At 36.3% G+C, this 69,671-nt stretch overlaps 8 protein-coding genes across 13 annotated transcripts; 4 read left to right on the forward strand and 4 right to left on the reverse strand.

Moving 5' to 3' along the window:
• Positions 1 to 6,290: 6,290 nt before the first annotated feature.
• LOC125223464 (uncharacterized) lies at positions 6,291 to 8,857 on the reverse strand. Its single transcript, XM_048126628.2, has 7 exons — positions 8,655 to 8,857; positions 8,294 to 8,445; positions 8,067 to 8,176; positions 7,909 to 7,994; positions 7,540 to 7,644; positions 7,274 to 7,448; positions 6,291 to 6,788 (listed from the first exon to the last, which is right to left on the reverse strand). The coding sequence occupies exons 1-6, from the start codon at positions 8,762 to 8,764 to the stop codon at positions 7,319 to 7,321; spliced, it is 693 nt and encodes a 230-aa protein (XP_047982585.2). The 5' UTR covers positions 8,765 to 8,857; the 3' UTR covers positions 6,291 to 6,788; positions 7,274 to 7,318.
• Positions 8,858 to 25,792: 16,935 nt separating this feature from the next.
• LOC125217728 (auxin response factor 5-like) lies at positions 25,793 to 31,293 on the forward strand. 3 transcript variants are annotated; one of them, XM_089060137.1, is made up of 15 exons: positions 25,793 to 26,004; positions 26,557 to 26,739; positions 26,851 to 26,963; positions 27,512 to 27,610; positions 27,710 to 27,766; positions 27,901 to 28,053; positions 28,139 to 28,223; positions 28,296 to 28,386; positions 28,483 to 28,647; positions 28,762 to 28,884; positions 28,969 to 29,044; positions 29,136 to 29,271; positions 29,348 to 30,639; positions 30,729 to 30,916; positions 31,003 to 31,293. In XM_089060137.1, exons 2-15 carry the CDS (start codon positions 26,640 to 26,642, stop codon positions 31,124 to 31,126), a joined length of 2,802 nt encoding a protein of 933 aa, XP_088916263.1. In that variant the 5' UTR covers positions 25,793 to 26,004; positions 26,557 to 26,639; the 3' UTR covers positions 31,127 to 31,293. The 3 variants fall into 3 exon arrangements, with proteins under 3 accessions (XP_088916263.1, XP_088916301.1, XP_047975208.2); XM_089060175.1 differs by lacking the exon at positions 25,793 to 26,004 and adding an exon at positions 26,361 to 26,378; XM_048119251.2 differs by lacking the exon at positions 25,793 to 26,004 and adding an exon at positions 26,362 to 26,476.
• Positions 31,294 to 31,700: 407 nt separating this feature from the next.
• On the forward strand, positions 31,701 to 34,946 carry LOC125223933 (uncharacterized). 2 transcript variants are annotated; one of them, XM_048127245.2, is made up of 7 exons: positions 31,701 to 31,884; positions 32,085 to 32,702; positions 33,201 to 33,388; positions 33,628 to 33,851; positions 33,963 to 34,156; positions 34,545 to 34,670; positions 34,752 to 34,946. In XM_048127245.2, the coding sequence occupies exons 1-7, from the start codon at positions 31,729 to 31,731 to the stop codon at positions 34,848 to 34,850; spliced, it is 1,605 nt and encodes a 534-aa protein (XP_047983202.2). In that variant the 5' UTR covers positions 31,701 to 31,728; the 3' UTR covers positions 34,851 to 34,946. The 2 variants fall into 2 exon arrangements, with proteins under 2 accessions (XP_047983202.2, XP_047983203.1); XM_048127246.2 differs by lacking the exon at positions 34,752 to 34,946 and adding an exon at positions 34,396 to 34,457.
• Positions 34,947 to 34,948: 2 nt separating this feature from the next.
• Positions 34,949 to 37,039, reverse strand: LOC125223934 (39S ribosomal protein). Its single transcript, XM_048127247.2, has 2 exons — positions 36,643 to 37,039; positions 34,949 to 35,208 (listed from the first exon to the last, which is right to left on the reverse strand). Exons 1-2 carry the CDS (start codon positions 36,997 to 36,999, stop codon positions 35,176 to 35,178), a joined length of 390 nt encoding a protein of 129 aa, XP_047983204.1. The 5' UTR covers positions 37,000 to 37,039; the 3' UTR covers positions 34,949 to 35,175.
• Positions 37,040 to 37,758: 719 nt separating this feature from the next.
• On the reverse strand, positions 37,759 to 44,072 carry LOC125223669 (protein IQ-DOMAIN 32-like). Of its 2 annotated transcripts, none has more exons than XM_048126916.2 (6): positions 43,826 to 44,072; positions 41,614 to 41,940; positions 41,308 to 41,529; positions 40,869 to 40,952; positions 39,241 to 40,762; positions 37,759 to 38,162 (listed from the first exon to the last, which is right to left on the reverse strand). In XM_048126916.2, exons 1-6 carry the CDS (start codon positions 43,907 to 43,909, stop codon positions 38,074 to 38,076), a joined length of 2,328 nt encoding a protein of 775 aa, XP_047982873.1. In that variant the 5' UTR covers positions 43,910 to 44,072; the 3' UTR covers positions 37,759 to 38,073. The 2 variants fall into 2 exon arrangements, with proteins under 2 accessions (XP_047982873.1, XP_047982874.1); XM_048126917.2 differs by lacking the exon at positions 37,759 to 38,162 and adding an exon at positions 38,505 to 38,821 and having other exon boundaries at positions 43,826 to 44,069.
• A 2,500-nt stretch (positions 44,073 to 46,572) lies between these two features.
• Positions 46,573 to 49,840, reverse strand: LOC125224005 (bZIP transcription factor 29-like). Its single transcript, XM_048127335.2, has 5 exons — positions 49,586 to 49,840; positions 48,259 to 49,338; positions 48,039 to 48,171; positions 47,867 to 47,951; positions 46,573 to 47,006 (listed from the first exon to the last, which is right to left on the reverse strand). The coding sequence occupies exons 2-5, from the start codon at positions 49,179 to 49,181 to the stop codon at positions 46,789 to 46,791; spliced, it is 1,359 nt and encodes a 452-aa protein (XP_047983292.2). The 5' UTR covers positions 49,182 to 49,338; positions 49,586 to 49,840; the 3' UTR covers positions 46,573 to 46,788.
• An 11,519-nt stretch (positions 49,841 to 61,359) lies between these two features.
• Positions 61,360 to 62,231, forward strand: LOC125223311 (histone H3.3). Its single transcript, XM_048126392.2, has 3 exons — positions 61,360 to 61,513; positions 61,624 to 61,700; positions 61,786 to 62,231. Exons 1-3 carry the CDS (start codon positions 61,442 to 61,444, stop codon positions 62,045 to 62,047), a joined length of 411 nt encoding a protein of 136 aa, XP_047982349.1. The 5' UTR covers positions 61,360 to 61,441; the 3' UTR covers positions 62,048 to 62,231.
• A 4,188-nt stretch (positions 62,232 to 66,419) lies between these two features.
• On the forward strand, positions 66,420 to 68,224 carry LOC125223843 (V-type proton ATPase 16 kDa proteolipid subunit). Of its 2 annotated transcripts, XM_089061293.1 has the most exons (4): positions 66,420 to 66,589; positions 66,688 to 66,973; positions 67,755 to 67,913; positions 68,026 to 68,224. In XM_089061293.1, exons 1-3 carry the CDS (start codon positions 66,511 to 66,513, stop codon positions 67,885 to 67,887), a joined length of 498 nt encoding a protein of 165 aa, XP_088917419.1. In that variant the 5' UTR covers positions 66,420 to 66,510; the 3' UTR covers positions 67,888 to 67,913; positions 68,026 to 68,224. The 2 variants fall into 2 exon arrangements, with proteins under 2 accessions (XP_088917419.1, XP_047983096.1); XM_048127139.2 differs by having other exon boundaries at positions 66,421 to 66,589; positions 67,755 to 68,224.
• Positions 68,225 to 69,671: the final 1,447 nt, after the last annotated feature.

The raw sequence follows: 69,671 nt of genomic DNA on the forward strand, positions 1-69,671 counted from the left end.
ACTTTACTCTCTCTTTATTTTTCCTACTTTACTCATCTCTCCTAATTTTCAACACAATTTTTTAATCTTCGTGCCCAAAAGTTTTGACTCAACTTAGTTGGGACGGAGGAGTACGTTATACTCTGAAAAGTGGTAAAAGATTGAATTTTTCCTCGTTTGGGGCATTTTCGTAAAATGTCGCACTTTTCAGATACTCACTAGTATTTGCCATTTTATTTTATGGAATAAATTGTCGTGCAAAATATTTCAGGTAATCGGAATATCGATGTGTAATTTGGGTAATTGCCGTGTAATTTCGACTTTCACGTCGATATTTCGACCGCCATAAATTTGTTTTGCATGATCATTTATTCCAAAAATGAAACGATGGAACATTTTTCATAAATATCTCAAACGATGAGACATTTTTTGAGCAAACGCCACAAACGATGGGATAAAATCGGCTCTTTATGCTCGATTAAATACATATAAATGTAACTAAATAAAATTAAGTCCGACAGCTCATATCTGAATTGAATTTGTTGAGTTAGTTAAGTCATGCAAAAGAAGTCGAAGACAGTACAGAAGGAGTGCAATAAGTACGTACTATAGTCTATAAACAAATACAATATACATATAAAAAACTAAAACAAAAGTAATTGAATCAAACTTTGTTATGTAAGTATGTAACCTACATAAGATGTGTGTATAAAATTATTAATTGAAAAAGTGAAACGCACGCTCGATCAAACAGAAAGCTTCCAAGGTGTTCCAGCTTTTCCGACCATGGCGGTGGGTGATTAGAATCTGCTAGCAGCTAGCCTACCTTCTTCATTATTTACCAAATTAAGATTCCTAACACTTTTTGTTTTGTATGCTTTTGTATTTTCTACTCATCAATGTCTACACTTCTTGCTCTAACTATGTGTGAACTACATCTTGTGATATTTATTAGAGCATCCGCAGCTGTTTGAATTTCGGCATCCGTCCGTGCCAGCGGCACAGCGCTGCTCTTAGCTAAGAGCACGTCCGTGCTGCTGAGCACCCTTACGTGGCGTGTTTTAATTGGCCAAAGGTATAGCCGTTGGCATATTCAATTTTTTATTTTTTAATTTTTTAAAAATTCGAAATTAATTATAAAAAAAGTTTAAAAATAAAAAAAAAATATTTTCCCACTTCCCAAAAAATTAAATCCGTTTTCTACCCACTTTTAATTTATTTTTTAATTTTTTTCCCCAAAATTCACATTTTCATCTATAATTGCCCCCACTTCAACACAAAAAAAATCACATTCTCATCTATTCTATCATCTACATTCTCTCATCTATTTTCTCATATTCTCTCATCTAAATTCTCACCACACTACACAATGTCCGGCTCCGGCAATCGCGGTTGGAATCACGATTGGTTCGACTCCGACTCATTCCCTAGTCCGGAAACGCAATTTACGGCCCTCCTCAAACTCAAGGTTCGCAAGTTCCGAGTGGCTACCGTCCTTACCCGGTGCACGATCAAAATGCCTCCGGGTTCGGGTGGGCACCCGAACCCGGATCGAGAGGGAGCAGCAGCTCTACTCCTACTCCTACTTCTATTACTACTCCTACTCCTCCTACTCGTGGCACCCGCATCCCGTACACTCCGGGTGAGATGATGGCGATGTTCAAAGCCTACTTGGCAGTCTTCGAAGATCCGGAAGTTGGCACGAACCAAACTGGGAAAACGTATTGGTGTGGCATCACTCGTCTTTTCAATGAAATCCGGTCGGGGGGGAACCATCTATCGCAACGATAGTATGGTGCGCAATTGCATCTTCAGATGCAACGACGCAATCGGTAAGTTCCAGGGGTATTACCTCCAGGAAGAGCGGTCGGTGGGGAGCGGCACGAGCGAGCTCGACATCATCACTGCCGCCTTGGCGACCTACCAACGCATGAAGTTCAAAGCGTTCAAGTACCTCGATTGTTGGCAGGAGGGGAGCCAACATCAGAAGTATGGGTCGGCGTAGTAGCATCCTCCTCCAGTTCCTCCGGGAAACGGTCGTGGTCGGTAGTCCTATCCGACGGCGCCTCCGATGATGTGGCTACCCAGCTTGCCGGAACTAACCTGGGTAGCCCCGACGCTTGCCCGAGCAGTTCCCGCCGGCCGCAAAGAAAGAAGAAGGCGACGGCCACCCGCCGTCGAGCCTCGACTCCATCCGTCCCCGCCCCCGCTCCCGCTCCCTGTGTGCCTCCTCCACCCCCCGAACAACACGTTGTGGACCCTCTTGGGTCAACTCTATTTGAACGATACGTCTAAGATGACTCCGGAGCAACTTGCAACACATGAGCAAACGATCCGGGGTCTCAAGAGGCAATTGGAATAGAGGACTAGTCTTCCACGAGTGTAATTTTTAATTTGTAGGATTTTAATTATGTATTTTTTTATTTTCTAGGATTTTAATTATGTATTTTTATTTTTTAAGATTTTAATTATGTAATTTTTTAATTTTTAATGTATTTTTATTATGTATAAATGTTTTTAGTAATTGAAGTATTTAAATTGAATAATAGAATGGTGGGACCCTTGAGCTTGTCCTTAGCTAAGAGCACGGATGTGGGTGTTGTGCTCTTAGCTAAAGACAAGGAGTAAAAGTGAGTCCAGACCCACTTCCGTGCTCTTAGCTAAGAGCACGGATGGGAATGCTCATAATACTTGTATATATGGTTTTGCTTATTTGTTAGTTAGGACCTTTGGCCTAGAGCAATAACATTGGCATCAAGCAAATACTAGTACTATGATTTTTGACACAATGATCTATGCAAAATTTAATCTTAGTATAAAACGGAGAACCAAACATACAGAGGTCATTGTTAGTTTCTCTCTCCGTCCCCCAATTAATGGAAATTAATTGGGGGACGGAGTGAGTAATCTTTAGGTCATCCCATTAATTGGGGAACGGAGTGAGTAATTTTTAGGTCATTTTAAAAATGACCTCAAATCGAATTTTGTAAAATGATCTAAAATTGATTAATAATGATCTATCATGTTTTTGGTTAATTTAGATTAACAAATTTCATAGTTAAGATTTAGCATGTTTACATTGAGATCAATTTTTGTTTCGATGAATTATGTAATAACTCAAATTTTGAAGTGCCACAATAATCATCCTCTTGGTAACTAAGTGTGGATCACGTTATTTATGTAAATAACATACTCCTACTACTATTAAAATAAAATATATTATCAATTAATACCTTTATCATTCCCACCAAACTATCTCAGAGAATTATATTCGTTCCCGATAAATCCGTACAATTTTTGGGTTACCATCACTTTACATGCAGCTGGGCTCCCAATCAATCCCATACCACCCACTAATCACTAATACCACTTGCATGCACACGTTTTTGCCCTCTACCTTTTCTTCCCATTGTTGGGTCATATACTATTTCTTTTTGGTTGATTAATTGGGTCATTTTATTTTCTTTTACTTATTTTCTCATGCTTTATCCTCTTTCTTATTTTTATCTAATTGTTTGTCTATTTTATTTTGTCATACTTTATTCTCTTTCTTATTTTTATCTTATTGTTTGTCTATTTTATTTTCTCATATACTTTTTTCCACTCCACTTAACTCACTAGCTAAACATTTTTTTTCTTAATTTCTGTATCCAAAACAAATGTTCCAACACTAATAATAGAATGGAATGAGTATTATATTTTTCTTTAATGAAGTAATCACACCAATCAATATCAATGACAAACATTAGACCAATTGTTGAATTCACCATTATCGAAATCTACACGTGAAATACAAGTGGTCTAGTCACTAATGTCTTTGCTAATTTGTAGGTATATCAAAATATTGGATAGTTAACCCAATATTTTAAAGTTATTCTATATCCAATGTTAATAATCGATTCATTATTTATCTTATTTCTGACGAGTAGAAAATTAACTCTTCATGTTTTGAAAGGACATATATATTGCAAGGATCGAATAAGACGAATCATCACTCTAAATAATTAAGCTAATTAACCTCAAGTTTTTTAATTTTTTTGCGTAAATATATGTATATATATATCCAGTGATGATATCCTGTTGGTGATAATGAGGCGGCACAGTGATCTTAAAGTGCCATTATAAAACATTAATTTTCATAAAGTATGAGCAGTGTGAAATGATAATGGCGGTTATGACGTTGACGCCTTAATTATGATTACTGATTAGTGTTGTTTTATTTTTAGATTATGATATGATGATTGCCTCTGGTTGAGACAAATTATTGGGATAATCTTACTTATAGAGATGGAACAATGATTGTGAGATTCATGCAAATACATATAGACATATAGTTACCACAATGATATTATTACTTGCCTTTAGTTATGCTACTATCCTGCCTCAATGATACTGATACCACAATATAGTATTTTTTTGTCTATGTTTACTAGGAAGTACTGAATCTATGTGAGCACAAGAATCACTAAATACAAAATGTATATAGAATTGATTAAAGTAATTATTTCATATAAAGTATAATATACACCATATATGTTGAGTATAAATGAACTCTCAAACAAGTATCCAAAATTCCCACTGCAGAGTTCAATGTAATTTGATGCCAAACTTACCATTTCACCATGCTTCAATGATAAATAATCTCTATGTGCTAAGTGTGCGCAACATTCAAATTTACACAAATTACAACAAAAATATTAAAATGTTTGGTAGTAGTATTTGATTATGGGAGAAAGTTACCGATTAGATTACAAAACCATTACAAAAATGGATATAGTAATACAAGTAGGTTAAAGCTATAATTCGTAATGGTGGTAAACCAAACAAATATTCGACCCAAACTACTGCACACATTTTATGACAATAAAATGAACAATATTATATGTAGAGATATAAGAATGATATGAGAAGAGTTGTTGTTACTTGTTACATATGAGTATAATAAAAAGGGAAGACATGTTAGCGGTCCTTATTAGACGGCAAATAGTTCCACAACCATCTCTGTTTTCTATTCTTATTATATTCAATCCTGCACATGGGAGGAAGATGCAACTCACACCATCATTTACCTACCTCACATATCATACTTCTATACTCCATCTCCCTCTTTATTAATCCTGGATCCAGGAAATAGAACTCGTGATCTCAAACACAATGAAGAAGGTCATCGCTAACATTGAAATGTTGAGGCGTTGCAACAGCTATAGTCAGCAATGAAGCACGAAAGTGAAGCCCAACACCAAAATATTAGAGCAGAGTTATTGCACTATGGAGTCGGCTACATCTAAAAAGACCGAATTTAATGAAATTTTCTGGTTCTCATGGCAGCCGGGGTCCAACACTGCTCTCACATTGAACACTCATGTGAAGAATATATAAATTGTGAAACTAATCTAAAATGACTCGAACTATTTACATGTCTCGTAAACTGTCGTGTAGTATTAATAAAATCATCCTATTAATATAATGATTAATTTGTATCAACTCTTTTTCATGAAGTTCAACTCCGAGTGAACAATAACAGTTGCGTCACTTAATAGTTAATACTCAATGAATGAAATATTTACGAAATAATATTAGAAGTTTGGTTATTATTTGGATATTAATGATATAATCCCATGAAAGTTGACTACTTATGTGATTTTGGTTCATCCCATAAATAGACATTTCTGTTTGGGCAACTTTTTTTATCTAATGAGATGAACCTCATTTTATATTGATAATACTTAAATCACTTTTTTAATAATCTAATTACGAGGGTGGAGTAACAGTTAAAGACTTTAAGGTACTCATGCTAATAATTTGGGGGTAGTTTAGATCGTTTTGCCATACTGATTTTGTCAGCCCCTATCATTTTCATATAGATATTATGGAGTATTAAAATGATGAGGCCGCCTTACCAAAGTAGATCAAGAATCAAGATCCTACTCAGATTTGTGGTTCAGCTGTCATAAATTCTCATATTCGAATTTATGCTCAAATAAGCATGGCACTCCAATCATAACCAAATCATAGCTCCATCGCTGTAATTCAATAAATAACAAGATATCATGCATCTGATTCTCCCATGGCATAATAATTCAAATTTGTTGTATAGTAAAACACTATTGAATTTTGACATCTGTCCCATAAAGGAGCTAGGCTACACTTGCATCACCTAATGCTCAAAGATTTTGTGCAATATGCATACAATGTAGCCTCACATATTCCCAATCAATCACTAACTGCTAAATCCACTAGATGTAGTGGCCCCAAAATAGCTGGATTTGAAAAGGATTCTTCAGCAAAAGCAAAAGAGAAGTAGTCATACCTGATCTACAAAATCATTTCCAAATAGAAATCGAACAAATGGTTATAAACATTAGTACATTACATCTCGAAAAAAATCAAGCCCTCATGTGCCCTACCTAGTACAAAGAAATGCAAAGATTATGCTAACAAGGATATAAGCCAGTAACTATTCAGGGCTTATGCTGTTGGTTACAGAGAAAGTGAATGTTCATTTCGAATTTCGTATATGACAAGCAGTAATGGTATTACATTTTGCACGATTCTCTTAATATATGATGCACCATAAATGCCAAAAATGTAATCTTAGTAGCTTAGCAATGCTACAGCTGACATTGATTGACAAAGGTCTACTTCGCTTATGGAAAGATGAAAGAATCTACATTGGACCCAAGGATAGACAATGATCAAAACCGGTATAGTTGCCAGCACCAAAACCCAGTATGATGATCACTTGTCTTCATTCAGAAAATTATATGGCGGCAAGGACGTCCATTGGGATGCTTTTCTCTCATCAAAACCTGTTTTGTAGCATATGTGTGTATGGTTAAGATAAAAGGAAAAACAAACTTCAAGATGAGGTTTAGCAATCAAGATGTTGAAAACCAGATGGGCCTTAGGTGCCCTGGAAAGAGACTATTTAAGGCTACACAGTAATTTGAAACTGCATATCAGAGGAAAGATGAATCTAACTCCAAAAAGGAGACCCCCTATTGTTGATATAGAAAATAAATAAATTTAAGAATGTTCGGAACATCATCTCTTAGACAAACTAAATTCAGATTATGAGAAGCCATGACCAAGCAACTGAACATTCTGGATAAGTGGCATCACACTCTAACCGATTATGAGTACATTCAGCATTGTTAAGAATCATTTGTAAAATGGTGATAACAAGCTGAATTAAGTTAAGAATGGAAGAACATTGATCCAAGGATCAGATCACAAGGACTAGAACAGAACAACATAATAATGGTCACAAGTTTCCAGACAAAGAACTACTTACGTATCTAAGTATTTGAATCATGCATGTCTGTCTTTCCATCACACTTCAAGTATGTTGTCTTCTTTTTTTCTTTGGTTTCTCAATCTGCTCATCAGATTTCACAGATGTTTCCACATAGGTCGTCAATGTATCATTCTCTAATTTCCTATCATCGGTGTTCCTCTTTGTTGCAGTACTGCAGCATCATTTCAAGGATATTGATGGATGTAAGAAAATACTTTAAGTACTCTAGATAAGCTTTCTATCATTGAGATGTTGAGATGAACCTGTCAGCTCGAGACCATTCTTCTAAGTTTTTATCCAACCATCGAACACCTCCTGTATGGGGAGCAAGCAAAGACCCTGATATGTGAAGTATCTCTTTATCAAAGCTGTATAAAAATGCAGACGAATTAATTTAACAAAGTCGAAAGAACCCCTCAAACAACTTTGCAAGAAAGATCAATGTCTCATGTTCCTGTATTCGATGAAGGCCGAATATGGAAGCCTATGACTGGATAAAGTCAATCAAATATATTACAAGAATTAATTAAGCAAAAGCTCCTCTCGACAACTATAATGGAGTATTACGTATAGAAGCCAAATGTTGGGGGAAGCAATAGAATCCAAATCACAAAGATGGGTTTGCAGTTCACCTCTTCATGGAAAAACGTACAATGGTCCCAACTTTTATCTTATGTTTCCTGTGTGTTCGACTAACATACACTTCTTCTCCGCCTTTCTGCAGTAAAACGATTGTAAGCATCTTCAAACACAACAATATCTATCATCTTTTTCAAGACCACACACTTACAATTTTATACTTGAATTCATCACGAATATCGTCATCTGCTATTACAGCAGAAGAGAAACCAAGAACCACAGCATGATCCGAATTAGGAGTGAGTTTAACCACCTCCCCCTCTGAAATAGAGAAAGAAAAAGATTCAAATCAATTAAATTCATCTATTTTACTTATATAATCTTGTTTTTTGAACATTACTGTAACTCTACTTGATACACCACAGGTAGACATATTACCTAAAACCATGTCGGGCTTCGGATTGAAAAGCAACAGCTTAGCCTTTAATTGCACGCCAAAACATGGAAAAGTTCCGGGCACAAGTTTTGCCAAATTAGAACGAATACTCGGATCATATGCCAATACCACTCCACCAAAAGTCTCATTATACCTATAGAAAAGGAAAAACCTCTAACTTGCAACAAAGCTCTTCCAAACTAACCCAATCAACAGCACAAAAAGGAGAAAAAAAAAAGAAAAAAGGAAGAATTGCAATGCCAGAGCAAATAATCAACCTAACAGCAAACATACTCTCCATAAAACCTGTACGAAAACTTCGAGGGACTACAGAAACACAATTCAGGTCATATTGAAACTTACGTGAATAGCAGAGTGCTAAGCTCACTGAGAATGGCGTCGCTAGCGCAGTTTTCCTTGGAGGGGTGAAGGTAAACTACCAAATTCGCCTCGCACACTTCCAGTCCCGCCATTGAATTGAATATCAACGAGAATCACGAGCTTTGTAGAGGAAATTGGGTTCAATTGGTACTGATTTGGGTTTAGGGTTTTGGCAAGAACCCTAATTTCAGTCCTCTCTTGATTGGATTATGATTTCAAATTTGAGTCGGGTCATATATGGGCCAAGCCCAATAATATACTTTTAATTTCGAATATTGGGCTAAGTTGAAACTTATGGGCTTTTGGGTCTCTATTTACTTTTAATAATTAGTTAAACCTATGTGATTTTGTTTTGGCAAAGTTGCAATTTTGAATGTTCAATATTCTTTTTATTTGTTTATGTTTTTTCATAGATTGTATGTGTTGATTTTTAGTGCTTATTTGTCATTCTCATTTGTAACAGAATTGTTAGATCAAATTCTGTTTGTTGAACCAATTAGCATTTTTCTAAAATTTTAAGCATGTGATATTGTCATTCATTTTATTTACAGTTATATATGCTCTCTCTTTTGTGATAGTGGTTACCTAAAATGTATGTTTAATAAAGTGGCTAAAAAATCTACCACGGTATTACCCCATAAAGTAAATAAATTTGGTATAAAGAATGCATGACACATGATTGATAGCAACCTAAAGTAATTCTGTTAAACCGATATTAAATTTTGGTTTTATTTGAACTATAGTATCTTAAAATGCTTTGGATGTTCTTATTGAATCAAAACAAACAAAATGTTAGTACTACGTGTTTGATCTTGGATGCATTAATTTTGATGCAAACTAAACACACCCAACTTTTTCGGCCAACTAGTCCGGAGCTTTTATCCTAGCGGCAAGGTGCTTAGACATTATTGTATGATGATGAGGTGCTGAGTTTGAGCCTTCTTAACATTATTTATAATTTCCTCTTTTATATAGGAGTTTATTAAAAAAAAAAACAATCGGCCAACTAAACACATATTTTAATACTAGTACTAGTATACACTATACATCAAAAGAAATGTACATTTGTGAATCTAAAAGGTCATAGTAAACTTGTATTTTAATTTGGTATTGTTATTCACTAATGAACCACTTTCTTGACCATTCCTACCTCAACTATCCAACAAACCTAATTAGTTGATCTAGCATTAGATTTAACAGTATGTCCCGTTAAATTAGGAGCATATCAATGATTCCACTATTAAGTACTAACACACCATCAAATCAATTAATAATTAATTAACTATACCTCATAGTGGGAGAGTGGGAAATTTTTCGAAAGAGAAAGCCCTTTTGCATATTTCTATATATTTTATGAAAAAAGCCAAAAATATCGGCCCACAAAATAGAAATAGACAAGATGGCGTCTCATACATATATGAATGTGTCTCCTTACAACCCTACATTGAACTCTGTTGCGGTGTTCCCCTCTTTCGCCACGCCTATTTTTGCCTCTTTCACTTTCAATTATTAACATGCTTGTATAATTGGGTCCCACTTTTTATATGTTTTTATTCCCTTTATTTCTTCCCAACTTATTATGGTTTCTTTTCTTTCTTTTTTTTCCCCAAATTTATCTAGATCATTTGATTGTTCATAAAAATATTGATGCGGAGTTGCGGACATTTACATCCCAATTATTGAAATTAGGGAAGTTAAAAAGATTTTAGTTAAGTATAATTAGTATTTATAAATTTTCTAATATTTGATTGGATAAGTTTTAATCATTTTGGTTGAGTATTTGTGATCGGAAAAAAGTTTTACATTATTTTATAGATCGGTGATAATAAATGGAATTAATTTGTTAAGTAGTGTCTATAAATAAAATAGACACGTTACTAATAGATAAATAAAAATAAAAATAGATAACAGTATACAGTTTGATTTTGTCACTTGCATGTCTGCAATTTTGGTGTGACTAATGTGATCATAAGAAAAGACAAAGGCTCGACATTCTCTGATTAAAATAATCATAAACCTATAGTGAAAAATCATATAATAAATAATTATTTAGTATGCAGTGTTACCTATAAGACTGACTATATTTGCATGTCAAAACAAAAAGGTGATCGTTTAATTTTCATGCCACGGTCAATGGGGGTCAAAACATGCTGCGTCTATTGATTGCTTATAGGAGTAATTGTTAGTGATCTTTTACTCATAGATAAAACCGAATTAATCATTAATCTCACCACTAATTTAATCATTTGATTTTACTTTTTGCAATAATTTGGAATATTATATTCTGTGTAGGACAACAAAAGCACTAGCTCATGATAATGATGAGACTTTGTATTGTTTTCAACTATTAACATCATTAGCTGAATTATTTTTACCATACTCATGAATCATGATAATATTAATTAATCTGGGCCATGTTATTGGTACCCTTTAGATTTGCTGATATAATTAGCTAGTACTCCACTTAATTACTCCTTTTACTTGTATTAAAGGAAGACAATGAATGTAACATCAAATTATGATGGACCTTTATTGATTGGGAATTGTAATTCATCAAATTAATTTTATGGTGACTATAAACTACTCCCTCCGTCCCGCTTTAGCAGTCCTATTGACTTTTTTGTCATCTTTTTGTAAAAATGATAAAAAAATATTTAAAGAGGAGAAATGGTAAATTAAGAGAGAGAATAATATAGAGAAAAGTCTTATCTACATTATTGTCTCTCTTACGTTACAATTTCTCCACTTTAGCTATTTTTTATCATTTTTACAAAAAAATGGCAGAAAAGTCAATGAGACTGCTAAAGCGAGACGGAGGGAGTACTTGCTTTTTACAGGGTATACGAGGAAAATATATTTTGCCATACAATCTATGTTAGTAATTTGTAGGGATAATGGTGACTAATATTGTGAAATATTTTAAAAAGAAGGAACATTTTTTTAGGTCTATGAATTTTGCCAAATTATCATTTTAGGTTCGTGAACTTTGAAAATATCATTTTAGGTATTTTGAACTTTTTTCATACGAAAATGCCCTCAAGGCCTTCAAAGGGCAATTTGGACAAATCTTTCACCACTCATCTTGCGTCAAAGACCTAGAGTCCAACAATTTTTTTTACTACTATTTAATTCAATCACCATCCAAATTGAATTTAAATATAATTAAAATTTTCCGTAAAAGAATTTTTCAATTATTAGATGACCAATTATTTAGGGATAGTGAATTGGGACTTGATACTTTATTTTATTTTTCAATCTAAACTGCATTTTAAGAGCTTACTATAGGTGATTTGTGAATTATATTTAGTTTATTTGTTTTGAAATTAGATAGCTATTAATTTGGATTGTCATTCGGAGTATTATTTATATGAATTTCAGAATGGAGAATAATTACTATCCAAATTGAATCTAAATATAAAAATTTGCCGTTAAAAATTGTTGGACTATAGGTCTCTACGCAAAATGAGTGGCCAAAGAATTGTCCAAATTGCTCTTTGAAGGCCTTAAGGGCATTTTTGTCTAGAAAAAGTTCAAAATACCTCAAATGATATTAACCTATGGTTGATGGACCTAAAATGATATTTTTAAAGTTCACGGATCTAAAATGATACTTTGTCAAAGTTCGTGGACCTAAAAAGATGTTCCCTCTTTTAAAAATTTGTTTTTTTCTACCGGCAATAAATTCTAACTACATTAAAATGAGATGGATAATCATATCTGATGTGATAGTAATAATAAATTAAATGTAGCCGAATTTTTTCGATGGTGGAAAAAATTTAACAACTATTTAAATTCAAAGTTCATCAAAAAAAATAAAATTTAAAAAAATTAGTACATAATACTAAGTGTCAATATCTCCAATTTTTATGTTCATGATTGAGAGTTATATAGACTATGAATTAGACTCAATGTTGAAACACAATTTAATTAATAATCATCCAATAAATCAAGGATCTAGTCATTACGAAAATAAATAAGAAATCCTTATTGACAATCTTTTAAAAAGCTACTATCGTACTACAAAATTGGATTCACTTTATAGTTTGAATATGACTTTTATAACGTAGCAAAAATATCCAATTGGATGAAATGATTGCAATATATATATTCCCTTTGTTCCTAAAAATTTGTCACTTATTTTCTTTTTTCGTCCATTCCTAAAAATTTGTCACTTTTACTATTTTTGATAGTAAGTCCTACATTTCACTAACTCATTCTCACTTATCACTTTTTATTTTAAAACTAATAAGTACTATATAAAAGTAAAACACACGTGTCATTAACTTTTTAAATTCATTTTTTATTACATTTTTCAAAACTGATGTCGAACCAAATGGTGCAAATTTTAAGGGACGGGAAGGAGTGGTATAATTGTTTTGCTATTGTAACACAATATGTAATTGCTGTGATAAAATGGTTTACTTCCTTTATCTCATGATGTTAATGGTCAAAACTATACGGTGTTAGTGGAAAACGGTTGGATGAAATAGGATTGACTCGTATACTAATTCACGTGCTCCCTCCGTTCTATAATAATGGAGTCATTTTACTATTTTTGTACATTCCATAATAACAGAGTCATTTTTCTTAGTAAAAGTCAACACATTTTTCCACACTTATTTTACTCTCTTTTATACTTTTTTCTCTCTTCATCTCACTACCTTTTTCATTTTCCACTTTATTCTCCATTTATCTTAACTCACCTTATATAATTTTTTTCTTAATCTTCGTGTGCCAAAAAGAAACGCCTCCATTACTATGGAACGGAGGGAGTACTAATTAAGCATGTTTCTTAAAACTTCATCAATTTTCTTTTTATGTTTGCTTTATATCTTACTTTTGTACTACCGCAAAGATTCCTTTTTCCTTATACTTTTTTCTCATTAGTATGGCTATTAAACTGATCATCATTCATTCAATATTATTATTCGGAAAGAAAATAAAGAGATACAAAAATTTTAATCCGTATGAAAGTTTATTTTTTTCATTAATGCACCAAATGTGGACATGAAACTGACATTCACATGAGTCAGATTTTACAGACAAATTTAAAAACACACGCATAATATTTAATATTGATTCTCTGACCAAGATGATAATTTATTGAAGGCAGGTTCCTCTCTTTGTTTTTCAACCTTGTTTTATTATGTTTGCAATTTTGCACATAAATATAAAAAGTCCAACCACAGTAGTGACAATTCATATAAGTTTGACGTTTCGACATGCACTACTTTTCATTACTAACGTACTTGTTTATAATTGGTACAAAGGGTTTAGAAAATAGAGATTGCTATGTTATTAATTTTCTACTTTTTATTGTTTTATTGATAGTGAATTTTGTACTAGTAATCATACATAGATAATTTACCATTTGTTTATTAAGATAATAATAAAATTTAATTTTTATATTTTGAAAACAAATCTAATACTAGTAATACGATATTTCATCTTTGCAGCAAATAATACATACTACTATGATTGACATATTATCTCTAGAGATTTCATATGCTAGCTACACATATTAATCTCTTTTATTTCTTCTCAGATTCCAATTTTAGTATACGTCTGTTTCTAGCCGCCATGTTAGAATCCTTTTTCCTTTATTAGGATTTCTTTTGTTATATTTCATATAGGAGTATTTAACTTTTACGTTCTTAATCATTTTTCAGGATTGTTTTTTATAATCGATGTAGTATTTATAAGTATTTTATTTACTAATTAATTGCATACATCATTTTCAATTAAATTTATAATGTAATAGTTATAAAAGAATTATGCAATGTAGGCATTTGAAGTTACGTACGGTCAACGGTGTTGGAAATATGTAAGTATACAGTAGGACAAATTCCAGAGAGGAGTAAGTTCCAACATCCTCGTAAATAGCGATACCGACGCCGGATCCCTATGTATGCACGCGCACAATGGGATGTGGACCCCACGCTAAATTGCGGATTAATTCTTGCAATGCGGCTTCTAACTTGTGACACTAAAGTATTTGCCCTTTATGTGAAACAAGGTTTATACTGCGCTTTGCATCAAGGTTCTACACATGTTTCCCCAATCAACATTTTCTCAAACAGTGGGATGAGTGAGATAGATTAGCAATTTAGCACTCTCTCTATCCTTATATCCATGAAATATTGTTCCAATTTAGCACTCTCTCTATCCTTATATCCATGAAATATTGTTCAAGTTTAACTAAGCACAGCGCAAATTTAAAGAAAAAATGAGTTGAAAAAGTTGAAGAAATAAAAGTCCCACATCTATATATGTTAATTTTATTAATAAAAAGTTAAAAATTTAATAAAAAGTTAGAGTAAAGAGTTAGAGGAAAGTGAGGTCCATTTACCAAAAAAAAAAATAAACAAAGTGGACACCATTTCACGGACGACCAACTGACAAATATGAACAACATTTCATGAACGGAGGGAGTACTTCCCTTGTCTATTATTTAAAAAATCGTTTTATTATTTTGGATTTATCCATAATTTAAAGAACGATTTACAATATTTTGTTGCAAATAAAAGTGATTAATATTTAAAACATTCGATCGGGGCATGTTCAATCTAACCCAGTCCATGCAAGCCGATCTGATCCACACATACGGTAAATCAAACCGAGCCAAATCAGCTTAGAGCATCCACAGTAATAGGCGAGCGACCGGCTAGCCGATACCCGACGCTAGCCGGTCCTCTCGCTGAACTATAGCAATCGGCGAGCGATCAGCCAGCGCAATTTTTTTATTATTATTAAATTTTCGAAACACTATATAAACGCGATTTTCACGTCATTTTCAATCACACCGCTTGTTTTAACGAGTTTTCTCTCTCTCTTAATTTCTGTACAAGAATAACAACGCGAAATGAGTAACGCGGGTGGTAGTAGTGGTAGTAGTGATGAGGAGTACGAACGGGAAATGGACGAAGCATTGGAGGCCTATACGGAGGGTGAGATAGACCGGCTGCTACAAAGGGTTATGCAGCCGGCGGTACCTCGACCTCCACCCGTGGTCCACCGCCGAGCAGTGATTCCTCGGGATCACGCAGCTGCACATCAGCGGCTATATGACGACTACTTCGCAGAGCGACCGCAGTTTAACGCCAACATGTTCAAGCGGCGTTTTAGGATGCGCAGGGAGCTGTTTATGCGTATCGTTGACGCTTTGGAGCGTCGATATATGTGTTTCCGCTTCAGGCACGATGCGGCTGGCAGACCCGGCCACATCCCTATTCAAAAGTGCACTGCGGCAATCAGGCAGTTGGCCTACGGAGGGGCGGCAAACATGTGGGACGAGTACCTCCACATAGGTGAGACGAGTGCCTGAAGTGTCTGAAGACTTTCTGTGAGGGCGTCGTCGAAATATTCGGGGAACAGTATCTTCGAAGCCCTAACCCTCAAGACTGTAAGGATCTGTTGCAGATGCACAGGGAGAAGCATGGGTTCCCGGGAATGTTAGGCAGCATAGATTGTATGCATTGGGAGTGGAAGAACTGTCCCGCTGCCTGGAAGGGGTTCTACACCACCGGCTACAAGGGAATAATCCCACGATGATCCTCGAGGCCGTAGCTGATTACTGGCTGTGGATTTGGCACGCGTATTTTGGGGTAGACGGGTCGAACAACGACCTAAACGTCCTCAACTCGTCGCCCCTTTTCAACGAGCAGTGCCAGGGGGTCGGTCCGGCCATCAGTTTTGTCGTCAACGGCAACCGACATGATATGGGCTACTACTTGGCGGATGGAAAATACCCTAGGTAGCCCGTCTTTGTGAAGACGATCAGATGCACAAATGAGGACAGGAAGGCCTACTTTGCGGAACGACAGGAGTCGGCGCGCAAGGACGTGGTGTCACACCTCAACCCTTATGACGTATGCACTTACTATAAATAAATTCAAATTTTTAAAAAGAAATAATTCACACGTCTACTTCGAAAACACATATATTGTATAATTTCAAAATCCAACATTTATCAAGAACATATTGCAAAATATTCTAAACCGTAGTGGGACTCTCTCACTACTCTATATACTACACGTTTATCTACATGCAAAAATGATGAGGAGGAGAAGGTTGCCAAAACGCGTCAGCCGCCGAACCTGATGATACGTGCAGTTCCTACGACTCACGTCAACCAAAAGCTTTATTGATATCTTATTCCTGAAAAATAATAGTGGTTTATATGAGCCACAACTCAATGTATATAAATCTTACCTTTAATTTCACACACCAATATCAAACACATTCTTTCACCAAAATATATCACCAGAAGTAATAAATATCATGAACAATTTAATATTCATATGCATATGCCTCTATGATCCTTTTAATATTCTGTGACAGATCAAGCTTGGTATCTGCCCGGGATTTCCATTGTATACGACCTGCAGGTCCCTTTTAATTATTTGACCTTTCCACGAAGGCCCCTCTTTGCATTTTGACCTTTCCACGAAGGCCCCTCTTTGCTCTTTGTATTGACCCGTATGTCTATTATCATTGTATATGACCCATAGGTCTTTTGCCATTGTGTATGACCCGTAGGTCCATTGCCATTGTATATCAGCTCCAGAGCAAGACAGTCACATATCCTCTTTAATCCCATGATTCGAATGATTCCAATACCATATATCAAACATATCCATTGCACTAATTTCATATTCATATATTCCATCAATTAACTCCAATACTATAGATAAATATATTCATTGAACAAATCACATTTTCACATCATTGTACACCATCAATATCAAATAACATATAACCATTTCAAGTCACATCATATAATTCAAATATTCACTTCAATTTAACACGTAGCAATCAATCACGTAAAATATGTAAAATTAAAAGTGTGATTTATACACACCTGATTAAGAGAGATAATCAGGTCGTGCCCTTATCCCTGTTTCTTGATCTACGCTCCTTGATCCTATATATATATATATATATATATATATATATATAATAAAATACATAGTATTTTAATATCTCTATCAAGCTTAAATCCTATTCTATTAAGAACTTATTTAATTCTCAGTAAGAGAATATGTACAACATGATGCGCATAGTAATAATTAAGCTTTTAACCTATATCATTTAATATACTTTATATATATAAGCTTAATTATTCATCATAAAACTTTCGGGAAAAAAATCGTTATGTACTTAGATTTGAGAAATAAGCTCAAATTGTAGTTATGCTTCATTATTGGATAACCCATGTGTATAGTATAACATTAAATAAGCGTATGGTATTAAATGATTATAGATAACAATTGCTAACTAGACTTGCTTAATTTAAAAATATACCTTCCATATAACTCATTCACTAAATATCGATACATATATATATACGCACCTAATATGCTAGAAAAGTTTTCAAATAATTCATAATATGCTAGAAAAGTACATAATTTGATTAAGAGGAGTGATCAATGTTTAACTAATGTTAAGTGTATAACTAGAGAACAAATCTCAGCCACATATCTTAATACTTAAAATTAATCTTATGGCTTAACTATTTTTACATATTTTAATTAAAAAGTAATTAACAAGGGCATTTTTGGAAACCATATTCTATGGAAGATTCACGCTAATTCCAGATCTTGCTGCAACAAAATCATCCAGATTTTCGGCGACGCCGTCCTTCGCTCCGCCACCGATCCTTGCAAACGTTCCACCAGGTTGCACACACTTGCTGCGCGCTGCACAGCTTCTCCTCCGCCCCCAACCTCTTGAGAATGTTGCCGGTCACATCTGCAGGCAGCTCGATCCACGGCGGCGAGGATGAATCGGCCGTCGCCGGAATTTCACATTTAGTGCTCATACTTCGACCTGCAAGTAACCGCACAGCTCGATTCTCAAATTATCGATGGAAATGAGGGAAAAACTTGCTCGATTTCACAGTAAAAGTAAAATTAGGGCTCAAAATTAGGATTACACTGCAAATAACCGCGATTTTCAGATTATCGGTGGAAATGAGGGGAAAACTTGCTCGATTTCGCAGTGAAAGTAAAATTAGGGCTCATGTTCAACAATCACATCTCGCAAAATATTCATCTCAAGAGTTAATTTCCTCATCTTAATTGTTGATTTCATGAACTGCTATATCAATTTTCTCGCAAGAGCTGATTTATCCATCGTCAATTGTTAATTTCACGATCTGTTATATCAATTTTCATCGCAGAGCTAATTTCTCCAACGCTAATAGTCGATTTCATGATATGCTAATTCAGCATTCCATCGCAAGAGTTGATTTTTCTATCTCATGAATTTGTTTTTCAATATAAGCATGGATGACAGACACTTCACTCTAACCATAGAATACTTCACTCTAAGCAAGTTTTACTTCACTGAAATGGAAAAACAAAGCACTTTAAGCATGAATGAACACTTCACTCTAACCATGGAACACTTCACTCTAACCATGATATACTTCACTCTAAGCAAGTTTTACTTCACTGAAATGAAAAAACAAAGCACTTTAAGCATGAATGACAAACACTTCACTCTAACACTGGAATACTTCACTCTAACCATGTTTTACTTCACTGAAATGGAAAAAACAAAGCACTACAAGCATAGATCACAGACACTTCACTCTAACACTGGAATACTTCACTCTAACCATGTTTTACTTCACTGAAATGGAAAAACAAAGCACTACAAGCATAGATCACAGACACTTCACTCTAACACTGGAATACTTCACTCTAACCATGTTTTACTTCACTGAAATGGAAAAACAAAACACTGCAAGCATAGATCACAGACACTTCACTCTAACACTGGAATACTTCACTCTAACCATGTTTTACTTCACTGAAATGGAAAAACAAAGCACTACAAGCATAGATCACAGACACTTCACTCTAACACTGGAATACTTCACTCTAACCATGTTTTACTTCACTGAAATGGAAAAACAAAGCACTACAAGCATAGATCACAGACACTTCACTCTAACACTGTTTTACTTCAAACCAATGAAAAAACAGAGCACAATAAGCATAGATCACAAACACTTCACTCTAATAATGTAATAATTCACTAAATGAAAAACAGAGCATGTAGTTGTTACTCACGATCAGAGTCTACGGTTGTTGTTTTTCTTTTTTTCTGTCGATCAAAACCTACACAAAACATAGAAGTAGTTAACTGTAGTAATTAACTGTAAGCTAACATCTGTTCTGTTCAATTTGGATTCCATAATAAACTACTGCATATCTCACTTATTAAACACTCTCGGCGTTAGAATTTGCAGAATTCTCAAAACTAAATCTAAATAAGAATGAGAAATCTAAATCAGTAACTAGTAGAACAACTTACATTTTGAAAAATCTTTCTCATTTGGATTCATTGTTCGACTATGGATGGAGGCGACGGCGATTGCAGCAACGATGGATGGAAGCGATGGCGACGGTGGATGGAAGCGACGGCGACGATGGATGGAGGCGACGGGAAGAGCAGTGATGGTGGGAGATGAATTCTGCAATTTAGTGAAATGTCTATTATACCCCCACCTTGTATAGTGAAGTAAATCTGTGATAGAGTGAATTGATTTCTCCTTCAAATTCGAAAATCTCATGTGTTAAAACTAGCCCTTAATTTTTTTGATCTTATGGCTGTGATTTGTTCTCTAGTTATATACTTAAGGGGCACTTTCCCCATATGACTACTCATTAGATTAATCCTCTAAATTTACCTCTCAAAAATTCAAATGTGCAGGAGCTCTCTCTTTCTCTACTTAGTTTAACCTCTTCGGACTCCTTATCTTTCAATATATATACATTTGCTTTTAAAATAAATTAGCCGACTTACTAGGTAGTAGCTTAGGTTATACTACTTTAATTATCAAGTGATATGGGAGTGACACGTATCTATCACCAATCTTACGTCATAAGCTAAATTAATACAAAGAATTACTTTCTTTTATTTCCCTATCCTTACTATTTCTTACTATTAGATCCCATGCACATACATGAAATTATATTTTACTATATATAACTGAATAGTATACTTATATATATTATATTTCCATGCACATATTGACATTATTACACATGCACACACTATTACACGTACATGCATTTAAATTAAAAACTTAGTATTTAAAGCAATATTACATAATATATGTAACTATTTTTATTTTTATTTATATTTATTTATTTATTATTATTATTATTATTATTATTTTAAATCTTTAAAGAATCACAACATTAACTACTACTATCGATGGTATCCACTTAAAATACTAAGACACATATAACTAACAATAATAAATATGTTAACATGCAAAATGATGCATGTTCCGGGTTAGAGATGTCACACGTGGAGCACGCATTTGGTGTGCTCCAGGCTTGATAGGCGGCAATTAAGGGTCCAACGCGTTTGTGGGATGTCGGCTGCATTGCTTCTATAATGTACGCCTGTATTATCATGCACAACATGATAGTCGAAGATGAAGGTGTACAACTGACTAATTGGGTCAACGACGATGAAGCCGGTCCAAGCCACGACGTGGCCACTCCCAATGTACAAAGGGGGGCACCTCACGATGAAGCCGGCCGCCTCCAGGCACATGCCGACATGCGCCAAGTGGATGCGCATATACAACTCCAAAAGGATTTAATTGAAGAGTTGTGGGCGCGGAGGATCTCATGGCGATAGTTATTTTGGTTTAATGTATTTTTTTTATTATGGTATTTTTTTTAATAAATGTAATTTTTTTATTTTAATGAAATTAATGAATTTTTTCGTATATGTGTCGTATGTTTAATTCCGCATTTTGTGTTTAATTCCGTAAATTTATTAGTTGTTTATTTTAATAGTGCTGATGATGTGGCTACCCTGTGGCTAGCCTATTGCTTGTCCAATTGTTTGTCCTGATGATGTGGCAGGAGGAATTTTAGTGCTGGGTGATATGACATAAAGAGAAACAGGCTAGCCTATGGCTAACCTATTTACGATTGTGGATGCTCTTATCTGGACATTTTATATGTATTGCACAGCTAAATATGTTTCTATAAGAAAAACTACTTGGATTTAGAAGGTCATTTCTATCAAAATTTAAAATTGACTATATTTTAGGCTTTTAACTCTTTGACCAAATATTAGTTTCAACTTTCAACTTTCAACCATTATCGACTATTTAAGATCTATTTAAATTATCCCTTTGTGTTGTCAAATCTCCAATTTAGATTCCTCTTTGATTAATTGATTTTTGGATCATTTCATATGAGCCTCATTTTCTTGTTTGCAGTATAGCATTAAAACTTTCCACATTCAATAGCTAGGTTCCGATTAAGAATCACCATTCTGTTTGTTTGACTTTTTGTCTGAAAAATTTAGAAAAATAAGGCAATCAAATGTTGGTAAAAATGAGGACTAGTGCTAATTACGAACGAATGTTTGGTTAGATTGAACTACATTTTTTTTTTAATTCTTTTATACTCTCATGCATAAAATTAAAATTGAAGTTTGATTTATTCTTTACTCTTTTAACTTCAAACAGAGAAATAACATTAATTATCAAAATTTGAATTTTATGTAATCAAAATTTATAAAGAACTACTACTCCCTATAATAGATTAAAGAGGAAAATTCTAACATGAACCTAATGCTCATAAATATTGTGAACATGTCAATTCTTATATTAATGTAGTAATATATCAATGTGTACTGTGTGTAGGTCTATTTTGTTCATGTGTTCGCAATTTCGTCTGTTTTCCACTAATGAATTAATTTCTTCTCCCTAAACACTCAAGTAATACTCAGATATTTTAAATGTTAACATATCAGAGCATCTTTAGGTATACAAATAACAAATGAATTAAATGAACACACTTACACACACCCGTCCGTACGGTCCTTTAATCTAATTGTTTTTGAGAGAAGGTTACTCTATTATTGAAGAAAGTTGAGGAGTACTTACTACTATTCCTTCAGTTCAAAAAATAATGTAAATATTGGGATGACACGTTTTTTTAGTAAAAGTTATATAACGTATTTATTGAAAGGATCTCACTTAGTTGGTGATTAGATATTATTTGATTTCGTGTAATATGGAATATAAAATAAAATAAAGTATGTTAAAAAAATTAGTACTAGGGGTGTCGAAACAGGCAGCGGATAACGAGTAATTCCAATCACGACCCGATACACGGCGGGTATCGGGTACCCGTTACCCAATGATGGTGGAAAACAGGGCCGGTTTGGGTATTGTAAAAATAGGTTCTATGGGTATCATGTATACCAGATAGACTGTTAATCCAGATATTTTTAGGTTTGAGTTTTTTTGTTTTTTTTTAATTTTAAGTTTTTTTTTTATTTAGTTAAGTGTTAGCAGTTTTGATATAGAGTTTATTCTTTAATAATCCCTCTCTTCTCTTTTCGTAGTACTCCAGTATTTCTTTCCACCTTGACACCTTCTACCCAATGCCGCCAGTACCCTCGGTGAGTGAAAATCTTTCCAATCTATTCTTCTCACCTTGACACCTTCCACCCACTCTACACACACATCTATGATTCATATATATAAGTACTTATTTTATGTTACAATACACGTACGGTCATAGTATATATTAATAGTCTTTATATTACTACATTCGTCCTCCAAATTTTAACACACTTTGATCCGACACGAGTTTTAAGAAATGTAATAAAAAGTGAGTTGAAAAAATTGGTGGGATGTGAGTCCTACTTTTAAAATATTAGTACTAGTTTTATACTCCCTCCGTCCCACTTAAGATGACACGTTTTCCTTTTTAGTTTGTCTCAACTAAGATGACACATTTTTTTTTTGAAACGTTTTCTCTCCAATTAATACACCCAACCACTTTTTTCACCCCTATTAAAATATTCATCTTTCTTTCTCTCTCTATTTTAATACTTCCACTCACCTTTTCTCTCTCCAATTAAACACATTAACCAATAACTCATAAAATCCTGTGTCGACTAAGGAATGTGTCATCTTAGCTGGGACGGAGGGAGTAATAAAATGTGAGTATGAATGAGTTAGTGGAATATGGGTTCCACTACCAAAAATGGTAAAAAGTGAAGTGTGTCAAATGGACCGAAATAGTAAACTGTGTCAAAATTTGGGGGACGGAGGTAGTAATATACATGTATTTATTATATTATAGAGTAAAGACCAAAATTGGTCCAGAACATATGGTCATTTTACCTTTTTGGTCCTAAACATTATCTTTTGATTTTTTTTGGTCCTGAACATATGGAAATTTGATCATTTTGGTCCTCCGTCAACATTTCCGTTAAAAACTAACGGTCAACGGGTTTAATCCCGATTTTGACCAAATTAAACTTTTAATTCTGATTTTTTACTCCCTAATTAATTCTTTAATTATTTTAATAAATATATTCTTTTAAAATTAGAGAATCCCAAGGCGAACCCCCCTCTCTCTCCCCACCCTTATTTCTTCTGATTCCAGAAACGGTAACCCGTCGACTCCTCCGCCCAGCTCCCGTCGCCCTCACACCGGCGACTGTCGGAGGCAGATTACTACTCCCTCCATCACCATCGGTCAGACACTCTCTCTCTTAACCTCTCCTCTTCACCCACAAGAACAAATCCCCAATTCTGTCGACACAACCGAGAAGACTCCAAACCCACCGATGCCGTCGCCGAATCCTCACCCCTCGCCGGAATCGCTCCAAGCCGTAAAAATACGATTGATTCATCAAAAATTCAGAAATTGCATTTTCAACTATTGATTCGTCTCCAATTTTATTTATTAGACTTTACCACCAAAATCCCCAAATTTAACTAAAAGAAGAGAAATCAAGAACAACAGTGAGCACAAAAAATACGATTTTTATTAAATTCACAGAGACGATTAGAGAGAAAAACATATCAACACTAAATTCAGAAAATTCAGAGCTCGCTCGAATCAATTCGCGACGATCTCATCGGGCTCTTCGTAGTTTGGGTCCTTGGCATCGACGGCGCGGCCGAGCTCCACCGTGGAGTAGCTGTCGCCGGCCCACGTGGTGACGTAGCTGTCGCCGGCCCACGTGGTGACGTAGCACCGACGGCATTGAATTGATTTTGTTATTGAATTGATTCATTCTAATTTTAAAAGAATATATTTATTAAAATAATTAAAGAATTAATTAAGGAGTAAAAAATCAGAATTAAAAGTTTAATTTGGTCAAATCGGGATTAAACCCGTTGACCGTTAATTTTTAACGAAAATGTTGACGGAGGACCAAAATGATCAAATTTCCATATGTTCAAGACCAAAAAATCCAAAAGATAATGTTTATACCAAAAAGATAAAATGGTCATATGTTCAGGACCAATTTTGACCTTTACTCTATATTATATTTACAGTAACACAATTGTATAAATCAGATTTTAGAAAAATAAAATAAGGCATGTCGGGTGCGGGAAACCCGACACAGGTATCGGAATTACTCGAAATGCCTTACCTGTCGGATGAAGGTAGTAAAAATACAAATTTTTGGGTTCGGGTACCCGCAAAATCGGGTGCGGATACTCACGGATACCCGTTTCAACATCCCTAGTTAGTATTACTACGAAACTTTATTACGAGTGTCATCTGTCTTTTAGACTTAAAAATACATTTGACAATCATAAACACCACTCCTCTAAAAAAAATTTGTTTCAGTTTATCATGGAATAGATTATGTACCAGTAGTACTACTTATTCTAGTTGAATTATTCATTTAAAACTATAACTAATATTTATAGTTTCTTTTAATACTATGGATACATAGTAGTACTAATTTATATTTTTGATATTACAAGTGATCGAACAATAAGCAAATACTAATATCATTCATATGAATGTTTAGGTGATGGCTTTTAAGTGCGTTTAGCTTGTGTTAAATCGAGATTTCCACACATATAAACACGAATTTAATAATTATTTTAAAATCAAACTTAGTAACAAGCACGTCAAGGCCACATGAAAATGTATGGGGATTAACGAGATGAATTATTTTTCAAATAAGAATTCGAACTTGTTTTTGTGTTAAAATGCTACCTACATTCTTACATTATTTTTTAGTAGAAGTGAGTTGTTTATGGGTGCAAGCAAAGGTTGTCTGATTGTCTCTGCAAATTTCTGTTTCTGATTTCTTCAGCTCATAAAACAGAACCATCTATTTTCAGCAAGTTTATGGGCAGCTTAAGAGTAATCACACTCTTTGCCAGTTTTCAGGCAATCCCCTTCAAACAGCATGTATCGAGAAACTCGAGAACCGTGAAATAAATCGAATAATGTCACTGTTAAAGAGAGAGAAAGAGAGTAAAGATTCAAGATTTTTGGTGTTTTGTTGATTGAGAAAGAGAAAGGTGAAGCCTTTATGTTTTTTACTTCAATTTGTCATCTCTAAACGCCATTTTTTTCTATTGAAAGGTCAATTTCTTTATGAGAAGAATATGATTCAAGAATGAAAAAAGGGAAGAGAAACAGTTGATAGTCCAACCACTCATGCTTTGATCCGCGTGCTTTGATGGGCAAAGAAAAATGCCCCCTCTAAATCATAGTCTGTGTGTTTATTTTTGTAACTTTTGTTGTAAAAAAGAAAATTCCCTTTTTTGCTGTGGATGGGTTGTTGGTGGTAGGGCAAGAGGAAGCCCCACTTAGATTTTTCAGTATTACTCCTTTTGCAGGGTGTGTTTTGTTCCTTGGTTTTGGATTTTTTAGAGCATGCCTTCTTTGATTGGTTCCTCTCATACCTCTAGATTCTCTGAATATTTGTCTTGGCCTTATTCCTCTCTTCCCTTCAGCAAAATTTACTTATCAATTCCATTTCTTTTTAATGTACATGCATTTTCTTGAACTAGTTTTTGTTAGTTATATTGCAACTTTTGGTTGATTGGTGGTTTTTACTCTTTGTGAAGCTTGATTCTTGGCTCCATTGCTTGATGCAAGAGATGGAGCCTGTTTGAGAGGGAGTGTGTTTTTGTTTTGAGAGAGGGAGAAGATGGCTTCTGTTGAAGAGAAGCAGAAGCCAGGAGGTTTGGTGAATGGGGGAAGCAATGTAATTGATAGCATGAAATTGTTGAAAGAAATGCAAGACACTGGTTAGTTCTACTTCACCTTCTCTATTATGTTGTTTTGGTGAAAACTTGATGTGAAATTCAATGACATTGCACAAAGAGCATGTAATTATGAATGATTCTTGATGTTTTTAGGAGTAAAGAAGCCAATAAACTCAGAGCTGTGGCATGCCTGTGCCGGTCCACTGGTCACCTTGCCTCAGGTGGGGAGCCTTGTATACTATTTCCCTCAAGGCCATAGCGAGCAGGTTCGTCTCTTCGTCTTCAAAGCCGCTGCATACATGCATTTTACACCAACTGGAAAATCAGCCATATTTGGAAGGAATGTACTGGGGAATTGATTTGTTTGAAGTGAAACCTTTTTTAGCTAATTGTACAGTTAGTGCAATCATCATACTGTGTTATTTGTGTGCTTATTTAGGGCTCTTTTCTGTCTAAGCTTTGAGCGGAAGGAGTAATTCCTACTAAAATCGATAACAGTGGACGAGTTAGATAGCTATTTATCAACTACATTCTGTCCGTTCGAAATGTTTCAAGCTCAAACAGATTTCACAGAATTTGGCCTTTGAAATATAGTCACCCGATGATGAAACCAAGCATGAATGCTATTTCTGTTATAGAAAGTAGAATACCGTGCTCTCTTTAGATAGTTATCCGTTTCGGAGATTTGTTAATAAGGTAGGAATTGATAGGAAATGGATCAATGACATTATATAGAATGCTATTCACTTTGTCATGTTACTCAATTTGGTTCTGATTGAGCTGAGCCTAGTATATCTCCATTTCTCTGCCTCAGGTTGCCGTTTCCACGAATAGGTCACCAACGACACAAATACCCAACTATCCGAATCTCCCTACACAGTTGTTGTGCCAAGTTCACAATGTTACACTGCATGTAAGTATATCTAAAGAGAAACTATTTAACGACTTTGGTTAACAAGAATTTACAACTATGCAATTCATTACATCATTTTAACTGTCTTCGTGTCAACAGGCTGACAAAGAAACCGATGAGATCTACGCCCAGATGAGCCTGCAATGCGTAAATTCTGTAAGTCTGGCAACTTAATATTTGTTCGTCGGCTTCTATTACCATTCAACAAGATCTGAAAATAGTTTGGTGGCGACTAGAATTCCCATATAGTGCGCTTTTCGTCACTGATGATGCATGCTTTCTTCTGGTAGGAAAAGGATGTTATACCTATACCCGATTTTGGACTGAAGCCTAGTAAACATCCAACTGAGTTCTTTTGTAAAACATTGACGGCCAGCGATACAAGCACACATGGCGGCTTTTCAGTTCCTCGGAGGGCTGCTGAAAAGCTCTTCCCGCAACTAGTATGGTTTTGGTCTAATTCGTTTTCTACTTGACTCTCTATACCTCAATGGTGTTTCAATTTATTCTTTGCTTACCGATTTTCAGGATTACTCGATGCAACCTCCAACTCAAGAACTAGTAGTCCGGGATTTGCATGATAACACGTGGACTTTTCGTCACATATACCGGGGTAAGCATGCTGTGGTATATACTTCTGAAACACTCTATAAAAAGTATAACCGTGTTTGTTCTTGTTATGTAGGGCAGCCAAAACGGCACCTTTTGACAACTGGCTGGAGTATGTTTGTTGGAGCAAAGAGGCTTCGAGCAAGTGATGCGGTTCTGTTTATCAGGTACGATAAAACAAATTCAAATTTACTTTTCTTTCATAAGAATGCTTGTGGAAACAGAGAATTCTAAATATTTTTCCTGCAATACTTAAATTGTAGAGATGAGAAATCACAGCTGTTACTGGGTGTGAGGCGCGCCAACCGTCAGCAAACGACTCTGCCATCTTCCGTTCTGTCTGCTGACAGCATGCACATAGGAATCCTTGCTGCTGCTGCTCATGCTGCTGCTAATAGAAGCCCGTTTACAATCTTCTACAATCCGAGGTATGTGGAATAATAGGTCCTTTTCACAAGTGTGATGCCATTGTATTTTCAGAAATCGAAGATGGGAAAATGAATGTAAAACTCACTTGCCTGTAACTTTAACTCATTTTGTAGGGCATGCCCCTCAGAATTTGTCATTCCGATGCCTAAATATAGAAAATCAGTTTATGGTACGCAGCTCACTATTGGTATGCGATTTGGCATTATGTTTGAAACCGAAGAATCCACTAAACGGAGGTAAACAGGCGATGCAGATCTGCTTTGTATTGACATCACCTCAGTCTTTGCTTTATGTTGTTTGGCTTCTCTCTCTGTATACAGATACATGGGCACAATTATAGGAATAAGCGACATAGATCCGTTAAGATGGCCCAACTCGAAGTGGCGTAGTCTTCAGGTAGTTAAACTGATGAGAGACTTGAAATCTTGCTTTAAAGCGAAATCTTTTGTACATTATGATTGAATGTGATGCTCATTTCGAACGACAGGTGGAGTGGGACGAGCCTGGATGCGGTGATAAGCAGAATCGAGTTAGCCCTTGGGAAATCGAGACTCCTGAAAGCCTCTTTATATTTCCATCTCTAACTGCAAACCTCAAACGCCCGTTCCACTCGGCCTTCATAGGTCGTTTGCTTTATTAACATCAACTTGTTTTGGTTAACTTTTCGTATTTGCTGATTTGTTGTTTTCCATGTATCAGGAGCACCACCTGAGTGGGATTCTTTGATGAATCAGCCTTTCCTCAGGGTTCCCGGAAATCCACATGGCGAGTTTCAGTGCCCCTCGGTATCAAGCATGTGGTCAGAGCAGTTACTGAAGATGCTAGCAAAGCCTCATGGTATGATGACTCCTAATTCTATGCAAGAGATGAAAGATGTTGCGTTCCAAGAACCCAAGTCTCTAATGCAACCGGCCATCAATCAAAAACCCGAGATGATGGGGGCGCAGGACGTTTGTCTGCAAGGCAACATTCATCCTCAGAGCTTCACCAGCCAGCCATATTTAACTAACCAGAGTAACTCACTACCAGGAAAACCTAACATATCCGGGAACCTAACATCTCCGGGATCTGGTCATGAAATGTCGAAATTAGACTCTGTTCCCGCTGCTAATAAATCAGGTCAGTGTCGGTTGGAGGGGCAGCTCATTGAAGAAAAACTGTCGGGTAAGCCGGTGAATACACAAGGCTTCAACAATGATTTCATGGTCACAAGCCAGATTGGTGGCTCGGTGCCTCTCCAAATGAGCTCGTGTGGAACACAATCGCGCCTGGAGACGCATGGTCTTCAAAATCAACCGGTCGATGCATCCCAAGTAGAATCTACTAATGCCAATGCCAATGGTTTGCTTCAATATACCAACCAGGTCGATTTTAGCCCGTATCCTATGATGTGTCCGTCTCCTACTGGATCATTTAGAAACACAGGATCTTTGTCCATGTTCAAAAAACCCGATCAGCCTCCCATGTCATCTGAAGTTGGTTACCCGATGCTGCCTTCAGTCGGGCAAGAGTTATGGGACGGTCAGTTCAGCAACCCCAAGTGCGCCGTCTCTGGAGCCAATCTTCCGGTCCTGCTGACTCAACATGACATGTCGAACCTCCAGTATAGTTCGAATGCTTTGAAAGACTTGTCAGATGATAACCACAACCAAAGTGACATATACAGTTGCCTCAATCTTGATGGAAGTAACAGCGGGAGCACAGTGATCGACCCTTCTGTTTCGAGTACCATCTTGGACGATTTCTCCGCCCTAAAGAACATGGATTTTCCGAACCCCTCAGATTACATCGTCGGGGGCTTCTGCTCGACCCAGGACGTCCAGTCCCAGATCACGTCGGCCAGCTTAGCTGACTCCCAGAATTTCTCCATACAGGAGTATGCTGACAACTCGGGTGGGGCATCTTCGAGCAATGTGGACTTTGATGACAACAATCTCCTGCAGCAGAACTCCTTCCAGCAAGGTACTCCAAGATTTCGAACGTACACAAAGGTGATGATCCAGATCCAGCCATTTCATTGATTCGTCTAGTCGTTTCGTTTAACATTCGTCTTAATGATGATCTTGCATGACGATGACAGATTCAAAAGGCGGGATCTGTGGGGAGGTCGATTGATGTGTCGAGCTTCAAAGCCTACAACCAACTGCGGTCGGAGATTGAACGCATGTTTGGGCTGGAGGGGCTGCTGAACGACCCCGGGTCTGGATGGAAGCTCGTGTACGTGGACTTTGAGAGCGACGTCCTCCTCGTTGGAGATGATCCGTGGGAGTAAGTACACTTTTATGTTATTCAAATGAGACATATATTGTGATTGGAATGCTAATAGTAATATGAGGTGGTGTGTGTTGATGCAGGGAATTTGTAGGGTGTGTGAGATGCATAAGGATTCTGTCGCCGTCGGAGGTGAAGCAGATGGGGGAGGAGGGAATGCAGCTGCTCAACTCTGCGGCATTGGAAGTGAGCTGCGGTAAGGAATGAAGAAACCATTTGTATTCAGAGGAGAGAGGATGATGATGAACTCAAGTTACTATGTTGTAGGATTATCATATAATAGTATAAAATTTGTCCAAGTTGTCTGAAATCAACAGAAAAGTTCCCAGATTTTGTTCCAAATTTTACTTTCAGTAAATATCACTACATCAAAACCACAAGCATTGAATATCTAACTGCATGTCGATGCACATCAATGACGGATTTAGGTGGAGTTGGATGTGCATGAGGATTCCATTGTCGATGAAAACACAATTAAATTTGATTTTTGGAGTTCACTTCCATTATTCGTCCATCATTTATTCCAAGCGAAAGGCCTCAACCTTCGAATGTCGATGACGATCTTATCACCGTGTCGAATCCGTGGATCTGCAATTGATGGGAGCAGATCTCCTACTCCAACACTAACAACAAAATAAAAGAATCCTACCATCACCGAGTGACATATATTTAATAATAATGTTATGGAATTAATATAATTCCTTTTTGTATTTAAAAGATATCATTACGGTGACGGTTAAGGCAGTTAAACTTAAATTTCACTATTCCAGAAGATATAAGCTCTTGTTAATCAGGAAGAAGGCAGAAAAATGGGGCAATCATCATCGATGGAGCAGGGAGTATCACCGGAGCTACGCAAAGTACAATCACTAGCTGCATCAACTGGAGCCCTTCCTTCTCTCCAGAAATCATTTCCTCTTCTCTCTAATCTCCAAACTCAATCAATTCCTCTCGCTTCTCTTCAGGTAATTCAATTCAACAACACATTAACCTCAATTTATAATCATCATGTGGTTTCTTCAATTAGGTTGCCACTTACCCGATTAATTTTTTATTCAATCACGCTCTATATTGCAATTCGCTTTCCCAAATTTATTACTTGAGCTTGATCTTGATCTTTTGATCATGGTTGGTTATTTACACCGTGTTCGCTTTTTCGTCACAGAAATGTTTCGATTTGACTTGTGCGAATGTGGAATCTGATAAAGATGTGGTGCTTAAGGAATTGCCCCTATTGTTTAGTCATCTAGGTTCTGCAATAGTTGAATTGTTTTTTGTGGCTGATAAAAATGGAGTGAATGAGGTAGAGTTTTTGAGAGGTTACACCAATATCTGCGGAAGGGCGGTTGCTTCCACATTGTTAAACAATTTGTTTCGAGTATTTTCCGTGCCATGTTCGAAGGCCGGGCTCCAAGTCGATCTGCAGTTTGAGCTATTTGATGATAATTGCAAAGTTAGTGGGGCGTTGTTGCCCCATGATGTTCGTATGCTTCTGTGCCTCTGTTGGATTTTCTCCTGTGATTCTAGGATGTTTAGAGGGAATGCAGGGCAGAGTGAAGGGAAATTTAGTATTCCAGATATCTCTCATTTGGTATCCTCGGCTATTGAGGCGTGTAGTGAAGGAGATGCTGGTTTGGATTTTTGGGACTCCAATGTGTCGAAGATAGATATTCAACTTCCTGCTGTGAAAATTCATCTTTGGGCATTGAAGAATGTACCACACCTCGCAGATTGCTTTCAGCAATTCGTTCATGCAAGACTCTGTTACCCCACGGCCCCGGAGGTGGTACACTTTGTTCCATTCTTCATATTGTTTTGTGTGATGTTACACAATTTCAGTTACTCGAGTCTTGAGTATTTCAAATAAGTTCTAAAATGGATGCTTCATATACCATAACTACTTTGAGGTTTGGGTGCAGTAGTTTTTGTAGACCTCTGATTCCTATAGTAAAGGAACTTCAGGGGACGATGATCCGCATCTACATCTCAAAATTGACAATATCTATTTATACCTAAGAGATGTGAAACACGGTACTACATTTTAAGCTTGATAAACATGCATGAATAACAGGATTCTTTGCACGTCTCGGGTTTTTGTTGATTTGTGGTAGATGCTATTTACCCCAGAACAATAGGTGTTAATAGTTCCTTTTCAATTGTCAATTTTATGAAGATGAGTCTCTTGTAAAACTGATTTTTGCGAAGATGATGATATCAATGGAGCTTCACAAGCATCTTGTATTAAGCTTATGTCACTAATCTTAAAACTGACCAATTGCAGGAGAAATCAGAGCCATCATGCTCTTTTGCTAATGAGAGCTCCTCTCCAGAAATTTCTAAAATTCGGCTTTTGACTCCTGGAAGGGCCTGGGCCATCTCACTCACCTTGAGAGGTGCTATACATGAAGAGGTGTCAAAATCTTGTTTTCCCAGTGAAGATTATCAAACGAACGAAAACCTACTTTACCAGTTTGTCCACTCTCTTACAGACTTGGCTGCATTTATGTTATTAACTTGTTTACTAGCAGTTTGTTCTGCTCTGCTAAATTTCTCGTATGGCATACTATAGCCTGTCTTCTATGTTTCTGAACTTAATCCCTATGCCGACAAACTCACAGTAATTGTTATACTCATCTGAATTTACATCGCCACTACATTATCTGATTTAGATGTAGCTTAGTAATACGCACTTGCAAAACTACATGCAGATCCTCTGTTGATGGCAAAGGTCTTAACCGCTTTTGGTCAAGGGTCGGGGGCTACAATGGTCCAACACTAATGCTTATTTCTGCATGTGAGCAAAAGAGCAACGCAAGGCCATGGATCATTGGTGCGCTCACAAATGCGGGCTTTGAAAATAAAGATATATATTATGGGAATTCTGGCAGTCTGTATGCTTTAAGTCCAGTCTTTCATGCATACTTATCCTCAGGTCAGTCCAAGTAACTTGGGGGTCTATTCGATGATTGTTTGGCATTCTCTGCTTTATAGATATTTTTTGCTTAGACGATTAAAACTAACAGGAAATATACTGAATCGGCAGGAAGGGAGAAAAATTATGTCTACAGTCATTCGCACGGTAGGGCTTATGAAGCTAAACCCAAACCAGTGGGAGTTGCGTTTGGTGGATCTTTAGGAAATGAAAGAATATTTTTGGATGACGATTTTGCGAAAGTTACTGTTCGTCACCATGCTGTTGATAAAACATACCAACATGGCAACCTTTTCCCCAATCAGGTATTTATTGTTTTCTTATTAGAATATTAGGAAATTTCACTCAACATTAACTGAATAGTATGTCCAAGTCTTTTTGGACCTAGTTTCTGATTTGAATTTAAAAGAACAATTACTTTCTTATTTTTGTTCATTTTCAACCCCCTCCCTCAAAGAACTGATTATACAATATGTTGTTTGTGTGCATTTTCTTGGTTCTTAGAATCTTCATTAATGTTATTATTCAAATCTTCATCCTATAGAAGAGAGACACTTATATTTGAAGTGCTCCAAATTTGGATGATGGTTCTTGTAGAAAGTAAAGGTACAATGGATATATATTATCAAGTGGTGTGGTGGCTAAATCTGATGCAGTGACTAATGATCTGAGTTTGTGTGTGCACATTATTAGGGATTTCTCCCAACTGAAGCCTCGGTTTTCCAAGTAGAGGTATGGGGATTAGGCGGGAGATCTGCTCGAGAGGTACAAGCTTCTCATCAGAAGCGAGAAGAAATTTTTACAGATCAATGGCGCAGGGTAACCAAATCTTTCTTTTGATTTGGTTGAGCAGTCAGTCGAGCTTCCATGGGGCACGCTAATGCTATTCTTCTCTTGCAGATCGACTTAAAGACATTTTCCAATTGGGAAGATTCACCCGAAAAGATGATGATGGATATGATGTCCAATCCGAATGCAGTTACACGTGAAGAACGATGATCACAAGAAAAATCTTATCAATATATAACACATTGTAAATATCACTGTACATTAGAGCGCTGTGTGTTGGGAATAAATTAAATTGCTTCATCGTCATATTATTGAACCCACTGAGCTTTTTATTCACACAATAAATTGCAATTTTGAGTGTCACTTGGAGATTTTGAGAATTTCTTTCATTGAACTTTTAAAATCGTAACAAATCCAACCATAATCTATATGTCAATCAAGAATTTCACTCTAACTAGAAAATGATGTCAACATAGCAATTGCAGCTTAAAAAATTCCAAGTGGTTGATCCAGAAAGTGAAGCAGCCTCAAACATTCACTGCTGCGGTTTGTCCTCTGCTTTCTTTGGCTGCACAAGTTCATAATTATTTAAAATCCACACATTACAAAACCATAACTAATCAAGCAAAACATAAAATATCTACTCTGACCAACTATTTTCTCAAATACTCCTACTTATTAGATTTGCATCCATTAGATTGATGAGATGGCAACCAATTTTTATGAGCACGATACCCTAATATATTTACTAATATCCTATCTACAGAGAGAAGTTAATAGGTCCAGTCATGTTCTAGTTATATGGACGAATGGGGCGTTGGTGAAAAGGAAAATGCATGCCAACACACAAGAAAGATAAATAGTAGTAGAAATCATCTAGGAATATAGTCTGCATGAAACGTGTTTGGACATGCCAATCAGAGTAAAGATCTAAACTGGTACGTACATATTTTTGGTTCGAATTTTGTTTTTGTGCAGGAACAAATGCATTTGAAAATGTAATGTATATCTGATACTATTATGTGAAATTGAATTGACAAAGGATGTGGAAATATGATATTGAGCAAGCCAAACTTCTTTTATTGCATTCCACTAATTGTTTGAGCATCAAATCTTTCAAAAAAAAAAGGTCATGCAATGAAACAAAACGTTTGAACAGGCGGATGTTGCATTCCGAGTTACTTACACTGGCTGCTCTAAGTGGTAATCTATTTCAGATGATACAAGTCCGCAAAAATAGATCCAATTGGTCAAAGATCAAATTCGTTTGAAATAGTTTTTCAACTACAAATGCTCAACACTTCTTCCACCTATTGTACGAATTACTAATTCACAGTTTCACATATCACTTTGAAGTTTGAACAACACCCTACAGGATAACCGACTTCAGGATGATTGATTAAAAGATTCTGAAATTCATTTAGTTACTTAAGAGCAAACCAATGTTAATGTGTTGGCACACAAGAATGACAGAATAAAGAACTTCACAGAGCTGCAATAGTCCACAAGTAAAAACACTATGTCTCAGTTAGAGTCATATATCGCTCAAGCATTGAGTTATTAGGCAAACTCTAGAGTTTTCACACCCCATCAGGAATGAAGAATCCATAACAATCTGAAATCAGCATTGAGCATTTCACCCTTTCAACTTAGTTAAGCAAAATACATCTCAAAAAGTGAGATCTAGTGATGGAGCCACGATAACTCAAGAATTTAGTACTACTTGACAAACATTATCATCTTAATCACAAGTACATATTAAACAAATTTGGATTCTCAAATATTAAGCCTGAAATCATTTATTTCTGTTTACTAGTATCATTTTCCCACCAATTCTAACTCAGTAGAATGAACACATCCTGAGTAAATTCCGCAGCATATAAAACGAGACAAAACAAAACCAACTGATTAAACAAATTAAAAAGACCATTTCAAGCATTAATGCCCAGAACATGTTGGACGAATTATGAAATGATAGCAACATTAAAAGGAAAGAAAATACCTTAATTCCAGTAAAAGGCTGGTGAAGCTCGTGATCGGGGATAACAACGGGCCATTTCTCGCCGGCCTCGCGGAACATCTGCTCGGTCTCAAGGACCCGGCCCTTGTCGAGGATGAGGGCGCGGATGTGCTGCGCTGGGGTGGAGGTGGCGTCGAAGGTCTCCTCGACGCCGTTGGCGAAGGTGACGGTGATCTGGGGCGGGAAATCGTCGGTGCGGCGCTTGACCTGGATCTGGCAGCTGGGGTTGGATTCCTTGGCCTTGCGTGCGTTGCACTGCGCAAGGAACTCCATGCAGGACGCCAATCGAGGGTCCAGCGCATTGAATTCGATCTTCACCTTCGACAAAAATTTCAACATTTTGTCTCTCCTTCCTTCCCTTCCTTCGCTCAGCGTCTCATGTGTGTAACTCTGAGGGTTTTATAAGCTCACGCACAACACTCTTGTTTTTTTTTTTAATTATTATTATTATTATTATTATTATTTGTATTTGCTCCTCATATTTCAATTCTTTATATACTCCAGTATTTAGATTTTTAGATATAATCCGTGGGTATGTTTAAAACACACAAATAAAACACTACTTACTTAGTACTAGTACGTTTTTATGGTTACCTAGGGTTCTTTCCCAAGTCAAAACTCTATAAAATATGTAAAATATAATTATCAATGTCATTATAATCGAGCTCTATGTTTTTTCTATACTAGAAACGAGTTTGGGTTGATATTGGGTCGAATTAGGATCAAGCCTTGAATTTTCCGGATTTTCTAAGGCATTTCTCACACATGATCGGGTAAATACATAGTCACTTGAAATACTCTTAACGTATAGACATCTTTTAGATGAATGGCACGATAATCCACACAAACTGTGTGCTTTGTTAATTAGTCATTTTTTTACTTTGATCTTCATGCTCTTCCCCTTTTATCTCTTTTAGGGCATTTTTACCATCAAAACATGACAAACTTGTTAAACAACTAATTGATGGAGTAGAAATTCGAACAAAAAAATATTCAAATAATTTAAATCCTATTCAAAGCATACTTAAGTCTAACCCCTAAGTACATGAACTAATGAGTTTATCATTAGTATAAATTCAAACAATGCATACTTAGTTTGATATGCACAGTTTGAATTCAAACAATACAAGCTCAATAAGATGGTATGAATTGACCGAATTCCTGCCATGCATGCCAAATTTGCACGCAGCCAGTCTTGGCACTGCATGCACAAGTTTGATACTTATGGCATGAAATTGCCGACTGCATATGAGCATAATAGTATTAGTAGCTAGTAGCTACTGCCCCAGCAAAAGGAGACGGTTCCGGAAGTACTGTCTGGCTGCCATTTATGTAGGAGGCGTATTAAAGTCCGTCACGGCTGGTGATGGCTTGTCCACTGCCCCTAACACCTGGTTGACTCCTATGAATTTCTCAACCAGAATAATAAGGCCAGTCGTGGCTGGTGACAGCTGTCGTTGGTGGTTGAGTCGTCCATGTCCACAAACGCGCAAGGGCAAGGGCTGTGATGGAAATGAAGAAAGATGCATGCAAGCTTCAGATCAATCCTAGTAAGCTAATTAATTACCTAAAGATTGTTAATCAATACACAATGTAGGTACATGAAGATAAGAGAGGTTGTGCAGCTCATAGAGTTAGATCATAATCGAACAATGTCAAGTCTAAACACTGTTGAAATAGAAACATCAGTATTGAATTTTCAAAAGTGGTGGAAGTGAGAAACAAAATTGACCTCTAATTTAAACATTATACCAATAAAATGTTACACTATAGTTTACATGCCTTGTTTAAAGAGGAAAACCTAAGCATCCAAGTGTTCAAGTACAATTGGGAATCGGCTCAAATCATGAAACAGCAAAAACTTAAACCTCCATATAGTAAATACTACAAATCACATATAGTAGTACCTGGTAAGACTCAAATGAGACGTTTAGAGGTAAGAATTTTATAATGCCAAAATAAATAATGATATGGTACATTTACATCCATGCTCACTTGACTTTACATCTCTCTGAATAATACAGTACTCGTGCATATCATGACAAAAAAAAAAGGACAACAAATCCACACAGCAGCCGAGAAAGTAAAATGACCATCTGGGACGTGCTCGAATATCATCAGTCCGGCCACAAGATTAATGTCTAGCGCAGCCATTTCCGGCCTGTGTTATGTTAACACCAAGACACAAAAAATGTGCGACAAAAGTTAATGAGGTGAAAACAAAGAAATATACAGCTAACAATTTCCTGGAACAAACAATATCAGAAATAGATTTCAGCTGGCTTTACTTCTCAGTTACCTATAACAAGCTAGATTTCCAGTTAAATACAAAGAAAAGCAAGAGTGATTCTGATGTTTTCTGGAATGTGCAAGTATCGCTAGGCATATTGGTAGATAGTAAGACATGTAGTCAGGTAAGTTTTCAGCAATAAAATGATTTCATTTTTTCCAATCACCACAAAGTGGTATTAAGCTCAGTCCAGCAGTAGAATATCATCAAAAATCGAGCACAATCATTTGTATCCGTGTAATATGGCATAAAGTTACAAACCAACAAGCTTGAAGAGAATTAAATGGTACCTTGAGGGGAGTGGGTGTCATTTCCTTTTGCATTCTGTTGTGCCTGAGATGGGGAATGCTGAATACGGGGAGATCCTTCTCTTTCATTTTTACCAGGATGGTAGGGTCTGTTTTTGAGGATGATATCCTTGTCTTGTGCATCAGGACTTGATTTTAGAGATCCACTGGATAATGCTTTGGCTCGTGCTGATTTAGTTGGCTGCATGTAACTTGGTAGCGAATTTTGGCTACTAGCTTCTCTTGGTTCCTGATCTGTAAATTCAAGTTTTGTCGAACCAAAGGATTTACGCCTCTTTCCAGATTTAGGCTCCTCTGCCGGCTTCAAACTACTTTGAGTGGGAGAATCGTAATTAGGAGTAGAGACGGAACTCTTATCAGCAGATAAAGATTTCTTCTTTTCATTGGAATTAACTTTTCCACCATTGCTTTTCTTGGGACTGACAGAAACTTGGCTGGAAAGCTTTGCTTGAGATTTAGGGAGAGTTACATTGCTTCTTGGAGAAACTTTAGTTAATGACTTGTCCACAATATGGATTGCATCAGATCCCGGTTTCACCTGCTGCGTGTTACTTTGATCTGATTCCAGCTTCTTCGCATGGGGTGGTGATTCTGAAGCAAGCACAGAATTAACGTGCTCACCAGAAGATGGGTGGACAGTTTCATTTCTCTCCAAGTGATCGATGTTGGCATATGACAGTTCAGTTCCCAATATGCTAGAGTTCTCAAAAGCTTCATGTTCTAATTTCTCTCTGCTTCTAGGATGGTCAGTTTCTTCTAAAATTTTAGGTTCCAACTCAAGATCATAGACTCCCCCATCCGACATATCTGGTGAATCAAGGGTAGAAGTAACGGAAAGCTCAGTACCACATTCTGAGCCAGCAACTTGAATGGTCACGGCATTGGATAGGGAAGCATTATTTAATCCAATTTCCCCAGAGTTAAATGGTGGACCAGCAGAACTTAGTTCTTCGAATTTTGAATGGGCGGCAATAAAAGAGGGATTGCTTGCCTTGTGAGGAAACCTTTTCCTCTCAATTTCGGGTTGCACAAAGGAGAACTCTTCTGACTCGTGCATGGCTTGCTGATTATTAGTTTCGTACTTAACTAAGACAGGCTTGGCTTCCATATTTCCTATCAGACCTGTTTCCATCATTTCAACAACACCTGATTCTGCCATTTCATATCTTGAATTTGACTTTTCAGCGTTCTGCAGTTTGGGATGACTAGTCAATAGAGGGTCTGATGATGCATGGATATCTAAGTTGTCAGCATCACGGGTTATCAAGTTTTCATAGTTTTCAGATGATTCAGCTGATGGTCCCAAAGCAGATTTTAAGTCTTTCGGCTCACACCCAATGTTTTCCTTCTCATGCTGTTCTGGAGCTGACCCAGATTTGTCTTGCTCTTTGTTGCTCACTGGTGAAACTGACATCCATCTTTCAAGCCATTTCCATGCAGAATCTGATTTTGCAGGGTCACATTTGATGTTGATGGACTTTGTCTTTGGCATAGATTCCATAAGCTAAAAATTTAATCCAGTAAAGAAATAAAATGTCTGCATGAGTTAAACTTGTTTGCCTTGGTGGAAAGATAAAATGTACTCTACTTAACAAGAACAAATGTTTCACCTGAGAAGCAAATTTATTGCCGAGTAACTTCTTAATTGAAATATAAGCGCTTGTACTATTTGCCTTGGCTTCTGTTTTGCTCCTCTGAAACGAAAGACACGGATGAGAAAATTCAGGTATAAAAAGACTAAAGAAATTCATATTCATAAGGTTACGTCCAGTAAAAATCAAACAAATGTGACAAATAGATTTTTCAATCAGTCCGAAGAGGCAAAAGAAGAAGTAGTTTTAACCACTTAAAAATGAAAATCAATAATATCTACGGAGTATATATTATAGTTGAAATCTGGAATGGGGAATATTCAGAAACTAGAGAAGACGGATTCAAATGTATATCGACAAAAGAGCATGAACGTAACCTCAACAGTTTAGTTATAGAATTGCTGACTAGGAGAGGGAGGAAAAATTGAAAGTCGAATGGGTGATTATATTTTGTTACCAAGACTGTTGAATTGAGACCATCCATGACACTAATTTTCTTCTTCTTCTCAAAGTCACCCGATCCTTTGAGACGGATATGGCGTGCTCGTATAAGAGCTTGCATTTTGATAATGGCTAGAACACACCGAAGAGTACCAACAGCATGCCTTCGAACTAAATGACCTCTTATAGCAGCTTGGAGTTTGATAATGTTCTTCTGCTTCAGAAGCATCCTTCGGACCTGGTTAAAAACATAAGTCGATCGTGATACGTTATTTCAAATTAACTAAAACAGCAAAAACTACTTTGATGAACAGGTATGTACCAGATATCCCCTGATGGCAGCTTGGATTAGGATGGCACTGGACTCTTTGGGGGTTGCATCTACACTACACTCCTCTTCATCAGTAGCGATTACGTTTGAAAGATTTGAGTCTACTTGAGCAGACAACCTGTGCTTTTCATCCGTCCATTGAATTACAGATGCCTTCTCTGGAACAGACAAGTTTGGCTGCACTGGTAAGTTGGCAACAGTAGCCTCTGGGCTTTCAGTGTAAGAAGGTGCTTCTGAGATAATAGTGTTACTCAATACTTGATGTCTAGCAGATCTCTTCCGAAAACTCCACCCACTCCGGGCACTTGAGAGCTTGCTCTGCAAATAAGATAAAAATTTAACAATGAAAGAAACAAATACTTAACAAACCATAAGTGCTAGTGATCTAATTTCCATATCTTAAATTCTATAAGAGCTTCACAACCTCAAACTTTTTAATAGATGATCGTATTTAAGTGATCTTAATATCAATCACTTTTTCCCCTTTAGAATCACAATTTTTCACCCTTAAGAGTGAAAATATAGAGATTACACCACAAACAAAGGGACAATGAGAAGTGCAAGAAGATGTGATCCAGGTCTTCAGGTTGATTCCTGAACAAGAGACACCGATATGGGGAAAATGTAGTGACTAAAGACTTATTATGATTGGAAGGAGGTCAAAGAGTGTAGCATTATGCAACAATTAATTTCTTCTCCTTACTGAATTTATGTATATTAGTATCTGGCCAATGACACTTGGCTTAGAAATCCTCTGAAGGAGGAATATATTGATATCGATCAAAGCAAGTGATTTATCTGGGGAATAGTCTAGTGAAGTAGCACCAACTCCCACATGGGCCAAAAACAAAGCTAGAGAAAAGGAATCACGAAAAAGGTGATTTTATTCCAATGCTATATGTTTATAAATGACACTTACCTAGCTCTCAACCATAAAAGTAGATTGAAGAACCTTGACTTGACTATAAAAGAATCAGCACAGAAAATCTTTAAACTTGATCATGAAACGTAAATTGTACAGGTAACTTGCTTTGTGGATATCTCCCAGTTTTGTTGCCTAATAACTGTAAGAATCCTTCAAGTTTAATTAGCTAAGAGCAATTCCAATGCTGACTTTCACATGTTTAAATTGACACCTTCAAACTATAAAGGGTATTGAAAGTGAAGAAAAGTAGAATATGTGGTTTTAGAAATATGAAAAGAATAAAACACAAGTAAATAACATTAAACATCGGCAATAAGATGTAGAAATTACACATACTTTCTGTGTTAGTCAGATGAAGATGCAGTACGCACAAAGCGCAAAAAATACAGTTGTATTATTAGCATCATTTAAGAATATTGTAAAAGTTCTCACTTCTGTTTGGAATAAGAAAAGTTGAACCAATTAGAAAGACATCCTGGTTGGAAAGATATAGCAGAATTCAAGTTTTTTTTTTTTTTTTTTTTTCTGTTTTTGTTCCATATCCATCAAGTCTTGTTTCAGTTGTTATTGAAAATTTCACTTCTGTTTATGGCATCTAGCTTACTTATACTAGCAAATGCTGCCATAGATATAATTCTTAGCGAGCAACACAAAAAATGTCGAGTCAACTTACAAAAATATTAGATTTAAATTCAAGCATCGTTCCATGGCCAGGATTACAGAAGCAACAATTCCTTATGGTTTTTACTACATATTTTGGTCATTTATTTCATACTCCTACTTGAAGAAAAGATAAAAGGAAAAGAAAGCAAATAAAGCTAAAAGCAGAATATAACAGGGAAGGGGTACAATCAACAACCTAAAAATGTTATAGTGAGTACAGGTCAATTCGCACAGAAAGTTACTCCAGCAGATTCTATCCTAGGTTTCATCACTCAAATCAGTCAGGTGACTAATTGAGCTCAGAATGTATTCTCAGAGTCACCGGAAAAGGTGAAAGTAAAAAGGTCGAACTAAATTGAATCAAGTCAAATTCAGATTTACCACAAAACAAGATGCATTAATGATCTCAACACCCAACCATCCAAAAACAGCAAAAAAAAGGAAAGAAATGCAGACTGTAAACCGTTAGTGGCGAATTCAAAATTCAAAACAACATACGCATGAACAATTGAAGCTGAAAATTCTTCAAATTCAAATCTGGAAGCGTAAAACAATAAAAATAAAATGAGAATGAAATGGAGAATATTAGGAAGGAATAAATGGATAGATGTATACTTGAGGCGTTTGAAGATCTCCATGGTCGACGGAATCGCTGCCGCAGGCGATGATCTTGAAGCATGACGCAGTTGATTTTCCCATGCTTGGAAATTCACTGCTCTTTCTCTCTCTCTGAAAAATGCTCTTTGTTTTACTACTAAGTAATAGACTGGAGCAGGCCGGAGCAGAGCACTGAAGAGTGTTTTTGTCGTCGGAAATTCAAACAGATTGTAGGGGCATTTTCGGAAATGCGGACTCAAAATATCTTCTTAAATCCAATTGACTTGTGTCTAGATTCCGTGACATATAGATTGATGGGCTTATTATTTTAAGTCTGTCCATTTTGAAATATCATTATATTCTGACATATAACATGATTATTTCTCTTAATTTCATTTCTCTATTTTACTTTTCTCTCAGCTCATAGCATGCGGTATCAATTAAATTCTATAGTTGAGACTTGTCAGTTGATCAGTTACGTTAATTATAATATAGACAAACATACTCATAAAAAATAGTAAAGGAAAAAATTAAAAGTTGTTAAAAGTTTATGTATTGTCCAATTTATTTTAAACTTGTGTGATATTGTAAGATTTAGTCAAATTTTATGGTTTTAGCGCCTAAGAAGAAAAAATTTAAGTTTGTAAATTGTTTTATTTGTTGTGAAGATTAGGTGTGCGACGTTCAAACCGGATACTGATAAATGTACACATATAATTGAACTTTATCGACATTTTATATTGAAAATTAATTTATAAATATGCATGAACTTAAAATAAATTATTTGTTAATCATATTCCATAACAATTTAAGAAAATATTAAAATTTTAAATTGAATACTATCTATAAATTTAAAGAAAAGATATTATTTTAATTAAATATTGTATAATTATTCTGAGACAAGCTCGAAGTCAATTGAAATTTTATTAATTTTCTATATCACTTTTTTTTTTATTGCTAAGTAACATTAATCATAACAAAACTAATTTGTACTACTAATATAAATTAATTTTAATAGTACTTCTTTTGTATTGCTACTACATAAGTAATACGGAGTATTAATCATAACAAAACTAATTTGTACACTACTAATATAAATTAATTTTAATACGTCTACAATTTATGTACATTTATCTCTATTCATTCCAAACTTAGCATCTCCGGTGGCGCCCCTATCACTAGGACTTCCACTAGAACTTCTCATAAAAACTTCCTGTCACGTCATCACTAGGACTTCCCATTTTACTGCCACATCACTAGGACTTCTTCATGCACTAGGACATCCACTAGGACTTCCCGCAATTATTCAATTTACGGAATTAAAATGTCGACACGGAATACGGGATCACAAGTGGTGTGAATGAAATGAAGTTCAACGAGTCCTATTTACAGATTTTTAAAAAAAAATAAAATAAATTAAATTAAAACTCGGACGTCCGACCCTCGCCACAGCGTCCGAGCCCATCCGACGGGCATATGGGACGGACGTGTCCGCCCTTCTTCTTCACTACGGCGGACGTCCGGTCGGACGTCGCGACGTCCGCCATTGGAGATGCTCTTAGACATAGGTCTATGATTTTGATTACAAAACGTTATGCATCAATCTTTTTATGAGTACAGAGTGCTCAATCCCAAATTCAAAACAGAACATGGCACATTAAAAAGACACTCAGTAAAATTAAATAAAGACCTCACTAACACAAACAAAATATACAAGATAAGAGTAAATAAAATAGCAAAACAAAGCAAAATTTCTCAATACAACAAGTGCAAAGGCAACAAACCAGAAATGAAAATCATAACAACAAATTATCACAAACAAGACACTGAAACAACCCACTCCAACCAATACAAAATGAAAACCAAGAACACATATCGGTGCCATCGATCTTAAAGTGCCGAATATAATGTCACCGAATTTATCAATCATAAGTCATCAGATTTTCCAAATTCACGAAATTTCATAACAAGTTTGAACACAAGAAAATGAAGTTTGAAAACAAGAAAATGATCTTAACTAGAGTCTAGAGCCGTTATATATGCTGTTGGAATTAATGCAGTTGACGGAAGTGAAAAATACAACAATTATTACTGATGAATATTCTTCTCTTTCTTTTAAAATTTATTACAGAATATTGTTTGCTATCAATTAATATACACTACACTATACTGACTAGTGACTACTACTTCAAAATAAAATCTCACTGCAATCCAAATAATTAGGTCATTCAATCATACAATATAAATTAGTCAAATCGCTTTCAAGCTAGACATTTCTTTCTAGTATCAATAAAGGAGACAACAATAGCCCCATATTTCAATGAACAATCTCCCACCCTCTCTTGCTCTCTCTCTCATACACACACACACACACAATTGCAATGTCCAAAGAAGGACAACAATGGTGGAGTCCCATTCACATGAAAGAATCTCCAATGATAGCAAAATACAAAGTGAAAAGCAACTAACTTTATGCAGTTAGTCTTCTCAAAACCCCCATTGCAATAATGTGAAGCTCAGACCAAGATAATAATCCCACTCTTCTCCAAAGAGCATAATAGAGCAACACACTAGCATTTTGCAAAATTTCGTAAGCAACACGAAACACGGTTGCTTCTCAGAAGATGAACTTCATCTCTCACAAGAGTTTAACATCACACCATTCTGATACAGAATGAATCAGCTTTAAAGAAAAACTAGCCCCAACAAATCTTGAAATTTGAGGGAGCTTCATCAGCAAAACTTAATAGAAACAGCATGGCACCTCAAGTCAAACTGTAGTTTTCACCTTTATATATACCAATAAAACAAATCCAACATAATTATTCTCTAAGAAGCTCATATAAAAATAATAAATAAACATTAAAGACTATATATGATATACTGGTCTAAACCAAACCACGCTACGAAAACATCTCCAGTACCAGACACTGTAATTTAACTAACCAATTGAATTAGGGACTCAAATAATGTGATCTTGGCTAATCAGAAGTAGGAGCAGATGAAGTTGTAGTTGCAGCTGAAGTTGTAGCAGATAGCCGTTGTCCTTGATTGGGCTGCTGATGCTGCAGAGAGAACATGTTATGCTTCGTACTAGCTACCTGCTGTGCCATGCCATTAGAAGTTCTACCCTCGTCTCTAAGCCCCATATTTCCAAACTTCAAGCGCTGAACTTCTGCAGTCAACGTCTCGTGCAGAGCTGCCACAAAAAGCCAAAATGCTCAGCAAAATTACTCTTGCACATCAATCTTACATAAACTAGGACGAGAAGATGGGGTGGAGGGAGGGGGGAATTATGTTAGGGAATCATGTATGGCACTTTACGTGTATTCACTTGCATGCTGTGAAGTTCTGAACAAGTTAAACATGATCATTGATAAAATACCAGCTAAACATAAAAATCACTGCATACTTTGGTCCTGGGGAAGCCTCTTAGGGGCTGTTCAATTTGCAAGATTATATCTACTGATTATATGTATATTATATTTGGTTCATGAAATTGAATCTCACAACTTAATCCTAGATGGATAATCACGTGATAATTAGTCATAGCCACTCCCTCCAACCAAAATAATCTCACAACTTAATCCTAGATGGATTATCATATGATAATTAGTCATAGCAACCAAACGACACCTTATACTATTATTAGCATATGAAGTAGTAACAGCAAGGAAAAGTACTATTTTCTGACAATATGGCTTCATTACGTTGTTGGATTAGATCGGATTCTTATCGATAGTTCAATATTATCAATGTTTAATTTTTATTTATTTTAAATGGGTGGATAAGGCAAAGCGCTTGATTATTTTAGATATGACTTGGATGATAGATATCCCACCTGATGAAGTAGGATACATTTTAGGAATTTGGAGTACACAGACTACAAGTGTATAACTAAATGACAATATGTATGCCTAAAAACATAACAAACCAAATGCTAGAAATGTAGAGCATATTATTTGCATCTAGCCTATGTGATGTATGAGGATGATACTGCATGAAGTGCATTCACAAATTCAAGTAGATTTCGTAAAATTTAGTAAACAAGCATAATACCGTCTCTCAAATGTGCTTGTTGCTCCATAGCATGAATGCGGAATTTCAACTCATTGTTCTGATTAGTCAACTCAGCATGGTCTTTCTGCAGAGGCATTAGAAATCAGTTAACCCAGACTGCTAATTTTGATTGAATACGAGCAGGAAAAAACATAACGCCACAGCCATGCACCTGGACAATAGTAATTTTAGCTGAAAGCGTGGTGGCCTCTGTTTGCAGTGTCTGCACCTTATGTTCCAATTCAGACATGTACCGGAGCTTCCTCTCCTTCGAACGAGCAGCTGATTGCCGGTTTGCCAATATCCTGAGTAAAAAAATTAAATTAGCACTCATTTAACACCAAAAAAAATGTCCCACAGTTCAAATAAATATTATTTCAACACAACTGTACCTCTTTACTCGCTTTGGATCCGATACTGCAATTTCTGAGAGCCTGTCATCCGCCCTTATCTTTTTCAGCTCAACTTCATTAAATTCACCACGTCCAAAGTCCAAATTAATATCAGTTGAGTTGTCACTCAGTGAATTGCTAGGCGAGAGCTGATCTGCCCGATTACATATAGAGTTCTGTAAATTTAGTGGCGAGTCACCAAACTGAAAGCTTCCAATGCCACTATCCATTGAAAGGCTCCTAAAATGCCGAATTTGGGATGCAGAAGCAGCATTCTTTTGTAAGTTTTCAGATTCATAAATGTTGCTATCGCCACCAGCAACCTTTGTGCCCCTGGCAAGGGTGTTCCTATCTCTGCCGTGGGCGCCAGAAGAGTTCAAAGTATCCGAGTGATCTATCTCCATCAGCGACTGAAAGAAGTTATCCACAACCTCTCCCTCAGGCTTTCTTTCACCCATGTCCTCACTTTTTGCATAATTAACTTCTTCTATCTCGACTTTGTTTACCCCAACCAGCATACCATTTCCCAACTTCTCCCTTGTATTCGCCATTTGGCCTAAACCTCCCTGGCTGCTTATGGGGACCAACTGAGGTGAAGACTGAATCATATCCGAGAACCCCAACGGAACATCACTGTTAGAACGGCGATGGCCTCTACGGGGAGGAAGACCACTCCCACGAAACGGATTCTCCCTCGGAGAAGTGAGACCCATTACAGGCCCTCGCGAGGCGACATCCATTTCCTCCATCGACATGTTCTTGAAACTCGAGTTCGGAGAAGCCAATGAAGGCTCACTAGGAGGAAAAGGGCTTAAAGGGGGTAGGCAATTATTCGCCATGAATGACGGCTGAGATAGAGACCTCGAGTGAGAAGAAGTCCCAAATATTTGATTTGGAGATTGCTTCAGATTGGTCTGAGCCATCAAAATCAACAAGATACCACCCAGAATCTTCGCCAATTCCCCCCTTTTATTCTATTCTCCCAAAAGAATTGAGCTTCACTCTCCTCACTTGAAACACAACCTAATTAATCCCCACAACCAAATAGATATCCAAGATCAAGTTTACTTCAGCAAAACCCTACAGCAGAAAAGGCCCAAGTTTCCCAATCACAAGATAATCAGAGCTACCAATATTTATTACTCAATAATGATAAATAAATAAAAACCTAACTTGGCACAAACATGATAACTCAAATCTACAAGCATCAAATTCAGTTCATTCACAGTCGAAACTCGGCATTAGTAAAAAAAACTAAATCAAGCAAGAAATCATAACCAGACAAATCAAACAAGAGGGGAAATTCAGTACCAAGAAATCATCGTACCTGATTACTTAAATGGCCAAAAAATCCATGTTTATTCACGACAACCGCTATTCAAATGGGGTTGAATAGAGATCCCGCTGAAAATGGCGGAGATTACGTTAGAAAAAGACAAAAATGATTAAAAATTTTAAAAAGAAGAAAATGGGTAAGCTAGACAGAGCGCGAGAAGGTGAATGAAAATTGACAAAAACTTTGGGTTTGCATAAAAAATGACGATTATGATTGCAGAGTTAGAAAGATTGGATTTTTAAATTTTCCTCCTTATCTTAGTTGCAGGCAACAAATCATATACCGACAATTTTTAATTCATTATTATTTTATATTTTTTCCTTTTATGCTGACTTTCTGACAGTGACTTTCTTCTCTGTTTTTTTCTATTTTGGAAAAATTCTTTGTTTCATTTGTGGAGAAGTCCGTTCTAGCAAAGGATTTTATAGAAACAAAAATAAAGGATTAATTCAATTTTAATGCCATTTGTTGGGAGTGAAAAAATAAAGGATTACTACAATGTGATGGGTGGCCGTCTAGGTCTTACATTGTTCCTAACAAAAAAATCCATGTTGATTTAATATATTAGAGAGTGTTCGGTTTGCAAGATTCTATTATGGATTAAACTAATAGTGTGTTTGATTCATGAGATTTAGTCCCTCAACTCAGTCCTAGATAGATAATTATGAAACAATTAGTTATAACTAATTCATATGATTAAAATAATCTCACAACTCAATCTTAAATTATTTCTTGATATTATTTTATTTAGGAAACCGAACACCACCACTACTACTTAATTAGTAGTATAGCTTAAAAATCAAATGGCTCATTTTTTTAGTATTATTAATATAATAAGTATTTTCTACTATTTATTTCAAATAGTTTGGAATCATTAACGTTATATGAGTGAATCAAAATAATTAGTCCTATTCACCAATAGTTTGTCTATATATGAATAAAGTTTGATTCATTTCAAGCCAGAAGAAGACTTTCTAAATCAGATTGATTCATTTCAATCCAGAAGGGAAAAAGTTTCTTTGAAAATGAAAAGATTCCCTAGAGTCAAACGAACCAATCTTAATGCAATCAACAAAACGTGAGGCTCGTTGCTTATTGGCTATTGCCAAAATGTGCTTGAAGGCTTAGTTACATAGAGCCTTTTATGTTATTGAACCAAAAACGAACACGTAATTGAAAAACCTATAATTGCTATACTTCTATTTGTGAAATTATGAGTAGTTCCGATTTGTGAAACGTGCTTAGCAAATTTCATTAACAATTAATAACGCGTTAGTGCGCTGTATGAAGCATAAGAAATTCTTTAGTAAGTTAATGATTTTGTTAGAGGTTTAGAAGATGGAGCTGCATATTTAACCTTATACTACGATGAGTGATAATAAGGTGAGCTGAAATGATCTTAATCCAGATTTAAAAACAATTAAGGCCAATTAATCAAAAAATAAATAAAATAACCTGTCCACATTGAAAACATTAATTGTGACGAAAGAGGCAAAATATAACACATACTACTTGCAAACCGGGCTGACAAGTCCAACCTATATTGCGTTTGCCGTGACGTACGATAGATTTTGAGTATCTTTCATTATTTAAGGGGTGAAATCATCATTTAATTATATTTTGAGCTTATTATGAATTTCATACTTTAATTTTATTTGTTTTTAAGTTCCCAATGTTTCCAAACCATTTATGAATAGAGGTTTTCATTGTTTTCAATCAATTTTGATCATTGTTTATATATTTGTAATTCAATAGAGTATGGTTTGTGTTCACTGTAGTGGGACGATTTGCATCATTATAGGAAAATACTACTTTGGCCCCTAAAACTAAGGCAAATTTGGATTTTGTCTCATCCAAGAATAATGGTTCATACTTTTTATAACAGAGAATGTACCATATTATATACAACATCTACAATCGATCTTCATATATAATAAGATTTTCACTCATCATGAAAGGCTCAAAGATTGATACAATAAGATACAGTACCATTTAAAACATTTCATGTCCCTGCTTTTCAATTATATCCACTTACATACAAACAAGATGTAAATTTCCATTTCTTCCTCTAATAAAAAATCTCATACATTCTTAGTCCTTCCTATTTACCTAAGACAGTTATTAAATACAACTCCCAGTGTTGCACCAAATATTACTAGGAATGATGGGCAACTTTTCGAGAAAGATGTCGTTTCTTTACTTTCTGTTAAGTAGTGATAATACTTACCTGATGGTGATGTAGCAGTTTGTCCCGTGCTTTGCCCAGTGTTCTTTGAGATGAATCGGGTTGGATAGATCATGACCCTCTGGCTGGTTGAAAGCACTTCTGCTCATCTTCCTACCTCCAACACGACATGGTGATTGCCACCCACCGTTGCTCCATTTATAGCATGGCCTTAGGACCCTAGTGCACGGTCCGGTGGACTTATCAAAAGCCAACAATACTGATTCCTCATTCTACTCAAGATTGCAACAAGGATACAAATACATAATAATAGAAGTAAACTGCAAGATATTTTCAAGCAAAGATGTACAAAAACTCATAAAATTAACAGAAACAGTAGGATGATATAAGAGCATCCGCAATGGTCGGCTAGCGACCGGCTAGCCGATTCGTCGCGCTGGCCGATCGGCTAGCCGAACCATTGCAGTCGGCCAGCGCAAAATCGGCGAGCGGATCGGCGTGGGCTCGCCGATCGCTCGTCACTGGCCGAAACGCTAGCCGATCGGCTAGCTGCCATTGTGGAGGCCCGATCGCCAGCGATCGGCCAGCGCCGATTTTCGTTTTTTTTTTTTTCTTAAAAATCATATATAAACGCGATTTTCGTTTCATTTTCATTTGCACCACTTGTTTTAACGAGTTTTCTCTCTCTCTAACTTTCTGTTCAAGAGCATTATCGAGCGATGGATCACGCGGGTGGTAACCGTAGCGGTAGTGGTGGGGATCCTGAGGAGTACGAACGGAGGATGAACGAGGCTATGGAGGCCTACATGAACCGCGGGATGGAGCGGTACATGCGTATGATGGAACAGCAGGCGATACCTCGCCCTCCACGAGTTGTCCACCACCGAGCAGTGATTGATCGAGATCACGTAGCTGCACATCAGCGGCTGTACGAGGACTACTTTGCAGAGTACCCGCGGTTTCCCGCCAACATGTTCCGGCGGCGTTTCAGAATGCGCAGGGAGTTGTTTATGCGCATCGTTAGGGCATTGGAGCGTCAATATATGTGTTTCCGCTTCAGGCACGATGCGGCTGGCAGACCCGGCCACACCCCTATCCAAAAGTGCACGGCGGCAATCAGGCAGTTGGCCTACGGAGGCGCCGCAGACATGTGGGATGAGTACCTCCACATCGGTGAGTCGTCAGCCCTGAAATGTCTGAAGGAGTTCTGTGGGGGCGTGATCAGCATTTTCGGTGAGCAGTACCTTCGAAGCCCTACTCCCGAAGATTGTCAGAATTTGATGCAGATGCACGGGGAGAAGCATGGGTTCCCCGGGATGTTAGGCAGCATAGACTGTATGCATTGGGAATGGAAGAACTGTCCGACTGCGTGGAAGGGGGCCTACACGACCGGCTACAAGTCAAAGAACCCCACGATAATCCTCGAGGCCGTAGCTGATTACCGGCTGTGGATCTGACATGCGTATTTTGGGGTAGCCGGGTCGAACAACGACCTCAACGTCCTGAACCCGTCTCCCCTCTTCAACGAGAAGTGCCAGGGCGTCGGTCCAGCCGTCTCATTTGTGGCCAACGGCAACCGGCATGATATGGGCTACTACTTGGCGGATGGGATATACCCTCGGTGGCCGGTCTTTGTCAAGACGATCCGACAAACAAGTGATCAAAAGAAGGCCTACTTTGCGCAACGACAGGAGTCGGCGCGCAAGGACGTGGAGCGCGCATTTGGTGTGCTCCAGTCTCGATGGGCGGCAATCAAGGGCCCAACGCGTTTGTGGGATGTCGGATGCGTTTCCGAGATAATGTACGCCTGCATTATCCTGCACAACATGATCGTCGAAGACGAAGGCGTACAACTGACTAGTTGGGTCAGTGACGATGAAGCCGGTCCAAGCCACGGAACGGCCACCCCTAGTGTACGACAGGGGGTACCTCTCGATGAAGCCGGCCGACTCAAGGAATTTGCCAGCATGCGCCAAGTGGATGCTCATATTAAACTCCAAAAGGATATAATTGAAGAGTTGTGGGCACGGAGGACTGCACGACGATAGTTTTTTTTCTTTATTATGCATGTACTTTTTTTTTATCTATGTAACTTTTTTAAATACAATTAATGAATTTTCCCGTACACGTGTCTAAATTTAATTCCGTATTTTAATCGTAATTTTAATTCCGTAAATGTAGTATATTTTGAATTATTTTTATTGCGGCTGGCCTATGGCTGGCCTAAATCTGACGTGGCAGGTGGTTTTTTTAGTGTTGCTGACGTGGCAGAGAAGAGAATGGCTGGCCTATGGCTGGCCTAAGCACCATTGCGGATGCTCTAAAAGTTGTGGGTTCAGATAATAGCAGCTGATAATAGTACATAAATATGACACAGTTATACTACTAGCTTTCTTCTAGAGTAATCCAAAAAAGTTGCAACAATCTGAGTAAAATATGGTCATATATGAATATATCACGCCTCACTTGTTGATGGAATAAACTGTTATTAATGTATCCATCAATAGGTTAATAAAAACATTTAAGAGCCACCGATTCAATGCCGAGGAAGCACATATTTACAGCATTCTCAACAACATTTCTTAATGTTACATGGCTACACCAAGCTATTATGCCATTTTTTCGTTTGTATTTTTCGCTGCTGCATCGCTTTCCAATGCAATGAATATCTCCAAGTGTGGGAAAATTGGGAAATGGAGTTGGACGGGTGGAGATAGGAGTGAAGGTTGTTTCTGGTGGATTTGTGGACAATTGTCAAGTCTATTTTGTTCTTCTTTATATCTAAGCTTCATATTTTTCTATTTTGAACATAAATGAAATTTCAATTTCTAATTTTCTAGGAGCTCATCCAAACCTATATTTGTATACTATCGTATTTTAATTATCTTGTCGATATGTGTTACTGTGTAGCTCTTTGCTCCAATTAAACAATGTTATTACTCATATCTAACAAATTAAAATGATACTACATTTTTTCATTTGATAGTAGTATGAAATATTTATACTAACTACTATTTTACACTTTAGAGAATAATGTTGAGATAATAATATTTCTTTTAAAATTATGTCATAATCAAAGATGTCTCCAATTTCATAAGGAAACAAATATACTCATTATAATATTTAGTTTCCTTGACTCAACCAAATTAACTAAATTACATCAAAGATATCACGTAACCTAAACCTTTTTTCTCTCTTTCAATGTAAACTTTTTTTCCCTCAAGAACTGACACAATTATATATACGCATAAGTTTGGGTTTAGCAAATATCCCACTATTATTCGGCCTCCGAAAACAAACGCAAGTATTTTTCCGAATTCTCCAACCATGTTCATGTAATTTGTGTGAAACTTGATGCGATGACTTTGTGAAGTATAAAATTTTAAATTGTAATTCAATTGTAAGTCGGTTAACCAAATTGATGGACTCAAACCAGCTGCAGTCCTGCAAGCATGAGAAAAAGAAACAGGTTAACTTTCTATAGCCAATTGTCCTAACTAAAAAATTATACTAAAAAATTATCATCGTGTTAACATATTTAATATATTGAATTGAAGAGTTATCACACGTGTTATATTAAACTAATTATAATTTAATTACACCCTTAAGTATATCATGGAAATTAATTTTAATTAATGAAACCGTGATATATGCTAATGCATAATATTTCAATTGAAATGAATTAATATTAGCATTTATTGATCCTTCTTGTTGTTTGGATATGTTGCACTTCAAAAAAGACGTAAATAAACAACGGCAAATCCCTTGGTAATTAGCGTATTTTTTTTATAGTGGAATATGCTCTATTATGATAGAGTTTGGGCTTGAAAATTCTTGATGGTCTCTGAGCTCTTGTGATCATAGGATATTTGGTCACAAGAGGCTAAAATAAAGGAGGTGGAGATGATTTAGTACAAGTATGAGAATTGGACAAGGTGGAAGGCTATTTGAGTCGGAAGAATTAGATTGAGAGTGGGAATTATGAGGAGATAAAGTCTGTACATGAGATGGAGTTGTGAATGTTTTTTATTGAACTAAGTGGAGAGACAAAAACTAATAAAGTATTTCTTTTATTAAAAGTAGTAATCAACCACTTATAATAAGCTAATCACTTGCAATGGAATGGAGGGAATATATAAACTCTCTTGAGTGAACATGCTATGGTGAACAAGTATATCCAATTAACTAGTGCCTGCTGCAATGGTGAACAATTATATCCAGTTAATAGGAGCCTACCACAGCTTGGAGGGAACTAGAACTAGAAATCCAATTTTAAAATCAAACATTGTTTTTGTCATTTCCTTTTTATCTCTTAAATTTGTAATTTGCCAATTCATATAATTTTAATTATTAAAAATTAGTTAAATATTTTAATAATTAAAAACAACTTTCATTAAATTTTTAAATATTAAAAAATTAAAATAATAAATCTAACTTCATACAAATATTTAAGACCAAAGCTATCAAACATTTAAAAAACACTTCTATATAAAAAATATAAATCCTAAATATTACTATAATAATATTGGTGGCATAAATGAAGAAACAGAATTAATCTCCTCAACCGGTGCTCTAGTTCTCACACTTCTCATCTTAATCTTCATTCTCCTCTTTGCTTTCAGTTTCATCCTTGTTATCTTTACCTTTTTCAATGTGGTATATTAACTATCCAGGGATGCCAATCATCACTCTTTTTATTTTTCTTAGTTTCATTATTTTTTAGTCATTGTGTTTATATTAATTTATGAAATTCACTCATTGATTCATATGTGTATTTATTTATAAATTTTTTATGTATCAACATGCAAGATCTTTGCACTTATAAAGTTATAATTGATCTGATTGCTATCTATAAAATTTAGTTACATTTTAACTATTTATAATTTAATTTTATTGGAATTGATGGTTAAAGGTTTTGCCTCATATATGTTATCTATAATATTCTATCATTTTAAGTTTAAGTGTTGTTTATTGATTCTATAAAATTCTAGTACATTATTATCGAAGAAAAAGTAAAGTTCCATATTTTGTACAAAACAATCTAGATAATTTTTCATAGTAATCATATGAATAGAATAATCTAAACTTATAGTTTTAGAACAAATATTTTTGACCATTAATTTAAATAGCCAAAAGTACTAGAAAGTTATAGAAAATTAATAACAACAATTAGATCATGTATTGACATAGATAAATCAAAGTTATAAATAGGTGGACATCAAAGATAAACAACATTCTATTAGCTAGTGCAATGTTGAATAAATTTAAGATATAAATCAGAGAGAAAATTTTATTAATCTATTTCCTATAAATGAACTTGATCAAGATGACATTGGTCATCAATTAGATTAAAGCAGATAATGATCTAGATGTTCTAACGATAATGCTGCTGATGATGATGATTGATGGTGACGCTGTCGACGACAACGATGAAGGTAATGATGATAATGATGATGATGAGTACTATTTTTCCTCATCATAACCACCTTCATCATACCATTATTTTCGTCGTCGTTGCCGTCGTCACCACAATCATAATCTAAAATACCAGTAGTACTATAAAAAGGATAAGTTTGAGCTGAGGTTTTAACGATGCTCATCCACTTTTTTTTTATGTCTAATAAGAATTACTCCTAAGCACTACTTCCATTTTTGCAAAATAGAAACTTTTAACATATAGAAACATTTAACACGACATATGTTTTAATGCATAATTATAAAGTAAGAGGGAGGAAAAGAAAAATGGATAAAGTAAGAGATAGGAAGAGAAAAAAAAGGGAAGTAGTGTTAGTGGATTGTGGGTTCTACGTCTCAAAATAGAAAGATTCAAAAATTTCTATTTTTAAGGGATAACGTAAAATGGAAATCTATTTTTAAGAGACAAAGGTAGTATTAGTAGTATATTTTAAGTAGGGCAGTCAATTTGGGTATACGTGGATATTCGATTCAAAAATTTTAGGTATCCAAAACCGAAATTGAAAAATTATACTATTCGATACCTGAACTTGATAAGCTTTAGGGTACCCTAGTACCCGACTCAAAAATCTGGTTTCGAATCAATATTAAATGCTAATTACTCATTTGTCCCTTGTTAAGTGAGCCGTGTTCTTTTTGAGACGTCCTAAGGTAAGTGAGTCATTTTTTTTATTACTTTGTTTTCTCGCCAATTAACTAACAAAATTTAAATTTTAAAGGAAGTATCAAAATAAGCTCCCAAGATATCCAAACAACCATAAGGATCAATAAGTGCTAATATTAATTCATTTCAATTGAAATATTATGCATTAGCATATATCACGGTTTCATTAGTCAAATTTAATTTCCATGATATACTATTTAAGGGTGTAAATAAATGATAATTAGTTTAATATAAGAGGAAAGTCTCCCAGCGGATGGTGGGGTATAATAAGATGATGATTTTTTTTTGTTTATAACATATACTCCCTTTTAACTAAGGATCAGTGGCAGATTCAAGATTTTTTATATGGGGGTGCGATATTAAATAATTATTCCTTTTCTCAATCATGTGAGAATTTTTTTTGATGTGTTACTCTAGTTGACAAATTTTCTAAACATAATTCTCTTTGTTTTGTGCTATTCTAAGCTTTATTTTCTCTCTACTCCACTCACAAATAAAACGATAAAATCATGTGCCGAATAGTAAATGTTTCACTTAGAGTGAGACAAGGAAGTATAAGAGAGCTTCAAAATCCGAACAATCATATATTCGTTTCTTTAATTTGTTTTCTCAATCAAAATCTATAACTTTATTTTTATTATTAAAAACAACATGAGGATGTGGAATATATTTGAAAAAATAGAAAAAAAGAAATATACTCAACATGTTAATTTTTTTTGCAGTATAAGTTCCAAATGCATTAGAATATTTTAAAAAGTTAACAAATACTTATAAAATGAAAAAGATTTGAAAAAACTGAAATATAAGACCCATGCATTTTTGAATTCATTTTAGAATAATTAGAAAAAAAAGATAAAGATATAAAATTATATAAGAAGATCCATGCATAAGAGATTAAGAGTATTTTTAACACAAAAAATAAGAATATGACAAAAGAAAAGCATCAAGAATATCGACCCCGCGCCACTACCATGAAATTGGGTGTGAATACCGCTGGATTAATCCTCACATACTATAAAAATTAAATTTTGGGTAAAGCTATACAGTATACCCTTTCTTCCCATATGGCTCCTCCACCGCTAAGGATGAATGACTTCTAAAAGCATTGTCGTGGAGGTGTTGCACCCCACGAAGTGGATGGGGGTGTTGGGAATGAAACCAAAATTAGCCTAATACTTGTTCTTGTAAAAACAACACACAATTAAAAACTAGTAGAAGCTAAAAACACTACAACAATAACACAAAAACACGTTACATTGAAACTTAAATAAAAAGTACATTAAAAAGGATAGGTGTTCCATCCCACAAAAAGATAGAACAAAAATAGAAAGGGCGAGGGGGATCGAAATTGAAGAAATTGAGGAGTGAACAAATGACCTCTTGGAGACCGAAGGACCTCCACCAAAAAGATGATGGCAACCCTTGGCAACTTTCATTCAAGCAACCATTTAAATCGACTCACTCGCTAGCTTCACGACACTAGGGTATACTTTCGTTCGAGCTCCGCCACTAGAGGTATACTCTTTCGAGCTCCGCCCCTAGGGTATACTCTCACTCAAGCTCCGCCACTAGCTACATGGTGCTAGTTGTGAATTTACCATGTGGCTAACCCCGGACCAACCACCAAGTAACCATAGCCCGGCCATGGATTTTTCCAAACATTCATCTCACCCAATATGGGGAGGGACTCTCACAAAGGAGACACTCTTTTTATCTAAACTCTCAATCTAATCTCTAATCTATTACAAAAGATACATAAGGCCCTATTTATAGATGTGGGAGATTGGGAGATGAAAAGTCACTCAAACTAGGGTTGGAATATGAAAAGGCACTCAAAATAATTCAAAATCCCACCTTTTTGAAGTCTTCTCGGACATAAAACGCTCGGCCGGGCGTTTTCACTATCGTCGGGCGTTTTGCTTGTTGGACTGCGCGGCTTTTGTAAAACGACCATAACTTCCTTATCCGAGCTCCGATTGAGGCGTGCAAGGTACTCACGCGAAGCTCTTTCGATGGCGAAGACAATGGTGGTGTTTGACAAGCATTTGGACATCATATGGATGGGAGAATCTTTGCTCGAATCTGACCCCAGTTGCGGCTTGGCTCTTTGTCACCCTTTCACCTCACTTTCCTTGGTTTAGCTCTACCCGATTCGCATCAAGGGTGGTAGAGTGGGATGTGTTGTGGCGCAATCCCACACTGCAAGATTTTATTTTATTTTTTTTCTCATTGTGAATTCAAATTGATGTATAAAATAATTTATTTTAATATTTTTAATTACACATTAATTTTTAAATTGTTTTTTTTAATTCAAATTATGCAATAGTTAGTGTATAATTAATGTAATTTTTAGAAAATATATATGATTTTGTAATTTTCAAACTCTATAAATACCAATATATTTCACTTTACAAAATTTATGATTTTTAATGAAGTAATGTTGTTATTTATAATGATTTAATCTCGTAAAGTGGATGACAATCAAAAATAAAATTTACTTTACTAAAATAGAGGTACGAGGTTGTATGAATTTTAGTGACTTGCATAAATTACAAATAACTTAGAGGTATGATGTTGTATGAGTTGTAGTGAGAAATTACAAATAACTTTAACATATTAAAAATGGAAATTGGTCTCTAAAATCATGAACTTTGCCTAAAATTTAGTATTTCCCATGAAATTTGAAATTGGTATATAATATCACGAACTTTGCATTTTGTTTGGTATTTCCCAAACTCACTCAAATAAGATATTTTCATCAAAATCTTATTTAATATAGGCAACCTTGATATGTTTTATAATATTTGAAACCACTTTTTAAGTTCATAACATGTAGCATAAAAAGTCACGTTGAAAACTACGTTGATTTAATTGTGCCAAGTATGATAAAAAAGCCTCGTAAGTTAGTCAAATATAGCAATAAACATGCCGTGGGAAATACCAAACAAAATGCAAAGTTCGTGATATTATATACCAATTTCAAAGTTGATGAGAAATACCAAATTTTAAGCAAAGTTCATGATTTTAGAGACCAATTTCCCATTAAAAAATGCATTTACATCAGATTTCGAGGCTTTTAAATTTGATTTGATTTTCCTAAAATGGTGCTATAAATAAAAAAAATTACTCCGTATGAAAAAAGAGCAAAGGTAAGAAGAGCGAGTGGGTAAACCGGTATGCGACTCAAGTCACTCAACCGAGTCAGAGAAAAAACAGCAGCCACAAAAGCAAGAGACATTAAAAACACAACTCGGTGACGATCCGCGTGAATCCAAAACCAACCAATCAGAGCCCTCCATCAATAATATCGACCAATGAGATTCAAGATTAGGAAAGTCACGGATACCCACGACTTTTCAAATAATCCCCACGTCAGATATTCAGAATGCCGTTGCACCAAGTCTCCAACTACACCCCACCTCCTTATATATACCCCTCCCCACGTTTCAAAATTTATCATCGCAGGCCTCTCAATTCGTTTCTTCCTTCAGCATCCCAGCTTTGAATTTGAATTTCTCAAGACATGGCTCGTACCAAGCAAACCGCGCGTAAATCCACCGGAGGAAAGGCTCCGAGGAAGCAGCTCGCTACAAAGGTTTGTAGATTCATTAATTTCTCAATCTCCGTTTGATGCTCTCGATTGTTTTTTATTTCGAAACTGTTTCGATTGTGTTTATTGATTTGATTTTTGGTTAATTTGTGAAGGCTGCCAGGAAATCAGCTCCGACCACCGGCGGAGTGAAGAAGCCCCATCGTTACCGCCCTGGAACCGTCGCTCTTCGGTAAACCCTAACCCCTCTCTTGCGAATCTAATCGCAATTGCAACAATAGAAACCGAGATTTTAACCTAATTTGTTACTTCAACAGTGAAATCCGGAAATACCAGAAGAGCACGGAGCTTCTGATCCGCAAGCTTCCGTTCCAGAGACTGGTTCGTGAAATCGCTCAGGATTTCAAGACCGATTTGAGGTTTCAGAGCCACGCCGTGCTGGCGCTGCAGGAGGCGGCGGAGGCGTATCTGGTTGGGCTCTTTGAGGATACCAATTTGTGCGCGATTCACGCGAAGAGGGTTACTATTATGCCTAAGGATATTCAACTTGCTAGGCGGATTCGCGGCGAGCGTGCTTGATTTGGTGTTTAATGCATTCAATTTAGGGTTTCTATTAGTATTCGATAGTGTTACTTTAAGTCTGTCCTGTTGTTAGGGCTTTACATCTATACTTGGTTTGGATTCAGTAATTGTCTCTGTAAATTTACAGATTCTCGTTACGGAATCTTTTTCTGACTACAGTTTATGGATATATTTTTTTGAATTCTATTGTTTCTATCTTTTGGATAGTCGTGAGCAATATATATACAAATACTATTAAATTAAAATATTGCGATGAAGACGTGAAACAACTGGTAAATACGAATCTGGGCTGTGTTCATGTCTTTCTTTCTGTGGTTATTAGGATATTTTTTTAACTTTATAAAATAATTTCCAATTTTAGTTTTGGGCCCAGATCCAAGCTTCCGAATGTTAAAATTTATCGTGTGAAGTGTTGTATTGATTCTCCGCATTTAATTGTTTTAATAAAGATTTTTAAGTATCTATAAATTTAGGGGTGTCAAAATAGATATCGGGAATTGGATACGCAATATCCAAACCCGAAATATTGGATAATTGGATATCCAATTTTTCGGGTTTTGGGATAGGGTTTCGCAATAGGATTTCTGGATTATCGGGAATTACCTGATTTTTAATATTTTATTTTTAAAATTTAATATAAATATATTTATTTTATTATTTAAAAATTAAATGTACTGCCAAAAACTTTCACTCTTAAGTCATATTTTGGGTTAATGAATGAATTGAGATGTTTATTATGAATGAATAAGTCATATTGGGTTAATGTATGAATGGAGATGTTTATTATGGATGAATAAGGGATGTTAAAACTTATGAATTTTTTATTTCTAAAAATTTGTACTAGTTTTTCTCTTAAATTTGAACTATTTTAAGTTTGTAGCAAATTCGAACGACAAGTTTGCATTTTTAAAATTTTGTAGCTTATTTTCTTAAACAAATAATAAAATAAAATAAACTAAAAATCCAAAATTAGGAATGGATAACCGATTTTTCAGGACTGGATATCCGAGTCGGGTATCTTGGTTTCCGAAATCATTTCTGGATAGGGTATCGGATATTAAATTTTAAGAAATTCAGGATGGGGTACCCGAAATTTTCGGATCGGATATCTGCGGGTACCCGATTTGACAGGCCTAAATAAATTCACGAGAGGAAGGAACATACGAACAATAAAGTAACCCTTAAATAACAATAAAAAACCCCTTAAATAATACTTAAAAGCTTACATATGGAGTACTCAATAAGATAAAGGCTAAACATTAATATAATTTGTATAGGAGTACCTTTTTTCGAAGGTCAATATAATACGTACTTGATTTTCTAGCGAAGTTGATCTGGTTAATTAAGCAAAAAAACTCATCATAGTAGTAATTTTTTGTGTGTGAAGGGAAGTATTTGTTGAAGAACATTTGCATGTTGGAAACACTCATTAGCAATTTAGCACGGCAAAATTATTAGAAAGTTACAGATTATGCTTATTTGAAATATATTAGCAATTTAGCATGGCAAAATTACTAGAAAGTTATAGATTATGCTTACTTAAAATATATCGTGAAGAATGATGATGATTGCTTGCACCATTCTTTGGAGTCAGATACCCATATTCCACCTTCTAACGAGCAACTACTGTCGAAACAAAAATGACACCACGTTACAAATAATAGGAATTTTGTGTAAAGAATTGCCACTTTTCCTTGTAGCATTTTATGAATTAGTTTTATTTTCTTCACCAATGTATAAACTTGGTATTCACAAAAAATAATCTTCATTGCTTTTTCTTTAGCTTAATAAAATATCAGGCAAAAGTTAGGAACAAATAGATTTGAATTTGGATATATCTGTTCGCTAAATAGATCTCAATTTAATTGTAACTTTATAAAATATTAAGTTGTGCCATTATTGAAATTAATATTGAACTCCGATCTCAATGTCAAATTACAAATAGTCTGGGCTACTTTCTACAAAATGTATTAGAACTTCTTTATTTTTATTTGATCTTATTCATACGTATTAGAGCATCCGCAATGGTGCTTAGGCCAGCCATAGGCCAGCCATTCTCTCCCCTGCCACGTCATCAACACTAAAAAAACCATCTGCCACATCAGATTTAGGTCAGCCATAGGCCAGCCGCAATAAAAACAATTCAAAATATACTATATTTACGGAATTAAAATTACGATTAAAATACGGAATTACATTTAGACACGTGTACGGGAAAATTTATTAATTGCATTTAAAAAAGTTACATAGATAAAAAAAAGTACATGCATAATAAAGAAAAAAAACTATCGTCGTGCAGTCCTCCGTGCCCACAACTCTTCAATTATATCCTTTTGGAGTTGAATATGAGCATCCACTTGGCGCATGCTGGCAAATTCCTTGAGTCGGCCGGCTTCATCGAGAGGTACCCCCTGTCGTACACTAGGGGTGGCCGTTCCGTGGCTTGGACCGGCTTCATCGTCACTGACCCAACTAGTCAGTTGTACGCCTTCGTCTTCGACGATCATGTTGTGCAGGATAATGCAGGCGTACATTATCTCGGAAACGCATCCGACATCCCACAAACGCGTTGGGCCCTTGATTGCCGCCCATCGAGACTGGAGCACACCAAATGCGCGCTCCACGTCCTTGCGCGCCGACTCCTGTCGTTGCGCAAAGTAGGCCTTCTTTTGATCACTTGTTTGTCGGATCGTCTTGACAAAGACCGGCCACCGAGGGTATATCCCTTCCGCCAAGTAGTAGCCCATATCATGCCGGTTGCCGTTGGCCACAAATGAGACGGCTGGACCGACGCCCTGGCACTTCTCGTTGAAGAGGGGAGACGGGTTCAGGACGTTGAGGTCGTTGTTCGACCCGGCTACCCAAAAATACGCATGCCAGATCCACAGCCGGTAATCAGCTACGGCCTCGAGGATTATCGTGGGGTTCTTTGACTTGTAGCCGGTCGTGTAGGCCCCCTTCCAGGCAGTCGGACAGTTCTTCCACTCCCAATGCATACAGTCTATGCTGCCTAACATCCCCGGGAACCCATGCTTCTCCCCGTGCATCTGCATCAAATTCTGACAATCTTCGGGAGTAGGGCTTCGAAGGTACTGCTCACCGAAAATGCTGATCACGCCCCCACAGAACTCCTTCAGACATTTCAGGGCTGACGACTCACCGATGTGGAGGTACTCATCCCACATGTCTGCCGCGCCTCCGTAGGCCAACTGCCTGATTGCCGCCGTGCACTTTTGGATAGGGGTGTGGCCGGGTCTGCCAACCGCATCGTGCCTGAAGCGGAAACACATATATTGACGCTCCAATGCCCTAACGATGCGCATAAACAACTCCCTGCGCATTCTGAAACGCCGCCGGAACATGTTGGCGGGAAACCGCGGGTACTCTGCAAAGTAGTCCTCGTACAGCCGCTGATGTGCAGCTACGTGATCCCGATCAATCACTGCTCGGTGGTGGACAACTCGTGGAGGGCGAGGTATCGCCTGCTGTTCCATCATATGCATGTACCGCTCCATCCCGCGGTTCATGTAGGCTTCCATAGCCTCGTTCATCCTCCGTTCGTACTCCTCAGGATCCATACCACTACCACTACCACTACCACTACCGCTACCACCCGCGTTACTCATCGTTCGATGATGCTCTTGTACAGAAAGTTAGAGAGATAGAAAACTCGTTAAAACAAGTGGTGTAAATGAAAATGAAACGAAAATCGCGTTTATATATGATTTAAAAAAAAAAAAAAAAAAAAACGAAAATCGGCGCTGGCCGATCGGGCCTCCACAATGGCGGCTAGCCGATCGGCTAGCGCTTCGGCCAGCGACGAGCGATCGGCCAGCCCACGCCGATCCGCTCGCCGAAATCGCCCTCGCCGGTTGCAATGGTTCGGCTAACCGATCGGCTAGCGCGACGAATCGGCTAGCCGGTCGCTAGCCGACCATTGCGGATGCTCTTAATCAATAACATAATAAGACGTTTCATATGTCAACATTCACATAGCTCTTGTTTATTTATGCAATTATGACAAACTTTGTCTTCCAACAATACCATGTTTCTCTTCAATATACAATAGCAATAACAACTTCTACTCTTTGAAGGAACCAGTTTGATGCATTTATTTGATGATTTTATTGACAAACTTATTCTTCTTATTCTTTCCGGTACCAAGTTACATATATATTGGAAAAATTCTTTCAGGTACCAAGTTACATATATTTTACCATTTCAAAATAGGCACGGAATTTAGAGAGAGAAAAATGGGAAAAGGCAAAAAACGATTGAGGGGTAAAAGTGTAAATGACAGTGTTGATGAAGAGGCCCTCCACTCCTCCGCAATCAAATCAACAAAATCGACAGATGCATATAATTATCAAATTCCACAATTTAGCTTAAAATACAACAATCATCTCTCCAGAGAAGATCCTCTCAGATCCCATCTCTGCACCAATCCGAACCGATCGAAAATGTCGTCTACCTTCAGCGGCGATGAAACGGCACCCTTCTTCGGCTTCCTCGGCGCCGCCGCCGCTCTAGTCTTCTCCTGTAAGCTCCCCTACATCCATGGATCCGCCCCTTCCTTTCCAGATCTAAACTTATGGCTGTTGTGAATCTGTTTCTGATTACTCTTCGCTGCGGTGTAGGTATGGGAGCGGCGTACGGAACCGCCAAGAGCGGCGTCGGAGTGGCGTCCATGGGCGTGATGAGGCCGGAGCTGGTGATGAAGTCTATTGTTCCGGTGGTTATGGCTGGTGTTTTGGGTATTTATGGTTTGATTATTGCTGTGATTATTAGCACAGGTATTAACCCTAAGGCCAAGTCTTACTACTTGTTTGATGGCTATGCTCACCTCTCTTCTGGACTTGCCTGCGGTCTCGCCGGCCTTGCCGCCGGTATGGCCATCGGAATCGTTGGTGATGCTGGTGTTAGGTAATTCCCTTGCCTTGATCCTTGTCAAATTACAATATTTCTAATTAATTGTTGAATGATGAATTCCTTCTTATCCTTCGTTTGGATTAGGTTACAGTAATTTTTTAAGTGTGATGGTCTTAACTCTGGTCTCCATGATAGGTGTATTGATGGTGATTTATTGATCATTTGCTTAGTTAGACTATTTGAAACGGAAATTGTTGTTTGGTATATAATGACTGTTTGACATTTGTTGCCTGTGTATAATTTGTAAGGCTGCAATTACTGTTGTGTTTTCTCTTGTGCTGTTGAGATTCCTACTTCAGATCATTTGGATATTTCATTTGGAGGCTACTTGATCTTACTGCTCAAAACTATTAGTGAATTAAACACTCTTGCATTAAGATTCATGCTCTAGTAATCAAGGTCATTACTAATTTTGCTTCTTTTCAGTTAGAATGGATGAGAGTGGGATAAACTTTAGAAGTATTACTATGGCTTTTGCATCACATTGCCCAGATGTTATGCTACTAAGGCTAGCTTCAGGTTAACTGGTGAAATATGAGGAGGTCCGGGATTGAGGGGTGGGGTTTTGGGGAAATAGATAAGATGTTCTCTTGTTTAGTGCACCTTTGGCCAATTTCATTCTCAGTCAAAATATGGTTGCATCTATGTGGCAATTCCATTTGATTGTAACTACTTTCCTCAACCAGAAGAAGAGAGTAACATTATGTTTTCTCTATATGCATATTGGCTGTATGAGATTACACTGGTATTAACACTCGACTATTCTTTATGACAGAGCCAATGCACAACAACCAAAGCTCTTCGTCGGTATGATTCTTATCCTCATTTTCGCCGAAGCCTTGGCTCTCTACGGTCTCATTGTTGGCATCATCCTCTCATCTCGTGCTGGTCAGTCTAGAGCAGATTAGATGAGAAAATCTTGATCTTGGCTGATGTGAGTTGCTATTCTTTCCTTAATTAAGAATTATAAGTATCTTATCCCTGTTTGGCATGGTAGTTTGGCCATGGCTACTGAGTCTCAAATTTTATTTTGTGCACGTCGGAAGTGGTTTGCCAGTGGAATCGAGGGTTGACATGATATTATGTTGGTAGGATGTAGAGGAGTTTATTTTTCTGGGAATAAAGTTTAATACTTTTATGTTAGTGTTTTGTGGAAGGACCAAATTTGATTTGTGGAAACCATTGCCTGTATTATTGTGTCAACACTGCACATATATCATTATCTTAAGCATTATTATTTGTTTCTGTTGCTGTGCATTAATTCTTTTCCTTTTTAAGATCAACTATGCATTAATTCAATTACTCATAGTCATGCTCTTCTTTGCTACTAGACTTAAATGTTTTGATGAGTTAGTTTGAATAGTTTGATTGTAGGTTGAGCTTTGATATGTTGGACCGACCATCTTTTAGGCTAAGGATAGAATTAGATTCGCCAACTTCTGCCTTCTGCTTTACAAATTCTGTGTACCTCTCCACCCCACAAACACTCACATGAGAAGTATGAACATCTCCTCTGGGCACTCTCCTTTTCTTCCTATCTGTTAGATTTGTCTTTACCTAAGAGGGACATGTTGATGAATCTCGTGTTCAGTCTCTCTAGGGCTCACTTGGTAGTCTCTACTCTCTAGATCAAAATCGAAATTATAACCAGGTAACCTAGACTAAAACCAAGATTGAAGTAAAGATTAAAACGAAGATTAAAACCCTAATGATGTTTGGTGGATAAAAGTTAAATCAAGTTAAAGGTGTAAGGTGATTGTTACCCTAGATTATTTGCAACTGTATTACTATTTCAAATACATTCCGTGAAGTAAAAGATCTTAGAATATATATCACGCACGACCTAAGGCAGTTTCGTTTCTCGAGTGGAAATGATTTATATCCATATTTCCAGAAAATAAAAATACACTAGTCTACTTTCTCTATACCAAATAAAAAATCATCATTAACAAACCCAAGTATCTATTGACTTACTAAGACCAACTCCAAAGGGAGAAGATAAATGAAAAAGGTATATCGTGTTTATATCTTCTCAAAAAGTGCAATATACCTTTCTAATATTCAATCAACTCAAAAGATAAAAGGTATATAGAAAGGTATATCATTTAAAAAAAATAAAATAATACTCCCTCCCTTTCTCTATAGTTGAATTATTTTTCCATTTCGAGAAGTTTCTTTATAGTTGAGTCATTTTTATATATGGTAACTTTTTTCTCTTTCTTATTTTACTCTCTCTTACTTTATTCTCACTATTTTATTCACTTTATACTTTATTCTCTCTACCTTTTCATCTCTTTTATTTTTTTATCTATTTATTTAACACACCCATCATTCATTTCTAAAACTCCGTGCCGAAAAGTTCCGCCTCAACTATGAAGAAACAGAGGCAGTAGTACAAAAGTTTTAAAAATACATAAAGTGTAATACCTTCTCAAATACCTTCTCCCTTGGAGAATGATTTTTTACCTCTTCATTGATGGAGGGGTAAAGATACCTCTTCAAAATGGGAAAAATGTATAATACATTCTCAAATACCTCTCTTCCCCTTGGAGAATGATTTTTCATAAAAAAAAGATAAATATAGTAGTTTTATTAGTTTACCTTTCTATTTACCTCTCCCCTGGGAGATAATGACTACTACTTATAGATGAGTTGGTAGCTGAGAATATTTAGTGATAAGTATTGAATGATT

This window comes from Salvia hispanica, chromosome 1 (genome assembly GCF_029641045.1).
Source record: "Salvia hispanica isolate PSC_SH4W2 chromosome 1, Shi_PSC_v1, whole genome shotgun sequence".
Taxonomy (NCBI): Eukaryota; Viridiplantae; Streptophyta; class Magnoliopsida; order Lamiales; family Lamiaceae; genus Salvia; species Salvia hispanica.

What these genes read in the sequence shown, in the direction of transcription:
- LOC125223464 (XM_048126628.2), bottom strand. Translation starts at nt 8,764, where the DNA reads ATGGCGGGACTGGAAGTGTGCGAGGCGAATTTGGTAGTTTACCTTCAC. An exon ending in GAAGCCCGACATGGTTTTAG is followed by an intron (nt 8,177 to 8,293) that starts GTAATATGTCTA and finishes TCTCTATTTCAG; the next exon opens with AGGGGGAGGTGGTTAAACTC. An exon ending in GAATGGTCTCGAGCTGACAG is followed by an intron (nt 7,449 to 7,539) that starts GTTCATCTCAAC and finishes ATGATGCTGCAG; the next exon opens with TACTGCAACAAAGAGGAACA.
- LOC125217728 (XM_089060137.1), top strand. Translation starts at nt 26,640, where the DNA reads ATGGCTTCTGTTGAAGAGAAGCAGAAGCCAGGAGGTTTGGTGAATGGG. An exon ending in ACAATCTTCTACAATCCGAG is followed by an intron (nt 28,648 to 28,761) that starts GTATGTGGAATA and finishes CTCATTTTGTAG; the next exon opens with GGCATGCCCCTCAGAATTTG. An exon ending in GTTCCACTCGGCCTTCATAG is followed by an intron (nt 29,272 to 29,347) that starts GTCGTTTGCTTT and finishes TCCATGTATCAG; the next exon opens with GAGCACCACCTGAGTGGGAT.
- LOC125223933 (XM_048127245.2), top strand. Translation starts at nt 31,729, where the DNA reads ATGGGGCAATCATCATCGATGGAGCAGGGAGTATCACCGGAGCTACGC. An exon ending in AACGAAAACCTACTTTACCA is followed by an intron (nt 33,389 to 33,627) that starts GTTTGTCCACTC and finishes AACTACATGCAG; the next exon opens with ATCCTCTGTTGATGGCAAAG. An exon ending in GCAACCTTTTCCCCAATCAG is followed by an intron (nt 34,157 to 34,544) that starts GTATTTATTGTT and finishes GCACATTATTAG; the next exon opens with GGATTTCTCCCAACTGAAGC.
- LOC125223934 (XM_048127247.2), bottom strand. Translation starts at nt 36,999, where the DNA reads ATGTTGAAATTTTTGTCGAAGGTGAAGATCGAATTCAATGCGCTGGAC. An exon ending in AGCCTTTTACTGGAATTAAG is followed by an intron (nt 35,209 to 36,642) that starts GTATTTTCTTTC and finishes GAACTTGTGCAG; the next exon opens with CCAAAGAAAGCAGAGGACAA.
- LOC125223669 (XM_048126916.2), bottom strand. Translation starts at nt 43,909, where the DNA reads ATGGGAAAATCAACTGCGTCATGCTTCAAGATCATCGCCTGCGGCAGC. An exon ending in GAGATCTTCAAACGCCTCAA is followed by an intron (nt 41,941 to 43,825) that starts GTATACATCTAT and finishes TCTTATTTGCAG; the next exon opens with AGCAAGCTCTCAAGTGCCCG. An exon ending in TGACACCCACTCCCCTCAAG is followed by an intron (nt 38,163 to 39,240) that starts GTACCATTTAAT and finishes TTTCCATCACAG; the next exon opens with CCCTTGCCCTTGCGCGTTTG.
- LOC125224005 (XM_048127335.2), bottom strand. Translation starts at nt 49,181, where the DNA reads ATGGCTCAGACCAATCTGAAGCAATCTCCAAATCAAATATTTGGGACT. An exon ending in GATCCAAAGCGAGTAAAGAG is followed by an intron (nt 48,172 to 48,258) that starts GTACAGTTGTGT and finishes TTTTTTACTCAG; the next exon opens with GATATTGGCAAACCGGCAAT. An exon ending in ACAAGCACATTTGAGAGACG is followed by an intron (nt 47,007 to 47,866) that starts GTATTATGCTTG and finishes TTTTTGTGGCAG; the next exon opens with CTCTGCACGAGACGTTGACT.
- LOC125223311 (XM_048126392.2), top strand. Translation starts at nt 61,442, where the DNA reads ATGGCTCGTACCAAGCAAACCGCGCGTAAATCCACCGGAGGAAAGGCT. An exon ending in GGAAGCAGCTCGCTACAAAG is followed by an intron (nt 61,514 to 61,623) that starts GTTTGTAGATTC and finishes TAATTTGTGAAG; the next exon opens with GCTGCCAGGAAATCAGCTCC. An exon ending in CCTGGAACCGTCGCTCTTCG is followed by an intron (nt 61,701 to 61,785) that starts GTAAACCCTAAC and finishes TTACTTCAACAG; the next exon opens with TGAAATCCGGAAATACCAGA.
- LOC125223843 (XM_089061293.1), top strand. Translation starts at nt 66,511, where the DNA reads ATGTCGTCTACCTTCAGCGGCGATGAAACGGCACCCTTCTTCGGCTTC. An exon ending in CGCCGCTCTAGTCTTCTCCT is followed by an intron (nt 66,590 to 66,687) that starts GTAAGCTCCCCT and finishes GCTGCGGTGTAG; the next exon opens with GTATGGGAGCGGCGTACGGA. An exon ending in GTTGGTGATGCTGGTGTTAG is followed by an intron (nt 66,974 to 67,754) that starts GTAATTCCCTTG and finishes TCTTTATGACAG; the next exon opens with AGCCAATGCACAACAACCAA.